Raw genomic sequence first — 60,948 nt, forward strand, 5'->3', positions numbered from 1 at the left:
TAAAATAATTTTGGGGGGGCTTCCCAGCAGATTTACCAGTACTGATTCCAGGTATTAAATCAACCTATTCACCTGAATGTTGTCCAATTCCATATAATTGGCCTGTGCTCTCCTAACTCAAAAAACAACACCCATTAAACTGTAATACATCTGATTACCTTATATAACAAAAGGAACATGCATCTAAGTGATAGAGTAGCTGTGGTGAAAGAAAATACTCTCTTCCCTTTGGGATACCATTAGAAAACTAAAGCTGATAGATGAGTCAAATCCACGGGGGAAGCTCTAATAGAACAGTAAAACAATATGGATAGTGCTCCTCTGCAGAATTATGTTCTTGTTAAATTCTCTCTAAAACTGTCCTCAATGACTCCTACACTTGGTCACATTAGAATACTTATAATGTGTGATAAATGGAAGTAAATCTGTTTCAAGTATGCTTGGTCATATTAAAAGATCTGATGCTTTGCCATTATTCAAGTGTTCCATTTCTCTCCTCAAATTTAAAACATACGTCATGATGTTACCATTAGCATTTCATGTTTATACTATTCTGCATTTTCCTAATAAAATTATTTATTACTCTCTATACTTTTGACTTACCACTAATACAAATTTTATTTCAAGTTGATGTTAATATAAGTAAGAAAATATTTTTTAGCTGTACTATAATTACTACTGCTTATAATGTTTGCAAACATCCAAGGTAAGTCAGAGAAAGGACACCTGCAAGGCATTTCTATTGCAACAAAATATGAGTTTCTTTAATGTAACTTTTAAATTTTTTGATGTAAATTAAGATGAATATAAACGTGAGTGTGTCAAGAGAATATTTCTGTTCAATCTACATAAACATCTTGATTTATAGTTGGTGAACTACAGAACAAGAAGATGAGGGCTTTTAGAGAGAAGAGGCTAGTAGGGTGGAAGTACATGGAGAGATGAGTAGAAAACCAAGAAATTTAAATTATAATTACATGAATAAATAAATATATAAATAAATAAACATTGTATGAATCCTTAACCTTAAAATCTAGGTTTTGTAATAAACACTTTTCCACTGGGAGGTGGAAGAAACAAAGGAGAAACAATGTTTAACAGATGTTGGGTATTCCCAATAAGAAGAAGAGGATCTCCTTTTCGCTGCCTCTATGGAATGGTGCTATCCATCAATATAGCACTATAGTCAGGCCATGTGGTTCACTTTAATTAGTGTCCTCCTAACTGGCTATTAATTACCATGTTGTTATATAATAAGTCTCATTATCATTCCATAGTTTATGGTTGCTTCCTTCCTTTCTTCCTTTTTTAGACAATGCTTCATGAGTCATATGAAGGAGTTCCAATGCTTACAAGAGCTCAGAGCAGTAACATGTTTTTGTTGGGGTCAAAGTATTGATAACTGGCAGGGAGGGAGTAGACAATAAATGAACCAACACAAATGAGGATCATAAGTAATAATGAATGACTACTAATGATGAGTGGAGCTGGCTGGTTAGTTTTCCATATCTCAGGGTTTAGCATCATTTAACAATAAAATATACATGGTTCAAATTATAGTAAGAAATATTCCTCTCTTTGATAAGCATTTATTCATACAACAACTATTTATTGTTCACCTATGATACTTGTGGAAATGTGGTCTGGGATAAAATTACTTTTCAAACTTCCCGATAAATGTGAATTTTAGTTCCCTTGCCTTTTTCACTTACACAAAAGATAAGTATTTTCTGATTTCACCCCATGAAATACTTTCAAAAGGTGAATGAAACACTGTAATTTAAGAAAAACATCCACATAACTTAAAAACACATGAAGAAATCTTGAATTCAAACAGTGTAACTTGGAAAGCAGCCTTGTATACTTACAAGTCTTATACTTTTGTTTGGAAACAACACATGGTCTGCGCATTGCTACACCTAAGAGATGTCTATGCTACTTATACATCTTGTTAACAATTTCATAGATCTACAACCACATGGTGATCAAAAATTTCCTAAGGTAATTTGCCAAAATGAAATTAATTTTACTCTTATGTGAGAAAATACTAATTTGGGGTATAGTTGAAAGTATTATTTCTCACCTAGGTTCTACGTGAGGTATCAATACAGAAAACAGGTCAGCGGAACTTTGGAATGTTTTGTGCCGAGAAGGAAAAAAATAATCTTATATAATACCAATTATATAATTAAGTATGCAGGCCATTATTATAAACCATATCATCTATTGGCACCTAGGTCTTAATATTTTAAAAGAAATCCTTCAGGTTATTTTTTCTATACTACACTAAAGCCACTTGTTTTCAGATAATTGTGGACAAAAATTCTGAGGTTCAGTCATCTATATAACTATGTTCAGAATTATCTATAGGTAATTGATATCTGCATAAAATAATTTAGAATTAAGAATCCAGGGTTGTTTTTTTTTAAGATTATTTATTTATTTATTTGACAGATAGAGATCACACGGCAGAGAGGCAGGCAGAGAGAGGGGAGGAAGCAGGTTCCCTGCCGAGCAGAGAGCCCTATGTGGGGCTCAATCCCAGAACCCTGGGATCGTGACCCGAGCCGAAGGCAGCGGCTTTAACCAACTGAGCCACCCAGGTGCCCCCCAAGAGTTATTTTTAATACACAAAAGTATCATCCTTAATATATTTCTGCTCTTTTCAGCTACATTCTTTCATTCAAAATCAGTAGAATTCTGTACCTCACTTATGACTAAACCACTTAGGCAGTTACCCAGAGAACAAGAACATCCATAAAAGAAGAGAGTTACAACATATTTTCCCTAAAAAGAAAAATAAGCTGTATCTAGAAATATAAAACTGGCACTTTATTAAAAAATATAAAAAATATAAATATAAAAATATAAAAAATATAAAACAAGCACTTTATTAAAAAAAAGAAAGAAAAATATCAACCTTCACAAAAATTATAACCAATAAAATCAATGCTGAAAACAGATTTTGGAGACTTAGACTAAGAATTTTAAAAATATATAAGCCAATAGGGAACACAAGCTTTGAGAAACACAGCAGAATATTTAACATACTTGGAAATCACAAGACACGAATGCAGACTTGATTAAAAAGGTGACATTCTGACAAACAACAGAGTGAATTTTATTGCAATTTCTCAGTGAAAAAGGAATATGGAAATTCATTGTCTATTGCACATAATTGTGTTCCCAGTTGATTGCATACTAAATTTTATATAAGTTCTCATTCTATAGTGAGTTCAGTTCAGTGATTATAAACAGAAACATAAAGTGTTCATAGAATCCTAATAAAAGAATCCTCCCAGGCACATTTGCAACAATGACCTCTATGTAATTAGCCAACTTCTGGTGCCAGGAGTACAAGAAAACAAGTAAGAACATTCTCACAGATGATTGTTTTTAACAAGGCTTATTTTCGTTTGGGTGTTCTCCTCACTACATATGCATGCCTGATCTCTCACAAAACTAAACCTTATAAGAATGTCAAGGTTAGAAGCGAAGCGAGGTTCTGTAATTTTCCATTAGTCATCAGGTAGTAGATTTAAACAGCAGATTGTGTCTTTCAATTGGTTTACTTGGCTGGTGCCAAAGTCTATTCAAATGTTCCCTGCCTGTTATTTACTTTTGTATTTGTGACTCAAAGTATTGCTGCCAAGTATTCTATGACCGCTCCAAAATATTTTAATGCAAATGGGTTCAAAATGTCATCAAGACAATTATATTAAGGAAAATGTTCAAGTAAATCCACAAGCAAAGTGGGTGGGGGGACTTCCATGTAGATCATTAATTCTTAATAATGAGGATAATAAAAGTAAGCCACTGATGATACACTATGTATTTAACATTAGTTGGAAAATAATGATTAAGCAGTAAAAACATAAAACTGTGATTGGAAGGCGATGAGCACATTCCAAGCAGAAAACAGAGCAGATATGAAACCACAGGGCAGAAAGAATAAGAAGACAAGAAAGGCAAGAGAGCAAGGACTGCAGAGTCCTGGCAGTGTTCGTACTTGGATTTTTTTGGAGAAGCCGTCCGTATCCTGTTAAATAGCCATCACAGTCAACGGTCAAGCTGATATGCCCAAGGTCAGATACTCAGGGGCGAAATTTTGCAACAAATGTGACCAGATGAATAAAAGGGCATACTTGTATGGAATTAATCAGCCAGCTCAGCAGGATCCATTTCTCATTCCTTTTTTCTAGTATTTGACAACATTCTCTAACTCCTCTAGATTAGAGTGCAAATGGCATGTTGCTATTATCATCTGATACCAACTCCTTTAAGCCACTGTCAACTTGGCCTTTTGGTTTAGAAGATTCAATCCGTATCTACTGTCTTTTCAAAATTCTGAGTATCACGTAGGTATCTCATATCTCATTGTAGTCTCTTTGTCCAACCAAATCTTAAAAATAAATAAGAAAACTAACTGTAAATATGAAAGAGAATTTAAGTTATAGAGTAAACAATGATTTTTATGACATTACTATATATTGAATTTAAAAGTTTCATCCAAATTATTTATGATCAGATCAGCCCTGTGTATAGGAGAAATTGCATCTATTCAAATACAGTCGAAGCATCAAATCCCATTTATTATTCACCCTCATTATTTTAATGTACTTTTTATAAAATTAATTTATTTCAAGATTATGCAACGCTAATATTTATTTCAAAACCAACATATGGTTCCTCTATTTCATGGAGTAGCACTGTGGAGACAGTACAGTGAATGATAAAAATACACAGACAAAAGAAGGAACTTTAAAGTTCACACAGGTACTAAAGGTCAGAAGAGGCAATAGGTTCAAAATTCAGGAAAACAGTTTGAGCAACAAAGAAAATGAAGCAAAAAGACCAGGCAACACAGGCCAGTTGAAGGCAAACCTTCGTAGAACAGGAATTTAGAGTCAAACTCTGAATATTAATGGGAATTATGGGATACCAACATCAAATAGGGCCTCAAAGTAATGCACTTAGAGGGAACTTTGAGGGAAAAAATATGAAGTATTGAGCCTCAGAAATGAAAAGACAAGACAGGGGCGCATGGGTGGCTCAGTCCATTAAGCATCTGACTCTTGATTTCAGTTCATGATCTCAGGGTCATGAGATCAAGACCCACCTTGGGCTTTGCTTGAAGTCAGCTTAATATTCTCTTTCCCTCTCCCTCTGACCCTTGTCCCACTTGTGTTGTATAAACAAATAAATAAATAAAATCTTAGTGGGGGGAGAAAAAAGACAAAACAAATAGGAACCTCCAGGCTGGAAGAAGGAAAGAAGGCAAAATGTGCCTAATAGTTTGATTTTTTTAAAGCATAAATTTTAATTTTTTTATTGAAGTCTAATTTACATATATTAAAATGAAGATCCTAAGTGCTTCATTAAATATGCAGGGCAACCTTATGCAATCCTTTAACTATTCCCCACAACAATATAAAGAACATTTATATAATCCCAGAAAGTTCCTTTATGCCCCCTTTCCTGTCCATTTCTATCTCCACCTGAGGCAACCACTTTCAGATTTCTATAACCACATATTAATTTTGCCTTTTCTTAAAATTTATGTAAGTGAATCATTGTACACATTTCTTTTTTCCACGTAGATTCTTTATAACAAATGTACTGTTGGATATTGAGTGTAGGGTACATGGGAATTCTCTGGTACTGTCTTCTTACCAATTTATGGCAGGGAAAGATTTATGAGAAGATATATTTACTAAATTACATATTAAGTATATTATTTATTAAAAGATTTACGGGCAGGACTATAAAAGTAGCATAATGATATATTGGTCGGTCCTTATCAAAATTAAGTATTTCTTCTTACTAAGTACCCATCAAATAGGCAAGTTATGGACTGGGAAATGTAATTATCTGACAAAAGATTGTGAATATATAGAAACTCTCACAAATCAATCATAAACAGACAATTAAGAAATGGGCAAAAGAGGGGTGCTGGGTGGTTCAGTGGGTTAAAGCCTCTGCTTTCAGCTCAGGTCATGGTCTCAGGGTACCGGGATCGAGCCCCGCATTGGGCTCTCTGCTCAGTAGGGAGCCTGCTTCCTTCTCTCTCTCTCTCTCTCTCTGCCTGCCTCTCTGCCTACTTGTGATCTGTGTCTGTCAAATAAAAAAATATAATCTTTAAAAAAAAAAAGAAATGGGCAAAAGACATGGCAGATATCTCGCAAGAGTATACAGAGTAATGGACAATTATAAAATGAAAAGGTAATGAATACCACTAGTCATCAGGAAATGCAAATTAAAATCATAATGATACACTGCTGGCCATCCACTTAAAGGGCCAAAAAAAAACACAACCAAAAAAACCTGAAAATGCCAAGTTCATCAATATTGGTTTATTAATTATAACAAAGTTTACATACTAATGTAAAGTATTAATAATACGTAGGGGTACATACAAACTCTCTATTGGTGAGCATGTGGAGCAATTGAAATGCTTGTAAGCTTGGGGCACATGAGTGGCTCAGTTGGTTAAGTGTCTGCCTCTGGCTCAGGTCATGATCCAAGGGTTCCCTGGAATCGAGACCCACATCGGGCTCCTCGCTCAGCAAGGTGTCTGTTTCTCCCACTCCCTATGCCTATTGCTCCCCCTGCTTGTGCTATCTCTCTCTCTCTCTCTCTGTCAAATAAATGAATAAATAAAATCTTTAAAAAAAATGCTTTTAAGCTGTGGGGTACCTGAATGGCTCAGTTGATTGAGTGTCTGACTCTTGGTTTCTCCTCAGGCCATCATCTCATGGGTCCTGGGATTGAGCGCTGTGTCAGGCTCTACACTCAGTAGGGAGTATGCTTGAAGATTCTTTCCCTCTGCTCCTTTCCACACTTGCATACTTGCACTCTTTCGAAAATAAATTGGCTCTTGTGTCCCTTTGATACACCACCTCATTATAGGGTTCTATGACTTGTATGCATGTTTTGTTTATTTCCTTAAGCAATTTCTTATTTTCTGTATAATTCCTGATCCAATTCTAGAATAATCCATTTCTCCCAAGAGCTTTAGTTCCTTTTATTAAGGAATGGTATTAGAAATCAAGGTCTGGGGGTGCCTGGGTGGCTCAGTGGGTTAAGCTGCTGCCTTCGGCTCGGGTCATGATCTCAGGGTCCTGGGATCAAGTCCCACATGGGCTCTCTGCTCAGCAGGGAGCCTGCTTCCTCCTCTCTCTCTCTGCCTGCCTCTCTGCCTACTTGTGATCTCTCTCTGTCAAATAAATAAATAAAATCTTTAAAAAAAAAAAAAAGAAATCAAGGTCTGACTACTAGGTGTGCTTGTTGCCACTGAGGTGTTATTGCTTCCATGCCCTCTCTACTGATAAGGAAAGGAAATCTATGTGTGTGTACTAACGTGTATACATAGAAGAATCTGTAAACATTTCTGTTATAACTATCTGTATTAAGCTAAATATAAGTTTATACTGACATATCCAATTGTAACCCATATTGCCTTGATTATTGTAGCCTCTTCCCCTTATTCATTTGTAAATTCCCAATCCAGTATTGAAAACCCTGGCTCCACCTGTCTACCATCCTATCATTTAATTGTTCAATTCCCACATATATGTATCCTATAATTATATGATATCAGAAGTTCTGTAGCTCCTCCTGCAACAATTTTATGAATGACAGTACAATGTCTATGTACATTTTCTTTTGTTTTGCTGACTGAAAGACTTAATTAACTTCCAAAGCTACAGTTTTTATTTTCCTGAAATATTTAAGTATTTTTTCCTAAATGTTGAATTTCAATTGGCATAATTTAAAAAAATATATTCTTAGGTCACTTCAAAAATGTCATTCCAATTTCTAAGGCATCCATTGTTTTTGCTATAAAAGTCACTACTGACTTTTTTCCCCCCTTATCATTGTTCCCCTCTATTCAGTGTGTATCTTTTCCCTATAACTGGTATTAATTTTTTTTATATGATTCTCTAGGTTTTCCCTGGATTCCAAGTACATGTGTGCTAGGTCATTTGATATTGTCCTGCAGATATCAGACACTTTTTCCACCTGTCCTTTTTTTTTTTTTCACTCCTTATATTTGGTTTGTATAATTTCTATTAACCTGTCTTAAGTTTATAGATTCTTTCCTCTGCTGCATCAAGTTTGTTAGAAATACCATCAAGTGGAATTTTTTATGTCTGATATTTTACTTAGTCTATTTCTTGCATTTCCTTTTTTTTTAACAGTTAGTCTATTTCTTGCATTTCCTTTTTTTTTAACAGTTCCCAATGTGTCCACCTTCTCTACAGACTCTGTACCGTATTTATCATAGTGATTTTAAAGTCCCTTTCATATAATTACAACAAATGGGAGACTTTTATATTTTCCTCTATTAGCAGTTTTCTCTTTAGATCCAGGCCCATATTTTCTTTTGTCTTCACGCATCTTGTAATTTTTACTGGATGCTAGATATTATAAAAAAAGAGAGAAGAGTAAATAATATTTGCTCTAAAAAATATCTTGCCACTTTCTCTATCAGCCTTCTTGTTTGGAAGTTTTAGTCTATTGAATCTCTAGAACTGCTGAGTATAGACTTTGTTTAACCTCTAACTAGACTCAATTCATTCCCTTAATATGTTTTTGGGTTCTCAGCACCGGCCAAACTTTGTAGATTTTTGTACCTGATAACTCACGCACTAAACTACCTGTTACTCTGTTAGCTCAAATTTCAGCTTCCAGTATTTCCAAGGGTTACTCCCTTTATCTCTCAGTCTTGCCATCTTTGTGTCTTAGTATAATTTTCTCCAACCTGTTGCCCTGCCCCCAGCTTCTAGAGGGTTACTGCAGTACAGTTGATGAAGGCCTGGAATCCCTAAAAGACTGCCCCCAGCAATCCTATCTCACTCCCCGCTTTTCACATACTTTTGAGTACTCCGACCTTTGGAACAAAGTTAGAGGTGGGTGCAGACTTACTCTGACTGGAGCTCCAGGAGATTGTTATCTTATCATTCCAATACACACTCAATCATTAAACATTTGGCTGACCTCCCTTCACCTCCCTTTCTGGTGCATTCATGTAGTATAAATGTACTTTATGTACCATACACTGCTCTGTAAGAAATGAAAGAAGCTGTCACTTTCTTTTCTTTTCAGAGGTTGCTATTGCTTTTTGGATTAAGATTACTAGAGTTTGTGTCCTCAGGTCTTTGACAAGCTTTTTCTGTGTTTTGTTTTAAATGATTTTTAAAATCGTCTCTGGCTTGGGGAGGCTGGGTGGCTCAGTTGTAAGCGTCTGGTTTTGGCTCAGGTCATGATCCCAGGGTTCTGGGATCAAGTCCTGCCTTGGGCTTCTTGCTTGGCCAGAAGCCAGCTTCTCCCTCTCCCGCTCCCTGTTTGTATTCCCTCTCTTGCTGTGTCTCTTTCTGCCAAATAGGTAAAGTCTTTAAAAAAACAAACAAACAAAAAAACAAACCTAAACTAAAAATAAATCCTCTCTGGCTTGTGCTTGTGAAGTGGAGCAAAAGTTTCCTGTAACTTCATAACTCCTAATCGGGCTCTGAATTTTTCTTGTTTTAAAACCCTTTCAGAACACCTCCTCAAGGATTTCTGGATCCAATTCTCCACTTTGCCAATGGTGGTGGTGTTCACTTACCAGAAAACCGAAAATACTTCCTTCTTTTCTCTCCTAACCATTCAATTTTACTGATTATTCTTCCTTGCATTTATGTTGTAGAAAGCTACTTGGTCCCCTGTGACTCATATCTGGCCTTGTTTCTTACTCCCCAAGTGTCTCACTCCAGTCATGTTTCCCTTCTCTTCTATCTATGCATACTTGAGTCTCCCTGTACTTTGAGAAAAAGTATGACCTTTGGTAGGAAATATGTAAGTAGAACTTACCCTAAGCCTTTTAATTATTATTAAGCTCAATTCTTGGATTAGCACCTACCACAGATGTATTGCCCATTCTTCCTAGATTCTTAACTTGCTTTATGTTGGCTTTCTCACTCTGTTTTTAAGGACTGCTTCTTCCTAAAACCTTTTGTTTCTTTATTACTAACCATCTTGTCTGTCCCAGCTGCATTCAGCTTTTGGACTTGACTAACTGCCCAGCTGAGCACATAAAACTTGCCATCATTCTCTGACTTCCTCTACAGCTGTGGCCGCTAGAGAAAAAAAAAAAAAAAATGTCATTTCCCCTTCCCTCCATCTACCAGAACTCCAACTTGAATAGTCCCAGTGTCTTTCAAATAACTTATAAGATTTGTTGTCTCATTTGGATTGCTGTTCTGATCATTTGATTTAATATATAACCTCAAAATATGTTATGAGAGATACTAAGATACCAAAACTATGAGAATACATTATTTGAATCTCAAATAATCTTCAATTTGGAAAACATATGGGCATATATTTTTAGTACAGTGGGCTTTATCTATTCCTTGATTACCAGTAGCTACTCCTAATTTAAGGACAAGCTTGGTCTATCAGCCATCTCATCGATCTCATTCCACCAGTTTGTCAGGAAATAGAATATATAAAACAAATCATTAAATTTCAAGTTATATAACTCTATTCCCCAGCTACATCACTGATTTTGTTTAAACTTAAGAACTCCTTTCTCGGGGTGCCTGGGTGGCTCAGTGGGTTAAGCCTCTGCCTTTGGCTCAGGTCATGATCTCAGGGTCCTGGGCTTGAGGGCAGCATCGGGCTGTCTGCTCAGCAGGGAGCCTGCTTCCCCACCTACCCGGCTTCTGCCTGCCTCTGTGCCTACTTGTGATCTCTGTCTGTCAAATAAATAAATCTTAAAACAAAACAACAACAACAAAACCCTCCTTTCTCTGGAGCACCTGGGTGGCTCCATTTGTTGGGCGTCTGACTTGGTTTTGGCTCACGTTGTGGTCTCGGGGTCATGGGATTGAGAACCAATTTGGGCTCTGCACTCAGTGGGGAGTCTGCTTGAGATTTTCTCTCCCTCTCCCCTTACCCCTCCTCCTTCTCATAAATAAATAAATATTTAAAAAAATAAATTACAAAATTAAAAACTCCTTTCTCCAAATTCTATATTTAACTCCTTCCATCGTCTCTCAGGAAATGCTTAGTGATAATCAAATCATGTTGACTCTGTTTTCCAGTTATTCCTCCCTATTCATCTTCTCCTGTTCACCAGGCATCATTACGTTTGCTCTGGATTCTTCTCATACTTCCTATCAGGTCTCTTAGCCTCTAATACCCCACCCACCCACTCCCCATTCATTTTCATCAACAATTCCTGAATAATCTTTCTAAAATGTATATATGACTTTATTTATTTATTTATTTATTTTTTAAATGGCAACTAGTCCTTAGCAACACTCAATTTGGTAATTCTTTTTTTTTTTTTTTTGAAGATTTTATTCATTTATTTGACAGGGAGAGAGATCACAAGTAGGCAGAGAGGCAAGCAGAGAGAGAGGGGGAAGTAGGCTCCCTGCAGGGAGCCGATGCTGGGCTTAAGGCTGGATCCCAGAGCCTGGAATCATGGCCTGAGATAAAGGCAGCCACCCAACCAACTAAGCCACCCAGGCACCCCTAAAATTTTAAACATAACCTGTCATAGATGTTCTACTTCTAGGTATACACTCTAAAGAAATGTAAGCAACATATCTTAGAAAGATTTACACATGAATGTTCATAGCAGGTTTGCTTATAACAGACAGAAAGTTGAAAGTAGCCCAAATATTATCAATAAGTGAACAAACTGTGGTATATCCTTATAAGGGAATACTTAGTAATAGAAAGAGAGGGACTATGCCTGAATCAGGCTCTCTGCTCAGCAGGGAGCCTGCTTCCTTCTCTCTCTGCCTGCCTCTCTGCCTACTTGTGATGTTTCTCTGTCAAATAAATAAATAAAATCTTAAAAAAAAAAAAAAGGAGGGACTATGGTACTTGCAACATGTTGGATAAATCTCAAAATAAGCAGAATGAATGAAAAAATCTAGAAAAAGCAGAGTATATATCATCTGATTCCCTTAATGTAAATTTTTAGAAAATGTGAGCTAATCTATAATGACAGAAGATAGATCAGTGGAAGAACAGCAAGATGGAATTACAAAGGACACAAGGAAATTTTTGTGTTAGTGAATATATTCATTATTTTGATTATGGTTATGGCTTCACAAGTACATGTGTATGTTCAAACTTCTCAGGTTGTACACTTTAAACATGTACAGTTAATGGTATCCAATTATAACCTGATAAGACATTAAGGAAATAAAAAAATAAATTAGAACTCTCCTACACATTCCTCACCTTCTCCAGGGAATCTTCATCAATCTTTTAGTGGTACTTAAGCAGCATTCTTCTATCATTCACATACTTATCATATTTCATTATCCCATTGATTTACCTGTTTACCTCACTAGATCTTAAGCAATAGAGAAGGAAAGACATTGTTTTTGAGGTTGATTTCTTAGAGATAAAACAGGTCTTTTCAGAAAACATACATTGTTTCTGCTCAAAGTAGAACACTGACTTGAATGGACATTGTTCTGTACTGATGCCCAATGCCCTCTTCTATATACTAATATTTGTTACTCTTTTAAGGTCATTGTTATTAATTACTAATATTTAAAATTTGAAGACTAACCTGGAGATCAACAGAATTGAACAGGCAGTTCAACCTCCTACTGATATTTCAAAAATTTGAAAAGTTGAAATTAGAATGTTAGGCACATATATTCCGACACACCTCTTATAGGTATGCCAGTTTCTACATGCCTCCTCTGTCTTAAATATGAAACTAACCTGGTCATCCTATGCATTTTGGTGGTTCATGAAAATTCCCAAAAATCTTTGTTAGGGGTCCCATGTTGGAAAATATAAAAAGTAATAAGGTCAATAGGCCAAACTAGACCAAACTGTCATAATTTAGGAGTCACAGTGTGGAGGAACTTTAGATACCAGTATTTAGAAAGAGGGAACAAGCACAATTAAAGGAAATTAAAGGAAAATTAAAGGAAAGTTTGGGGTTAGCACAAAAATCTCAACAGATATTAAGATAAAATAGAAGTGATATTTTCTCTCTAAAACTAGAGCTTTTTGGCTCTTCATAATCAAAAAATCCTAGGAACTCTGCTGGTGTTTTGTGTTACTGTATGCAGCTATGTTGTCTAAACGAGTTGTCCTAGCCACACGCAGCTATTTAGAACTTGAAATGTGGTTACCCTAAATTGAATCAGGCAAATTTCTGACTTCATATGAAAAAAGAATGTAAAATATCTCATTAATTACCTTTTATTACACATGTTGAAATAATAATGTCCTGGACATACTGGGTTATTACAATTAATCCTGCCTATTTCTTTTTATTTTTTCTAACACAGCTACTAGGAAATTTTAAATTACATATATGGCTTGCATTTATTGTTGACTTGCGGTATGATGGAAAGGAACCATGTTTAAACACTTGGCAAAGGGTTATAGAGAGAAGCATCATCCAGAAGCGGGGATTAGATAGGACAAAGTGATCAAGACATGAGCCAGGAGCAAAGCACATAAAATAATCATGGTCAATTATCAACAAAGTTGTAAGCCTCTCTCTTCTCAGAAATATTTAGAAAAATTGGGGAATGCACTCTCTTGAAGAAGTGTAAAAGAACATAAATTCTCTCCTTGGTGAGTAGAGATTACACCAGGTGGAATGGTCACAGAGGAAACTTTATTTACAGTAATTAAGATCACTGTGAATAATTTCCAAAGCGATAACTCCCTGATTGGGGTAAGTGAGTAGTGAGTTTCTTTTACTTAGGGTGAGGATCAATATTCGAAATGGGAGTTTTGTCATCAAAAGGAAAGGTGGGCATAACACTGCACAGGTATTCTTAAAACACCCCTATATACCCAATCCTATGTTATGTTAATAAAGCCTGTGCTACTCCCAAGATGGAGACTTTAATATAATGAAGCAGAGGTAACTGCTGGACAAGGAGAAGGGGCTATGGGCCTGCTCTAAGAGTAATTAATTATAAGCTGGTGTCTTGGGCTCCTTTTCTCTGGTAAAGAATGCAGCAACCGGCTTACTTTTGAAACAACACAGGGAGTTATGGGGGCTTTTACTACTATTTTATTGTCTCTGATATAGTTAGGCTATGTCCTGGCTTGTTAAAAATGGTAGTTTTTGCATTCTCTTTATTTCCTTATCGTTAACTACTGAGGTTTTTGCTGTTATTTGTAATTCTGACATCTGGAAAGCTCTGTTAGAAGTTGTGTTAGGGTGGGCACCTGGATGGCTCAGTCATTTAGGTATTTGCCTAAATAACTGCTTGGGTCTTCATCCCAGAAGTCTCACATGTGGCTCCTTGCTTGAGAAGCCTGCTTTTCCCTCTGCCTGCTACTCTGCCTATCTATGCTCTCTATCAAATAAATAACTAAAATCTTAAAAAAAAAAAAATGTTAAGGCAAATAGGCAGTAAGATCACAGAAAATCGATGGGGGCCTAAAATGACTTCTCTTTCTCTTCTCTCTACTTAATTAAAGTTCATTTGCCTCTTAATGTAAAGGGTGACTTTAGAAGACTGGAAAACCAGGTGCTGCAGTAATTTTTCCTTGGGTGCCCATGGTTCTTGGTCACACCACTTGAAGAGGTAGACCAGACAGAGTGGTGGGCAGCAAAGCAAGGTTTATTGAGTGATAGCAAAGTAATAATACAAAGCTCCCAAGAAAGAAGCAGACCTGAGAGGGTTGCAACCGCAGTTTCTAAGTCTAGGGGTTTTTTATGGGCTTCTTAGTGGGCTGTTTTAATCTGATTAACAGCCCCCCCAACCCCGGGGCCTGACATCCAATCAAGTTGTCATCTATCAGTCACAGGGGAAAGGGTGGAGGGCTCCTTCCAGGGTGGTGTAAAATCCTCTTAGGGTAGTTTCCTCTTAGGGTGGGGCCGCATTGTCCCTGCCTGGCTGCCTCCCAGCTATCCATCATGGGGAGTCACGTGTGGAATCTCTGCTCAGATATTTTGTTTCTCATCTTCCACTTCCCATTTCAGATTTAATATGCAATGAGAAAATACAATGTTATTTAACTATAGGATTTAGCTAGATTTTTTTTAAAAAATTACTTTCAGGTCAGGGAATACTAGATATGGGAGTGATGAGCTTGATATAGGAGGTCCCTTAGGACTTAAAACTTTAAATGTTTAAATAATTTGATTTTTTTTTTAAAGATTTTATTTTATTTATTTGAGAGAGAGAGACAGTGAGAGAGAGAATGAGCGAGGAGAAGGTCAGAGAGCGAAGCAAACTCCCCATGGAGCTGGGAGCCTGATGTGGGACTCGATCCCGGGACTCCAGGATCACGCCCTGAGCCAGAGGCAGTCATCCAACCAACTGCGCCACCCAGGCGTCCCAAATAATTGATTTTTATTCATTCATTCTTACATGAAAATCATTGTTTTATATTAGAGGATTACTTACATGGTTAGGGCAAATGCCCTAATGCCATTTTTACAATGACAATCCATAAAAGCACCAAATCTACTTGGACATCTTTCCACCATTCCTCACCTTGCTGGCCAATGAAGCAACTCCAAAAAACCCCTATAGCCAGAATCACGGGTGTCCCATTTCATAAATAAAATTAAAACCCATTCCGTTAAACTCGATTTAAATAAGAGAATAATTTGTGGACAGAGGAAGTTTTTAAAGACTGCAAAAAGAGGATTAATCTGTTCAGTTTTCTGAAAAGAAATGTGGTGTCACCTAGTATTGATACATGGCTGATTCCTGTCTCTGTATCTCTAATTCTTTTTTTTTTTTTTTAAGATTTTATTTATTTATCAGAGAGAGAGAGGGAGAGAGAGCGAACACAGGCAGACAGAATGGCAGGCAGAGGTAGAGGGAGAAGCAGGCTCTCTGCTGAACAAGGAGCCCGATGCAGGACTCGATCCCAGGACGCTGGGATCATGACCTGAGCCGAAGGCAGCTGCTTAACCAACTGAGCCACCCAGGCGTCCCTGTATCTCTAATTCTTAACTGTCATTTCCCAAAGCCACTTTTGAAAGCAAGGAGAAATAATGGCTAGCAGATATAACACCATTGTTGTACTGCTTTAGGTAAATACAGTACAGCCATCTTTATCTAATTGGGTTTTATAACCCATTTTCTAGCCATTTTAGTCCTTATTAATTATTTCACAGCCAGGATTTTTACTCTGGTCTTAATGCACAGACTTCAAGAAAATCTGTGAACACTCTGAAAATGTATACAAATACTGTTGTCTATCTCTTTTCCATTGGGACAGTAGAGTCCCCAAGCTATTTATTTTGAAAATTCAAACGATTTTAGGGGAAGATGCCATCCCCTCTCCTCCTCCTCCACCTTTGGAAGATTTAGCTAAAGAGGGGTTGACGATGATTTAATCAATACCTCATTCTGGACATTTAGGTCAAATGAACACACTTTGTACAGGAATCTTTCTAGAGTTCTTGTTAGCTTTAGGATAAATTCCAAAGGGTGAGACTGCTGAGCTAAAGGATGAGATAATTAAAATATTTAATACTTTTTTTAAAAGTTCATTTATTTTTAGTAATCTCTACAACCAAGATGGCACTGGAACTCAGGGCCTGGAGATCAAGAGTCCACTCTGCTCCGACTAAGCCAACCAGGTGCGCCAAAATCTTTAATATTCTTCATACATATTGCCTTATTGTCAGAAAGTTATGAGATTACATTTTCGCCAACATTGTGTGAAGCTTATTATCTCACATGTGGATAGAACTTGTATAGTATTTTGACTTGTATTTCTTACTTTTTCTTATCTTATTCCACGAGCCAAACACACCAATCCCGCTAGAAGAGAAATAAAGTACTATTACTTCCTTCCTTGGTTACTACGCATGCTGTGACCGTGATTGTAACAATAGCTAATATAATTAAACGTAAAATTCTCTGAACGAATTTGAGCTGGGATCTCCTACGGCTGCAACCACTGAGTTAAGGGCACAGGGGTGGAAGATGGTGACCCATGTGCAAAACACAGAAGGAAAACCAAAGTAAAGCAAAACAAATTCCCCAAAACACGGCTCCTGCCGCGCTGGGTTTCCTTCTACCGGGCAAGAGGTTCTAAATTTTAAACGATTTGAATTTTCAGCTGCCAAACCCGCGTCTACCAACCAGTTCATCCTACTCCCAGCATCGCCAGCATGAGCAACGACTAGCACAGCCCGGACTAGACGGCAAATATTTTTTCCTCCTTTGCAAAAGGAAAAGGCCTAATAGGGGAGGGGTAAAAGGTGGTACTATTGCTTTTAAATTTTCCAGGGCTAGACTTTTACCTTTAAGTCTTGAGAGACCTAGGTAACAAAAGCCGGAGAGTGCACAGTCACAACCGCTGCGCTTCCGGGATTTAGCCGAGCGGAGGGAGGACGCATGCGTAGTGCACGCTCCTAGGTCACTCACTTCCTACGACAGCGCTCTGCGCAGGTGCGGACGCAGGTTGCAGCAGCGCTTGGCCTCAGCTGATGCTGTCGTCCTGCCGCCCCTCCCCCGCCCCGAATCCGCGGTGCCCCGGCGCTCGTAGGCCTGTCGCTCCAGCCCCCGCGATCCGGACGGCAGACCCCGTGACCCTGTCCTCGGGCCTGTGGGCTCCGGAGCAGCTCGGGACTGCGCAGCGACCCGAGTGTTGGTGAGCAACCCCGGACGCGCAGCCCCTCGGTCCATATTTTGGAGTGGAACTGAGCGGCGGCGCCTTGGAAAGAGCGGAGAGGGACGGGGAGTTACAGGCGGAGAGGCCGCAGGGGAGCTGGGCCAGTTCGGGCACCGAGGAGCCGCTCAGGGTTGGCTGATGGCGTTGTTGGTTGTTGTGTCACCTCCTACCGGGGTCCAGCCTCTTGCCGATGGGGCTTTAGGCTTTGGCCCAAGCCCAGAGCGTAAGGTTGATCCAGGCCCCCACACCTTGTACAGCCAGGTGGCCCCTGGTTTTGCTTTTCTTGAGTTTTCTCGCACGGTTCCCTTGATCTTATCTTTAACCTTTACAGAGTAGGCTGTGTACCCAGTCTTGTTTATGTAGCTTAGGAATGGTGCTCGCTTTCTTCGTTATCACAGAAGATAGTGACCCATTTAAATTGGATGGAGTGCTGTACTTTTTTCTTTTTTCTTTTTAATCTCTTCTTGCTTAGATCCATGTTGGGTTTTCAGTAGGAAATTATGATAAAAAACATTGAATACAGGGAAGAGAAGGGGGTTTAGCACCTAATGATAAACAAACCAGCGAGTGTCCAGGAATAGAAGTGGCTAAATATTTCTACACTGTGAGGAAAATCCGGTAGGGAGGGTGGGGGGTATCTGACGAAGTCTGGTGCTAGTCAGTTAGCCTTGCTGAAACACCTGTTAAAGGCAGACTCATCAAGACAACTGTTAGATACACATAGAAGACAGGTCCAGACTGAGAGCCACTTGATCTTGCCTTGTGTCTCCTCATCCCCCCACCAAAGCATTCTAGTGGGATGCATTTTACCCTCGTGTGTTAACTGAATTCCAGAAAGGATGCTTCTGTCACCACACTGCTGAGGCGCTCAGTCCCTGTCCAACTGATATTTCACATAAGTCATTGTGTGGGGAGAGTGATGTTAATTCACCCCTGAACCACCTGTGACTGGCATGTGTTGGTTTGGCTTGGACTTAATGTCATTAGACAAACCAAGAGAAGATAATGCATTTGCAAAAGTTACAAGCTCATTTGTTTTTAAATTTAACCTGTACAATGTATATGGAGATTTTTAATAATAAAATTGTAAAAATAAGCATCTTCATCATTCTACACTTTTATATTTGTCTGCTAGTTGTATAATTTTTTTATCCTCCTGTTTACACTATGTTTGAATGATCCCCAACACTTCGATGGCATGCCAGTATTAAAAAGTGAACTTTTCTTGTTACTCCAGTATGACTTGAATTATTGTCAGTTTTCCTTACTCAAATCACTGAGAATTTCTAAATTTTTAGAAGATTATTTATTTATTTGACACACAGGGAGAGAGAGAGAGATCACAAGTAGGGGGAAGGGGAGCAGCCGCTCCTCCCCTCCCCCCCCCCCCAGCAGAGAGCCTGATGCTGGGCTTGATCCCAGGACGGTGGGATCATGACCCGAGCCACCCAGGCACCCCATTGAGGGGCTTTTTTGTTTGTTTTTGTTTTTTAATTTTTAAAAGATTTTATTTGTCAGAGAGTGAGCGAGTGCACAAGTAGGGGGAGCAACAGGCTCCCACAGAGCAAGGAGCCCCATGTGGAACTCGGAACTCACTGGATCCTAGGGTCCTAGGATCATGACCTGAGCAGAAGGTAGAAGCTTAACCACCTGAGCCACCCAGGCGTCCCTCAGTTAGAATTTTTAAAAGAAATGCTCGGGACGCCTGGGTGGCTCAGTTGGTTGGACGACTGCCTTCGGCTCGGGGCGTGATCCTGGAGTCCCGGGATCGAGTCCCACATTGGGCTCCCAGCTCCATGGGGAGTCTGCTTCACTCTCTGACCTTCTCTTCGCTCATGCTCTCTCTCACTGTCTCTCTCTCTCAAATAAATAAATAAAATAAAATAAAATAAAAAATCTTTAAAAGAAATGCTCATCTCTTTGTATGAATGTCTATATAATAATCCATTTTTAGGAACTGATAAAAGATGCATGGTCAAATTTAGGAAGAGAAGAAATGTTTTTAAATGTTTAAATGTTTTATTCATTTTCTCTCACAATATCAGCAGGTTGGATTATATGACTTTTAAGTTCTTTTTCATCCTTAAAATTGTATGACTCGGGGCTCCTGGGTGGCTCTGTGAGTTAAAGTGTCTGCCTTCGTCTCTGGTCATGATCCCAGGGTCCTGGGATCGAGCCCCAAATTGGGCTCTCTGCTCAGCAGGGAGCCTGCTTCCATTCCTCTCTCTCTGCTTGCCTCTCTGCTTACTTGTGATCTCTCTCTGTCCAATAAATAAATAAAATCTTTAAAACAAATCGCAACTGCAGTGCTATTGCAGTACCTCCTTGCAGAGGTTATTTTGCTATAGGTATGATATTTATAGGTACTACTACTACCTATTCTTACTTGGTTTTAAATTTATATTAAATATAAATTTAAATTTTATCCATGTTATTTTTGATAGCATCATACTAAAATTTTGGAAATTAATGTACTAAGTTTTACTACTTTGTATTGGTGAATTATTAAATATCTTTGAATATTAATTTCATAATTTTAAGTGTGCCAACTGTTGAATGAAAAAAATGCAGGATTTGGTTTTGAGTTGTTTATGTTTTAAATGTTAAGGTTAGAAATGTGAGAATGAGAAGAATTGTGGATTTTATTTATCACAAAGGGGCATGAATTTTAACAGACTGAAACTTACTGCTTTGAACTTGTAACCAGGGGTTAGGCCCAAGGAAACCTGGCTCCAGGAGTCCCAAACAGACCAGGTTCAGCCACTCACCACTGACAAAAATCCAAAAGCAGAGAAAGGGGTGGTGGTGAAATAAGAAAGGAATTTATTTCAGTGAGGCCAACATGGGGAAGATGGCGGACTGAGGTCTCAAAATACTGTCTCCAAAGTGCAGAAAATACTTTTGAGTTTTTATAAGGAAAATGTGGGACGAAACTGGATGGGTACATGTAGGTGGGTGGTAAAGGTCAGATCCACCATTGTCTTGGCATCAGTCCTGCTGGCCCCTTACTGCTTGAGGGGCTTGGTTGCCTCCCTTTATGGGATGCTTTGCCCTCAGTATCTTTGGCCTGCGTTTTAGAGATAAGCAGGAAAGAAGAATTTAATCAATTAGAAAGTACAGACTGAGGTTTAATGGGAGGTAATTGAAGTCTTCGAACTTGCCTGGTGATACATACAATAAGTAATCATAATTTGCCTAAACCAACTTTAGCTTTAGCACTAATTGGTTTAAAGATAGAATATGTTTTTGTTTTATGTTTTTGTCTTATTCTAAGAAAAGCGAAGCCCACTTTATTTTCAGAGAACCCTAAAAAAGTATAGACTTGTAAAATTTTAATGTTTGAAAGCCTATTCTCATCACAAGTCTGGTATATCATTTATAATATTTTATTAGAAAAACACTTTGGAGGGGGGCGCCTGAGTACTTCAGTGGGTTAAGCCTCTGCCTTCAGCTCAGGTTATGATCTCAGGGTCCTGGGATCCAGCCCCTTATTGGGCTCTCTACTCAGCAGGGGGCCTGCTTCCCTTACCCACCCCCCCCCTCCCGCTTGCCTCTCTGCCTACTTGTGATCTCTCTTTCGCTGTCAAATAAATAAATAAAATCTTAAAAAAAAAAAAATACTTTGGACTTTGGGATCCCTTGTTTCAGATATTACTTTGATTAAATATAATTAATTCTAATCAGAAAGTAATTTGAATATTCCTGTGAAGTTTGCTCTATATTAATTAGGTTGTTATAAAATCTCATATTTTAAAATCTCATAAAATTAGGTTGTTATAAAAATCTCATAATGTTCTTGAGTATATTTTTTTCCTGAAATTTACTGTAAGATTCTTCTTTTTCTTTAGACATGGGAAAGTCTTTTTCACATTTGCCTTTGCATTCAAATAAAGAAGATGCTTATGATGGAGTCACATCAACTGAAAACATGAGGAATGGACTGCTTAATAATGAAGTCCATAATGAAGATGGAAGAGGTGGAGATGTCTCTCAGTTTCCATATGTGGAATTTACAGGAAGAGATAGTGTCACTTGTCCCACTTGTCAAGGAACAGGAAGAATTCCTAGGGGTATGTGTTACTGTGTTATTTTTCCTTTAAAGAGTAATTCCAGGCATTCACACAAATAATATAAAACCCATAGATCTAAGCACAACCCTCTGTGTTTTCGAAGTCTTTTAGAATTGAAGTGAAAACTGTATATTAGTTATCTTCAGTTAAAGAAATACAAAGAAGTAAATATAAACATTTAGAAAAAAAGACCAGAAACATCTTAAGGTTCCTAAAGCAGTAATGAAAACCACCAGTCTACCTCTAGTACTTTTTTCTTTCCCACCTGCAATAGCAGATATGCAATATGTCTTGACTGAAATTTTTTAGACCTATTGGGAATCAGTAGAGGTGGTAATCACATGTTGGGTTTTGGGAACAATTTCAGTAATTTGGTGACCTAATATTTTTAATTCATTATCTAAAGAATAGTAAGAAGCTAGTCATGGCCCAGTTAGTTAGTTGGTTAGTTATTCTTAGGAGGAACTACATGAAGAGGGATGATAAATGAAGATGGGCCATGTAGGGGGGAAAATCAGTTTGTGGCATATCATAGGGAAATTCAGAAGGGAATGATCTTCATGTGCAGTTTGTAGGCTAGACAGACTTCAGTAGAAGTGGAAACAATGGAAATAATACAAATACTTTGTGTTATTGTGTTATTCTTATTTACCGGTTGAAGTTGATAGGTATTCCTGCAGAAAGTGGAAGGACAAAGTGACAAGGGAAGACAGATCAGTTTATACCAGTTTCTTTAAAAAAATGCCTTAGGTTAGGGAAGTTTATTTATGAGTTGGCCTTTGAATGTGATGGTATTATCTTTTCAGAGAATGAAAGGATTCTTTTAGGCAAAAAGATTAGTGCCTCTGGCTCAGAGGAGGGAAAAAAGGACTATTCTAGTAATCTGGATGTATTTTTAAGGTACAGCCTATAGACTTTTTTTAGCAGCCTGGAAATGGATTGTGGTTAGTAGGAAATCAGGATGACCCTGGAAGTATTTTTGTCTGAACAGCTGGAAGAATGGAGTAGCTGTTTATTAGGATGGAGAACAGGTTTGTATGTGTCTTCTGGTGAGAGATCAAGAACTCTGTTTTAGAGATAAAAGTTTTGGGATGCGTATTTGGCATCTAGGTGGATATGTTTAATAAGTAGTTACAGTAAGTGTCTGGAATTCAGGTGCAAGCCCTCAGCTGGAGTCATCCAAATACAGGTGGTTACTTGAAGCTGAGTTGGATTAGAGCACCAAGCTTATCAGTGTGAATAGAAAAAAAAAAAAAGACACCCTAGTGCCAAACCTGGGGGCACTGGGACATTTCAAAGTCAGTGATTTGAGAAAGACTTAGCAAAGACAATGAAAAACAGCTATAGTAGAAGGAGGAAATTTTGGTCTCTGGTGTCCTGGAAATGGATGTAGACAGTGCACCTAGTAGGAGAGAGTGAGGACCTGTTGGATGCTACCAACAGATCAGGTAATGTAAGGACTGAGAACTGACCATTGGGTTTGGTGATGTACATGGAGACCACTAGAGACTTTCAAAAGAACAGCTTGGTGAGTTGCATAAGCATGTATAACATGTACAGAGTGGGATCAAGAGAGTATAGGAGGAGTGAAGTTACATAGTGAGAAAATAGGTATTTTGAGGAGTTTTACTGTATATATAAGGAAGAAGAAAGATGGTAGCTGGAGGGCACTGTGAGGTCAGGAAAGGGATTTTTTTTTTTTTTTTTAAGATAGAGGGAATAATATGTATGCTGATGAAAATAATCCATAGAGAAGAAAAAAACAGTGTAGGAGATGGGGGAATTATTAGATGTAGTGCACAAGTGCAGGGGGCTGTTCTCATAGAGGAGCATCTGCAGTTTAGGCTTTGTAGTAGGGAAGTAGAGTATATGGACACAGAAACAGGTAAGGTGAGTGGATGTGGTAGTGGGAACTTGTGGAAGTTCTTTCCTGTTTGCCCCATCATGAGCTAAGAGTGAGGATAGGGAAGAAGGTATTGGAGATTTGAAGCGAGAGTTGAAGTTATAAAGTTGTGGTTTTGGAGAGTCAGATTGAGAGTGTGAACTAGGAAAATTGTATGATGGTTGACATCTTTAAAGGCCACTTGAGATTAGTGATCGAAACGAGGCCAGTGAGCATAGTTGCATGTTTTTATGTATCCACATTTAGCTATATCAGCATGGTAACTAAAAGGTTGCTTTTAATAAGCAGGATTATAGTTTAGTCAAATGAATACCATCAAATAAGACAGGATACATGTACATATGGAGAGAGACATACGTACATAACATATATTTATTTGTGGGTGTGGGGAGGTAGTGTAAATGAGTGGAGACTTGTAGAAGGGGCAGGGAGGAATAATGGAAACATTATAGGAAGCTTTAAAAGTTCTGATAAGATTGCAGAATTGGTTTATTAAAGATCTATGTATCCATTAAAGTATATGGATATAGCCTAACCCAAGAAATAAAAGATGTGTGACTTGAGTTGTGGAAGCCTCATTTTGTATGGGCTTTTGAAGCATGAGACGTGTTATGTATTGATTTTCGTTTTCAAGGAGTATAGGGCAAAGGATTTCAGGACACAGAGGTAGCAGATACTTCTTTTGCTCTTACCCAGGTAACCAAATCAGAATCTAAGCAGGAAATAGTAGTGGAAGAAGTTTTGGTACATTCAGATGTCCTGAAAGCTGAGCCTCTTGAGATCTTTTTCAGTAAAGTCATTACTCTTTCTCATTCTTTGTATTATTTGTATTCATAAGTAGATATCAAGCTATGAAAATTACATTATTTGTTTTGGAATTTAGTGTCTGTTAGATAATTTTTGAAAATTTTGAGCAGTTTACCAGAGAGATGAGAGCTAGATGGTATTCTGGTCCTTCTAAACCAGACTTGGATAGAAAGCCACTATATTTTAATTAATCATATTAATAAATTTCTAAACCTATTTTTACTTTTAGGGCAAGAAAACCAGCTGGTGGCATTGATTCCATATAGCGATCAGAGATTAAGGCCAAGAAGGACGTAAGTGATGATAAGAAAATAGCAAATTTGGGGGGTATTCTCTGCTTTTCAAATTACATATAATCACTCTAGTTAACTATTAAAATGAAAAACGTTATCAGGTTCTTAAATTATGCCATCGATGCTTCACGTCATTTAAAAGAAGAAGGATTTCTGATTGGGATAAGGCCTTCAAAGTGGCATAGTATCTGAATCTTCTCAAATCTATTTACTAAAACAGACAAACCTAGAAAAGTAGTAGGAAACAAACATTTTCATTAAAAATGGGTGTTAAGGTTCTCCTACTTACCCCAGATTAAAAATGGAGCAAGGATCAAAACATGTTAGCAGCTGTGTGGAATTTGTGAAGGGAAACAAAAAGAACTGCTAAAGGTCCTCAGAGTTCTGAGACAAAGCAAATGTTCTGATATGCAAGTCCCAAAAGCAAAAGATCCCACTCAGAACACTTCCAGCAAATACTTCTGGATAACCTGCAAAATGGGAGGACTCTTGGTGTGCTGCACCTTGGAGAAAGTGCAGAAAAGGTCAGAGAGATCCACTAAGGGCACTTATGATCAGAAGGAACTGACCATCTTGATCCTCAAAGACCTTAAGAAAACTCACCAAAAGCTATTGTAATAGGACAGACATATCCTAAGGAAAAGCCTGTGAGGGACTGAATCCATTTTGTACAGGGAAAGAATAGGGAAAACGGAAGAAAAGTTTCGAAAACTGGAGAGAGAATCTCAGAATTATAGAAGTGTATATACATTTAGGGCATCTTACAAAAAAGAAAGAAAGAAAGAAAGAAAACAGTTAATTTTGTATTATAATAGAAGATGGAGTTTTGAGCAGTGAAGCTAGGAAGGCCACCCTGGCTCATCCTAATCGCCTAAAATGGAAGCTTCTATTAAAAGTACAAAAACATTTCATTTAAAGATGAGCAACAGACAAGTATTGCAGCGAAGCATCATACAAAGATAGTGTTAAACTGAAAATGCAGATAGATCATAGAAACATATCAGAAAAACATGAAAACTAACAATATTATAAATGTTCTTTTTTTTTTTTAAAGATTTTATTTATTTATTTGACAGAGAGAGATCACAAGCAGGCAGAGAGGCAGGCAGAGAGAGAGGGGGAAGCAGGCTCCCTGCTGAGCAGAGAGCCCGATGCGGGCCTTGATCCCAGGACCCTGAGATCATGACCTGAGCCAAAGGCAGCGGCTTAACCCACTGAGCCATCCAGGCACCCAATATTATAAATGTTCTTAAAGAAATTGAAACTGTAGAAGCTATGAACTGCAGGAGTCAGAAATTGAAAAGCTCAGAAATGAGATGACTAAATAACATGAGGATGTGAAAAGAGACATGAGGACGTGAACCTCTGAAAGAATTAGGAAAAATTAATTTCAGAAATGGAGACAAGACCGGAAGAACAATTGCAAATAGATACCATGAAAAGTATAGCAAAGGGAAGAGAAGTTACAAAGGAGGAAATGAAAACACACACACAAATTAACGAAAAGTAAGGTAACCATAAGCAAAGATTGAACACTCATACAATTGAAGCTCCTGAAGAAAATTCAAAGGAATCAAACTGAACAAATACTAAACATTCAGTTCAAGAACACTTCCTATATACATATAGGCCATCTTACCAAAAAAAAAAAAGAAAAGAAAGAAAGAAAACAGTTAATTTTGTATTTTAATAGAAGATGGAGTTTTGAGCAGTGAAGCTAGGAAGGGGATGCCTGGGTTGCTCAGTTGATTCAACATCTGCCTTCAGCTCGGGTCATGATTCCAGGGTGCTGGGGTGGAGTCCCACATGAGGCTCCTTGCTCAGCAGGGAGCCTGCTTCTCCTTCTGCCTGCCACTCCCCATGCTTATGCTCTCTTTCTCTAACAAATTAAAAAAAAAAAAAAAGAATCTTTAAAAAAAAACAAAACAAAACCACTTCCTCAAGTGAAACAAGACATAGACCTACATATTGAAAAGACATGCCATGATCTTCAAAACATTATATCCGGACTTCAAATGTAAAAAGCAAAAAAAAACAAAACAAAAAAAAAAAACAAAAAACAGAAAAACCCTTTGAAAGACCCCAGGCAGAAGGATCAATTAATTTATAAGGGACAGAAAATCAGATTGGCCAGCTTCTTACCCACAGTACTCCAAATAAGTAACCAGTAGAGCAGCATATTTAAATATTCATAGAAAAAAAATAAACAAGATTATAAAAAGGTTGTTCTGACCCTTTATTATAAAACATATAGTAGATGGTTATGAATGTTCAAGAAATTGAGCTTAAGTCCTCTATAATCTCAGGATGGAAAAACTTCATGTAGGATTCAGAATCCAGTGAGGACAGAAAAGATTAATTTGACAAAACCTAGATTAACTTTTACAAGATGAAAACAAAACCTTAAATGAAGCCAGAATACAAATGGCAAACTGGGAAGTGATGTCTGCACCTTACCACAGATACCATGAACGAGTAGTCCAGAAAAGAGAAATAGAGTTCCTTTAAACATGTGAGAAGATGTTCAGTCTTGCTCATAAGAGAAAAACAGATTAAAACAATAGTGAAATACCATTTCTTATCTGTCAGATTAGGCAGAACTCCAAATTTTGACAGTGAATTGGTTGGCAGTACTGTGTGAAACGAACATACTCATATCTTGTTAGTGAAGAGGAATTTGTTGTTATCTAGGAAAATTACGTATGTATTTACCTTTTGGCTCAGGAATTTTACTTTGAAAAAAATTTTTTTTAAGATTTTATTTATTTATTTGACAGAGAGAGATCACAAGTAGGCAGAGAGGCAGGCAGAGAGAGAGAGAGAGAGAGGAGAAAGCAGGCTCCCTGCTGAGCAGAGAGCCCTATGCGGGACTCGATCCTGGGACACGAGATCATGACCTGAGCCGAAGCCAGCGGCTTATCCCACTGAGCCACCCAGGTGCCCCTGAAAATTTTTTTCTAAGGATAATTGTCAAATATAGTAAGCGGCTTTTACGTAAGTTACTCAGTGTGCCAGTGTCTGTAATTGCAGAGGACTAGAAATAATGTAAATGGCCAGTGATGAGGTTCTGGTAGAATAAGTTATGCTACATCTATATGTGATAAAATGAAATGAGGAAGAACTCTGTATTTTACTAGAGTTGATATCCAGAGTACATTTTTATCTGAAAACACACGTGCATACAGAGAAGGAGGGAGAAGCAGTGGATTGATAAACCAAAGACTAATAAAATGATTACTCTCAGAGTTTGGGAGGGAACTTGGAAGAGAGAATAGGTAAGCAAGTGAGATGATCATGTGTATGTATATGTATTTATATTTGGGGTTTAGAAGTACGTTTTTAAAAAATAGAACTTAAAAGATAAAATCCGAAGTAAAAAAAAAAAAATTCCTAAAGTTTGAAACAAATGATTCTAATGATTCTGACTATATCTAGTTGGTGGCATAAGTACAGATGAAAGAATAACTTTAAGTGACTTGAAAATATTTTCATTTTGACTGTCAGTGTCTAGTAAGATGTGTTCTAAATGACAAAGTTGGCAACAAAAGTTTGAACTGCACTCAAAAGCTGCATTGTTAGGAGTAATGTTAGTGTAATTTTGAAACTTACACGTAAAGCCAGGTAAGTAAGTGTATACTAATGCCATTAGGGATAAGATTCTTAGCATAAAAACTAAGGGGTAAAAGTACAAAATCAAATAAATTTGATTTCTTTCTTCCAAGCAAGATGGGATCATCACAGGGACTAGATACATTCTTCCATCTAAAACAGCTAAAAAACTGGACAGATAAAGTGAAGTAATATTTCTAGATAGTGGACATCAGGCAGTACAAGAACAGTGATAACAGAGAAAGGGAAAACAAATGAGGTAAGCCCTGGGATTATACCACCTTACTGTCTAGGAAAAGATACCAGAGCACAGCACAATGGAAAGAATCCAGGCAGAGCTTAGCAGTCCCCCTAAACTGAGGAGATGCATGGTATTGGTGATCTAGGAGTCCAAGACTGGAGTTAGTAGGTCAGAGTAGGGTGGAGAGCTACACTGGGTAGGTGTAGGAGGATAGAGAGCTATATTGGGTACTCCTTGAGTGTTTCACTGAGTACTGATCAGTGTATAATGTGTGAGGAAAGTACTGGAGGCTGAAGGAAGAACTACACAAAACGGAACAAAGGGGACAGTCCTCAGAGCCCACATGAGGCCACGGATAGTTTCCACCAGTCATTGTGGAAAATCTCATAATTCATAGGGAATTGTGTGGAGTACTCAAATTATTTCCACAGACCTAGAAAGAAAGAAACAAAGGTGCTCTGGGCTTTGAACTGAGAGTTACTTGGTGGAGAAACGAGGAAAATTTGTATTTTGAAACCCTAGTTTTGAGGGTAAACTTGTAGATAGAGGCAATTTTTGTCTCTGGAGATTGGAAATAAAGAGGGAGAGACAGAAGAACTACATTTCAAGGGCAGTTAGAAGAGTAGAAAAGCATGGAAAGTTTGTTTTTTCTTTTCTTATATCTGCATACTATTATCCCCTTTTCTGATTTTCAAGAAACAGTTTAACGACATCATCAAAGCAGAGTTGATTAATGTAAACAATATTTTTAAATCTGAGTACATAAATACTTTGGGATGAGACTCAAAGTCTTAGTGAGACTTCATGAGATTGATGAGGCATGTGGTTATGTCATTATGTTTTTAAGGGCTTCACAGGTTCTGATGAGCAGTCACTTCAGGGAATTATATAATGGCAAAACCCACATGTGAAAATTCTGCTTTAGTGAATTTAGAAGGGAGTCTTGAAATCCATATTTTATAAAGTTCCCCAGCTTTTCCCCCAGTTCCACTGTGCAGCCTGGTTTAGGAAACACAGTAAATGTTGTATGTGCAGTAACCCTGAAACCCCGGTCTCCAAAAAGGAACATACATCTTTTAAGGAGAACATTTTAACACGTAATAGACCAGATCCAACCCAACTAAATACTTTTATAATGTAAAAGGTTGGTAAAATTATATATCTTTTCCTGCTAGTATAACGGGAAAAATTGAAGTTGAACATACCTTCTCTGAATGTTTCATTATGTAATTTTTGATGCATATGTATTTCAATACTCATTTTTCTTTTCAGAAAGCTGTATGTGATGGCTTCTGTGTTTGTCTGTCTGCTCCTTTCTGGATTGGCTGTGTTTTTCCTTTTCCCTCGCTCTATTGACGTGAAATACATTGGCGTAAAATCAGCATACGTCAGTTATGATGTTCAAAAGCGTACAGTATATTTAAATATCACGGTAAGTACAAATTCACATTAAAAATATTTGACTGCATTCCTTTATGATATACACCTTTGTCCCTTTAGAGAATATTAAATGTGACACTGGTCAGTTTGCTTTCTGTATGTCTGCTTTTGATCCTCTATCATTTTCTGGTTCTGCTGAAAATGGCAAATAATAATTACTGGCAATTGTATATACAGAATTGTTTAGCATTTGGAGTTGCCTTTAAGATGGTAAAACAAACAGTTGCTGGCAAAAAAAAACCAAAACATTTACAATCTGTTTACTTTTCAACATTTGACTCCAACTAATTCCTAGCAAAATGTTAAAATAGTTGATTCTATAAATGTGATAAATGTACCGTTTTCTTTTCCTTATATTTGGTGAAATACAGTTTTTGCCATTTTAACAGACTATTCCTTTATGGCGTTTAAAGTACAAGAGACTGATTTCTCATATAAATTAGTATGTGGGAAAATACCTGCAGTGTTTTCCTGGACACTCGTTTTTAGTACTCTACAGCCTTCCCACTCCTGAAAACAGGAAACAAAAAAACCTCAGAGAAGGTCTACCTGTTTATATGTTAATATTTGTTTGAAAAGAAGCATGGTTTGCAAACCACTGAATTATTAAAAAGGAACATGTATTGGTCATGCCATTAGCAATTATGTATGGGTTCAGGCCTCAGAGTGCATCTGTGTGGCAGTGGTTTGTTTGGAAGAGTGATACTGGACTTGAGTTGGTTTTCTTTGCAGAGGTGGTACCGTATGCGTGAGGTGGAGGTAGAGATAAAGCTAGTTGTAATTGAGGGGAGAGGTTTGGAGGGACAGGAGTGTAGAGAAATGGTATGTTAAAGTGAAATTACTCATTAATTGAAGGAAAGAAAGAACTCCCATGGGTCCATTTATTCTCATTGCTTAGCACCAAAAGTTGTTAATCAGATTAAGGGCTTTTTAAAAAAAAAAAGTATCTGTGGAAAAAACATGTACATAAAACACCACAGTGCTAATTGTAAATCAATTTCATATGACTAGAGAATTACTGTTGAGTTTTTTCTCATTTTAACAGCCATTTGGAATGAGGAATGTATTTTTCTTTGTGTACAGTTTTTTAAAAAATTTTTTTTTTTTTAAAGATTTTATTTATTTATTTGATAGACAGAGATGACAAGTAGGCAGAGAGACAGGAGGAAGCAGGCTCTCCACGGAGCAGAGAGCCCGATGCGGGGCTCGATCCCAGGACCCCGGGATCATGACCTGAGCCGAAGGCAGAGGCTTTAACCCACTGAGCCACCCAGGCACCCATCTTTGTGTACAGTTTTTTTAAAGTGGCCAGATTTTTTTGGCCAATCTCCAGAACTCGTTTTAGTATCAAATATTATAAATGTATAATAAAAGTCATGTGATGTTCACTTTTATATATCAGTGCGTTAAGATGTAAATATCATAGTTCAGTAATTATTCAGGAATTCCCACTTTCTTGAGATACATTTAACTGAGAAAGACTGAACATAATGCTAAGAAATAGCATTATCATATTAGATAAACATTAAGTTTGACTGGAAAACTGTGAGATAAAAGGTTGAGTTTTTCATAGGTTCTCTGTCAGTATTTTGGAAAACAGAATTATATAATATTAGTTTTGTTTCTTAAAATGAGAAATAGACATTCTTACTACTTTCTCTGTTACAGTAATATTTGTCTTTCTGCTTATGAATATGTTACCATTATACATTTGACACCTTTGATGTCTCTTTTTACTTCTACTACGTAGACCTATTAATATATACATATATTTGCTAATAATGCATATATACATTTGTATACACATATACATTTATAAATGTAGCCAGATATTTTCATATACACGTGGATATTTTACCTTGAGAGCTCACTAAATTTTCCCATGTTAAGGGCCCTCATGGTCTTCTATATGGCTGTATTGCCATTTACTCAACCATTTCTTTTTTTTTTTTTTTTAAGATTTTATTTATTTATTTGACAGAGAGAGATCAAAAGTAGGCAGATAGGCAGGCAGAGAGAGAGAGAGAGGGAAGCAGACTCCCTGCTGAGCAGAGAGCCCGACGCGGGACTCGATCCCAGGACCCTGAGATCATGACCTGAGCCGAAGGCAGCGGCTTAACCCACTGAGCCACCCAGGCTCCCCTGCTCAACCATTTCTTAATAGATGTTTAATTTTGCTATTACTAGTATTCAGAAAACATCTTTGTACTTAAACTTTGTTTCCATTTTAGGTTATTGCTATAGGATAGATTCCTAAATACAAATTTGCTAACTAAAGATCACAGATCATTTTAAGGTTTTTGATAATAAATCATCATTACTTTAAAGCTAATGATTGTGGTCTCTTGACTTACAGATTAAGTGGATTCTCACTGCTTTCAGCAACAAAATGTCTGATAGTACCAAACTTTGTCTTTTTTTTTGGTCTGTCTTAATGTTTCTTTGTAATTCTAATGCTCAATACATCTTTTTCTAATTCTTGTATTTTTGTTGTCAACCAGTTTTTCATTATTGATCAGCCCTTTAATAGCTATGGGCACTTCAGAGAAAGACACATACCAACGTTATTTGCATGTACAAAGGAGTCCATGATTTTTCTGCATCCCATTCTTCGGCCTGTATCAGAAGGTCCATTGACTTCAAATAAACAATCCCTTTTCTATAGTGTCTAGAAGTTAAATTGACATGGGTATTAAGAGCTAAGTAGATGAAAACTTTTATATATTTAGATAAAGGTTATTTCTACTACATTATGGAATTTTAATTCTCCATATAACTAGATTAATAAATAAATGTGATCATAAAAATCACTGATTGCTAGCATATTCTTTTTTTATCCTTTTTTACTGAGACTGTTTCTCTCTTTTTCACTTACCCCATAATTGCCATTCTCCATCTTTCTCCATGTTCATATTAATTTATAAGCCCACATTTAGCTTTTCTTAATACTTATTTTCAGATGTACATATTTTATGCATCTTGGTTTTCTCACTTGTTAATTCCTTGTAGAAATCTCTCCTAATTTTCTGGCTTAGAGTTAATCCATTCTTTTTAATGGGCTGCATATGCTTTAATACTATTCAGTCATTATTTTTATAGCTGGTCATTTGGTTTATTTTCAGTCTTTTTTGTTTGTTTTTGCCACTGTTGTCATTAACATCCAGTGTTTTTATTTCTTTAGGATAAATGCTCAAGTACGATTGCTAGGTCACAGGATATACATTATTTTTATATTAATGGCTGTTGCTAGATTCCTTAGCAGAATGGCTGCAAGACTTCACATGTTTTCCAGGAATGTAAAAATAGACCCTTTTGCTCATATCCCTGCCAGCAATAGGATTTGTTGCTTGCTATAGGTTTTACTAGTTTAATGAATATAAAACAATATTCCTTTTGTACTAAAACAACTTTTCCCCAACTCTAAATGAATTTGAGAATTTCTAAGTAATTTCTAAATGATTTCTCATCATTTATATTTGTACTGTTTTGATTTATTTCTTCAATATGCTTTGCTCTTGTTTGCTTTATTATTTTTTTTCTTAAGGCTTTGTCTTTTTAGTTTGTAAGGACTCTTTGTATAGGTAGTAACCATTACAATCTGCCTTACAAATATTTAAGATTTATCATTTAGTTCCTGTGGATATTCTTTTTTTTTTTTTTTTAAGATTTTATTTATTTATTTGACAGAGATCACAAGTAGGCAGAGAGGCAGGCAGAAAGAGAGGAGGGAGCAGGCTTCTTGCTGAGCAGACAGCCCAATGCGGGGCTCGATTCCAGGACTCTGGGATCATGACCTGAGCCAAAGGCAGAGGCCTTAACCCACTGAGCCACCCAGGCACCCCTCCTGTGGATATTCTTTCATGATGCACCCTTCCTGTGGATATTCTTTCATGATGACTGTTTCAGATGTTTTATTTTTTATCTGTTGTTTCTTGACTTAACATTTTTTTCTTCATTGGCTGTTTTCTAAAATAATTTGAGATAATAGTTATGAATTAGAATTGCAAAAGTTCCCCCACTTAGTAAGAATAGAAATGATGTAGCTCCATTTCTTTCCAACAAACAGACTTGAATCTATCCTATTTCTTCTTCAAAGGAATCCAGTGGAAATTTCTACTTTTATACAAGTTAAAATACCAATTCTTTTTAACAAAATTTATTTAAAGTACTATTTAATGTTTTAAATTAAAACATTAATATTGTACTTAATAGAATAAGAAGTAGCTTACTGATAATGTCTGTAAAGATACCTGTATATTAACATTTAGCAAAAATTTAGGTGAAATTTAAAAATTATTGTTACAGAATTTTTGCTAAGGCCACAAATACATTGTCTAACATTCATTTTGTATATTCCTATAATGTACATTTTCTGGGCCTGTTTTTTTAAATTGTATGTTTATTATTAGCATAATATAGCACTCATCATAAAATCAAATAATCAGTTCATTTAATGTCTGTCCTATATTATTTTTGGCAATACTTTTCTTCCTCCTAATAACTGAAGCATGGCCAAAGCTGAAGTCTTATTTAATTTTTGAAGTTACTTTTTAAAATTAATTTTGAATACATACTTGGTATTCTTATACATTTTCTGTCTTGTTTCTTTTGCAGAACACACTAAATATAACAAACAATAACTATTATTCTGTTGAAGTTGAAAACATCACTGCACAAGTTCAGTTTTCAAAAACAGTTATCGGAAAGGCACGCTTAAACAACATAACCAATATTGGCCCACTGGATATGAAACAAGTAAGCTTCCATCATGAAATACTTCACAGGAGTTCAATGAGTCTTGACTTTGTCTCTCATATTAACTTGAGGGAGGGGAGAATTTCTTCAAAAACTTGACCTTGACATGTGTCCCTTCCATGTATAAGAGAAAGTCTTAGAAGCAACTTTGCAAAGGGAGACATTTCTAAACTCTTTGAAATTGTGAAAGGTGTCTGAAATAGTTGATGCTTTGCCCCTCTTTCCAATTGGCTTACTTTCATTTTTTGCATTTCAGATTGATTATACAGTACCTACTGTCATAGCAGAGGAAATGAGTTACATGTAGTAAGTTTTGATTTTTAATAATCTTCTCTCATTAGATTATAAAGTGAGGAATAAAGTGTATCGATATCTTCTGAATTACCTGCCATCTTCGCAGTCAAGAAACCACATTTGGAATATTTCCGGCCTCTCACTGATCTCTTTCTGTTCTCCTGTGCCAACATATATCATATTTATTATGTGCATTATGTACCTATATACCTAGTTTTGTTTTTTACTGATTTTTCAGAATTAAGACAAATATACCATGTCACCTTCTAATTATTCTGAGAACTGTATTCTCATACACTTTAGTATGTATTGACTTTTTAGTATTGGAAAACTAAAAGTGCTAGTACTTTATAATACTCTTGTTGGTTTGAAATTCTGAAGCTTTTCATTTGGGTCTGATTATTGACTCTCATTAAGTAAAAAAAAAAAAAGTATAAATTTTTACCATCTTTTGATAATCAGGCTAACAGAATTCTGAGTAACAGACTGTTCACTACAATTTCAAAAGGTGAATAAAAAGTGACAATAATTTGTAGTCTGTCTTAAACAACTCTACAACTGCTGTAGTAGGAAAGCATGTCTGTTTCTAGAATGAAAAGTCATAAAAATATTTATCATTATTTGATGTATAGAAAATGTTCAATCAATAAATGCTGTATCTTCTTTTTTTTAGATTTATTTATTTTAGAGAGCACATGCACAAGCAGGGGTGGACATGGAGGGGTAGAGGGAGGGAGACAAGAGACTCCCTGCTGAGCAGGGATCCTGACTCTCGATTCGATTCCAGGACCCTGAGATAATGACCTGAGCTGAAATCAAGTCAGATGCTTACCATGTGAGCCACTTAGGTGCCCCACTTTATATCTTCTTTATAGTATCTCTGTTAGCTCTAATATGGGAGGAATCATAATTAAATGATTTTAAATTTGTAATATTATAGCCTGCATTTATTCACATTGTTTTTTCTTTTTAACAGTGATTTCTGTACACTGATATCCATCAAAGTGCATAACATAGTACTCATGATGCAGTAAGTATCAGTTTTTCTTGAGATTTTCTTTCTTAAACTTTAGATTTATAACATTGGCTTATAGCATATACAGCAGCTTTACAAATATCAGTTCATTTGGGTTTTAAACCCTGCAAAAGTGTGATGAGATGAATAAATATTATTTCACTTGACAAATGAGAAAGTGTGGAGCTCAGAGGTAAGGGATGACATGGCCACTAAGTAGTGAATCTGGACCTTGCAAGAATGCTAGAAAGTGGAAGTGGGTGGATTAGAGAGGAGAACAGAGCGCAGCATCCAATTTTCTGTTGCCTGTGGTAAAAAAAATCCTTAAAAGTAATGAGAAGTACTATTACTGGTTTGAAAGTTTGGTGTTACTCAAAGTCCTTAAAACATTGTAGATTATAGGCTTGGTATTTGGGCCATTAACTGACATCTGACTAGATTTTCCTGTGATGAGAGAACTATGATTTTTTTTTAAGATTTTATTTTTTTATATATTTGAGATTGAGAGAGTGAGTGAGCAGGAGGGAGAGAGAATCTGAACAGACTCTGTGCTGAGCACAGAGCTGGGTGGAGGGCTTGATCTCACAACCATGAGATCATAACCTGAGTCAAGACCAAGAGTCAGACGCTCAACTGACTGAGCCATGCAGCTGCCTGTATATAATTATTTTAAAAAGTGAAATGAACTTACATATTTTTGTCTAATTATAAGTGTCCTGGAAACATTATATTTGTTTTGTATAATTATTGGAGCAGGGCTTGCTAAACCAGCATTTATGTTACCTGTTGGGGAAGTAGTCCCCAAGAGGCTCATGTCCACAATATTAAGTTACCATTAATCAGTCTCTCTCAGGAGAAAATTTTGGTTTTATAAAAGTATTCTCACTTTGGAAGACTTTTTTAATATAACTGTTGAATGTTTCTCCCCATTTGAGTTTTATTGTTGTTGTTTTCTTTTTTAGAGTTACTGTGACAACAACATACTTTGGACACTCTGAACAGATATCGCAGGAGAGGTACCAGTATGTTGATTGTGGAAGGAACACAACTTACCAGTTGGGGCAGTCTGAGTATCTAAATGTACTTCAGCCACAACAGTAAAAACTGAAAGAGCTGCCAATGGAGAAGAAGAAATCCCTATTAATATTTTCCTGAACTCTGAAGGATGAGGTACTTACTTCCTAATAGGAGATCTTAAATTGAACAAACCTAAAGTTTACATTTCCATTGTAGGGGTACAGTTGAAAGTATGCGGACTTGTACATTATTGCAACACTCTACTCTGTGTTCATGGTATCTGTACCAGGATCTTTTACTTGAATCTAAATTTGCCGGTTGATTTCTTCTCCTCCTCTCCCCAAAGGATAACATTGAGACTTCCCATGTGGGACAGTAAATAATTATTTACAATTCACAACTTCAGTCACCACTGGAAACATAATTTTGATGATGAACAGAATTTGAGAAACTTTATTTCTGAATGTTTTTATAGAAAATTACTGAGAGCCTGTTATTCATGAAAGACTTTCAAAAAATAATCCTTTTTTGGTTTGTTTTATAAATTTCCATTGCTACATAGTAGTATTTCAAGATATTTTAGCTTTTAGCTAGAACATTTGTAGTTTTTCATTTGTTGAAATTCTACTCATTTGCACGTTTCTGTCAGTCTTACTTTAAGCTAGTGCTTGCATAACACTAGAAACCAAAATAATCATTGCAAAATTCTGTACCTAAAATTTTTTAAAGCCCCATTTCACATATCTTTCCATATAAGTAAGTTTTGTGAAATTTTTGTGTAGTCCTTAAACATAGTTAATGTACAATACTGTAAATAAACTGTGCATGGCTTTTATACAGCTTTAATAAATGTCAAATAAAGTACAAAGTGGAGTAAGTTGCTCTTAAAAATAAGACAGGAAAATGAAATTCAGAAACTTATAGAATATGAGTATGGTTCCAATTGCATATGGGATTAGGCATAAAGTAGTTTTGAAATAAAGTATTTTGATGCTCCACCTTTTTTTTAATGTTGCTTTTCATGCTAACAAATTGTGGAGACACTTTTCACAACTCTTAGGTACCCAAGTCACCCCCATCATCCATTTTATACCTGTTGTAAGGAGGAAATCATGCCTTTGGTAGAAGTTATCCAAGAAATCTTGGTCATTAAATGATGGTGGCAGTATCAAAATAAAACCTGGATTACCCTTTTTAAAAATTTAGTAACTTACATATCACATGGATACCATGCCTCTAGCAGTTACATTTTAAAATTTTCAGTTTTTCTTTTGGATTTTATTTAAAATTGTTTTCAAGTGTAAATTACTAACTTTTTCACTTTGCTGTTTTATATTTTCAATACCATTTTCCATTTGGCCTTCTTGCCTTTTCACCTGACAAGTTTCTGATTACCTTGTAGATAAATACCACTGAGGGTAGGGGCTGACTGTGATACCAAAAATAAATAAATAAATAATAAGTGGCTTGAGATTAATTTCTTTCTGTTCCCTTGTGACAGAAGTCAGGTTCCCCGTCCCCCAAAGTGCCTAACTTAGGTCTGAAACATACGTCTTTATCAGTCGGACTCTCTCAGCTGTAACACACAAACTTTAACTTTAGAGCGAATGAAGCCTCCTTTTTGCCTTGAAACACTCAGGTCTCCCTTTAGCTTTCATATCATTTTCTCCATGTTTTCCTGAGTGAATATTTTAAATGGGTGGGACGCACAAATTTCTTTCTTTTTTTTTTTTACTGCTTGTCTTACCTCAGTCCATTGCTAGCACATCCATCTTTGCTATTAGAATCACTCCATTACATCTGTTATAGACCTACTAGTCAGACCAATCTTAATGTGTTTTTCTTCTGTTTTTTGACTACTCATTCTCCTTGAAGCTGCACACTTCCCTCATATATTGTTTGTTTGTTATTTTTCAGTTCATTCTCATTTCATTTTCCCTCATTCTCTGTCTTTTGACATCTTTTAATGAGTATTATCTAGATCCTCTTTTCCCTCAAAATTTCTAATCCTGTGACTTTAGCCAACAGTCATTTATCTTAGGGCTTCCGAGTCTTTCTATACATCTGATGGGTCACCTCTCTACCTAGAGATAAGAGTATTCCAGTGACTCTCTGTGTAAAATCATAAAATATTTGAAAAAATTTTATCATATTCTGTTCTGTTGTTCTCTCCTTGTCCTCATGTCCCATTTTACTTCAGAATCACCATTCGTTTTTTCAAAATCATCCTTCAGATATGCCTCCTTGAGAAATCAATCCTGATTTATTTTTCTGCTCTGTGTCTTTTAACCTTGGTAAAGTATGTAGTGTAAATTAAATGTATTTTTCTATTATTTGTGGTTCTGGTAACCTGTTAGAGTGCATGTATGGAGCCTACTGAGGAGACGAAGTGAGGGAACATTTGCTTTCAGTGACTTAGTTGTGAGTATTTTTTTTTCATTTTTTAAATTAAAAACTCTTTATTATACCTACTTTTCCATGAAATACAAGGTAGAAAAGGCTAGAATATAAAATAAATGAAAACCAGTAGTAGAGGAAAAAAAAGGATCATCTGTGACTACTTCCAGAGACTTTTAAGCAACTTATCAGAATAAGCCTGGAACAAAACGGGCTTTAAATTAATAAAATTACCAAAATACATTCAGGTGAGATAGAATTATAGCCATTGAACACACACACAGGCAAGAACGAATGAGCACTGTCTAGTGAATTTTTTCTTACATAGTGATAGGGTAGATAACCAATACATTTTTTAAAACTGCTCTCAGATCTTATTCAAAGGCTATGGTAAAGATGTTACATTTTTTTCTGATATTCTCAAGAATAATTTCCTCTTAAATTATACTTTTAATAGACTGGTCATTCTAACCAAATCCAGTATTAGAACAAAGTCCCTGGGTATTGATATTGTATGTATCTAACATGCCCTTCTCTAGAGCTCTTCCATGTGTTTTTCTTTATATAATTTCTCTAGTCCTATGAGTCAGACAAAGGTGTGCTAGGATCCTCATCTTTTAGAAGAGGAAGGAGAGGCATGGAGAAGTTAAGGGACTTGTGGAAGATCACATACTTCGTAAATAGTTTTATTAGGGCCAAACCTAGTTTTTCAGTATCTCATGTATGTGCTCTGTCATTTAAAAGAGTCCATTAGGAAGCCCTGTTGACTCAGGTTAGTATGATTAAAGCTCAGAGACAACATATACTTAGTTAATAGACAATCAAAATAATATGGATGGGCTAAGATTTGGGTACCTTTAATTTGGTACCTGATATATTCCTAATGAAAAATGAGCCCTTGTACAATATTTTGGTATACCATAATTGATAGCTGATTTCTTCTGTTAAAATTTATACTCCTTGATCATTCTAGTAACAATATGGCTGATAGGTTGTTGGAGTAGTCTATTTATAAATAGTAGAGATTAACGTATGTGAGATTTAAAAGAACAGTGTGAAAAATAGATACCAGGAAAATTGCTTGAAATTGCTCGATAACCATCTTTACTATAGTACATAACCTGTAAATGTGGTTTTATTTGTGAGCAGTTTTTCTGTGCCTTTTTGTTTGTTTAGGCCAGTGAGATAATTATTTTCTGTAAGAGTTCATGACAAAGTAAAATTAAATTTAGATCTGTAGTTTGGCAGTGATACAGTACAGTGTTAAATAGACAGAAAATGATTGCCAAAACACAATTAAAAGTATCATTATTGCAGTACAGATCTGGGTATTTTGTTGCAGGGCATGTCCCCAACTCTCTTATATACCAATTTTTTAAAAATTCTTAAATAATTCTTTATAATGATTCTATTTCATTTAATAAAATAGTTAGGTGCTTGAACCCAAAGTAAGTCACTCTTCAGTATAACAAATATTTATTAGTTACTGTGTCAGATACTGTAGTAATTTCTTATGTGCATTATCTGATTATTACTCAGAAGCGCCCTCTAAAGTAGATATTGACAATGCCCCTTGTTTTATATCTGAGGAGATCCAATTCTAGAGAAGTTAAGATATATTCATAAACTTGGAAGTGGCAGATTTGAGATTCAAAACCTGTGGAATTGACCCAAACATCATTGCTCTTACAATTAGCATGTTTTCCTTCCAGCCTTCGAAAATGTTTTGTTTGTAAAAATATGTTGGTTGTTTCACTTACTATATAAGAGTTTGAGGTTTTTGATAGTATTTTTAAAAATACTATTAGGATACTTTATTATTTTGTAGATCTTTGGTATGATACAAATGGTTTATCAATATTTTAAGGTTTTTAAAATTCATACTTCTCTGTTACACAGGATTTCTTTCTTTTTAAAAGAGAAAATTTTAAATTTACGAATATACATCAGACTTCATTAGTAAGCAGTATGAATTGAATTTCACAATAATTGCAAACAGAAGGTTACTTATCATAGTGTCATGATTTTTAGGTCATAATATCTGGAAGCAGCAACTACTTGACTCAACTACATCCAAGAATAATTAAATTTTATTTCTCTTTTTTATAAAATCAGATTTTAAATGAGATGTTTATCTGAAACTTATTTTAAGGAAAATATATGTGTTTGAGAAGATGGGGTTAAAAAAACTGTTAAACATTATTTCTTTAAAAAAATTTATTTTTACATGAAAACAATATATTTGTGATGTGCTTTGATCAAAAATTTTACTTCTGTATCCCAGATCTACTTATTTCAAAGTAAAAATTTTCACTTAGCTGAAATTTCTGATTAGAACTTATATTTGTGTATTTTTGTGCTTAGTGAGACTGTAAATTTCACAGTGGATTTTTGAAATTTATCCTTATTTTGAATTAAAGCAAGTGATATATTTATAAAATTACTATAGGGATGAAAATGGTAGTTTCCATTTTTTAAAAAAATGAGTGTGATCATGTTTTTAGTTCTTTTTACACATGTTTAGCACAGGCTCTAAATTAAATACCTGTGTTGACCCTAAAAATATTCCATAAATTAATTTAACAAATATTTGGAAAGTTTTTCATAGCTTAATAGCTCTTCTAGAAGGAAATTGTTGCCTTCTGTTTAATTACATTAATTGAAATGTATTTAAGAGAAATGTTTTCAGCATATTTTATATACTAAAAAACAAAAAGGATTAGTATTGGGCCAGTGGCCAAGAGGTAATATTACTACCATGTAGACTATTACTATTCAAATTGTCCCACCTCCCCCAGAATTTTAGAAACTAGAAGTCTGGGAGATACTGTATCAGCTGTGGTCAGGTGATTCTAAGTGCTGTAAGTAAGTACTATTCATCTTTTAATTATTGTGTGAGATGGAACAAATGCAAAGTTACAAAAGATGCATAATTTCATTATGTAATGGTTTGTTTTAGGCATAAAATATCAGCGAGCTATGCCTTATGTTTTGTTGTATGTTTCCTTTGTAGAACTAAAGTAAGATTTTGGAGAAGGATTTAAAATGCTTGCTGACTTGATCTGATTGGTCACATATTTGAATGATGGCATTACTGGGTAGATTCTAATCCATGATTCTAATTGTGGAATAAAGAATAATACAGAAAGACAGACTGTGCTTGGGCACTTACTCTTTGCTATTATCATATGTTAGCTTCCATCATAACACACTAAAGTTCCAAGTTGAGCAGTTCTGTAATTGTAATTATTGTTGCTGTTCATGTAACAAAACATGCTTATATTAGTAAAAAGAATAGAAGTGCCCCAAAATGCTATTTTTTTAATTACTTGTAACCGTTGCTCTTGTAATTGTGTATGACAGAATAAAATTTGTAAACATTTTAGCATGAAAAATAAATTTGTATCAGTCAAGTATCTTGGTCTTATTTTAAAAATTCCCTTGACATAAACAAATCAGTGCAGATATTGAAAGTTGGTTAGCTTAAAGCTGTCAGATCCTTTTAGTTCTTACCTGAATTCCACTTTTGCATCATCTTTAATTTCTTTTTCTTTTATCCACTTAGCTTTCATTCTTTTGTCAAATGCTGTCTGTTCTACCTCTGTAATATCTCTGGAACCTGTTTCATACTTGAAATCTCTATTGCTATTACTCTGTCATTATTTTACTGAAAAAGAGCCCAATTCCTTGCTGTTGGTGTTAAGAACCTTTCATTGTTTGTCCACACCTAAATTCATATTCTTTTTCCCTGTCATTGCCCCTCACCTGTGTCCAAGCCAAATTGAGATGTTTGCAATTCCTTGAAAATAGTTCCTTCCATTATCCATGATTTGCTCATTGTGTTCCCTTTTTCTGAGAAAATTATTTGACCCTTTCTTTAATCCTCAATCTTACCTATTCTTCAGTGTTCAGCCCAAGTGCCCCACTGGACTTTCCAGCTCTTCCTCCATATTCAGACATTTGGTAACTTATCTTCTGTATGTGTCACAATTTTTAAAAGAATTATCCAATCACAAGATTTTGGTTTTGATTTTGAACTCAAAACTTTTTGCTTGAACTGAACTTAAAAAAAAAATTTTTTTTTTAAGATTTTATTTATTTATTTGGCAGAGAGACAGAAGGAGCAGAACATAACAACTTAGTTGGGAACAGAATACATGCAGTCCATGACTGCTTTTCTTCAGTGGCCTCTGAAACCAACGTGCAGCCACTTCTTCAGTGACAACCTAGAGCAACTTTTTTTTTTTTTTTTTAAGATTTTATTTATTTATTTGACAGAGAGAGATCACAAGCAGGCAGAGAGGCAGGTAGAGAGAGAAAGAGGAAGCAGGCTCCCTGCTGAGCAGAGAGCCCGATGCGGGACTTGATCCCAGGACCCCGAGATCATGACCTGAGCCGAAGGCAGCGGCTTAACCCACTGAGCCACCCAGGCGCCCAACCTAGAGCAACTTAACAAAACTCCTTTCGTGTATGACTAGAACATTTTTAATAACTGGGAAAATACAAGCTTAAATTTATATCTTTTTTTTAACGATTTTATTCATTCATTTGATAGATAGCGAGAGAGGGAACACAAGCAGAGGGAGTGAGAGAAAGAGAAGCAGGCTTCCCACTGAGCAGGGAGCCCATATCGAACTTGACCTCAGGACCCTGGGGTCACGATTATGGCTTAATAACTAAGCCACCCAGGCGCCCCTTAAGTTTATATTTTAACTGTATATTTTATGGATAGCTTTAAAAGTGAAAATGAAGGGGAAAATGGAATTCCTAACTTTCTAATTAGTGATTTTCCATTTTTATATATCTTTCTAATGGTTAGTTTTCAAAAGGAATTTTAAAAAAAGATTTGAGACTTTGGGCAATGTGTATCAGCTTAAAGTGATTATATAAGGAATTTAGTTTTGTTTAATGAATTCTAGATTAATGAATAGAATATATTGATAATATTTTTTTAAATTACCACAAGAGACTAGAACTACAAAGAATTCTAATCCCATATCTGCTTCAGATATTTAATTCTTACATTTTAAAGGGTATACTTTCCAAACAACTGAGTTTTCTGCCTTCTTGATAATTTATGAGCAATTTCTTCTACTGTTTAGAACAAATAGAAATGGAGATACCAGGCATATCGAACAACCTATGTAGAGTTAAGAATAAGGTTAAAGTCAGATTTTTTTTTTAATAGAGAGTGTTTATTAGATGTAAATGTTCATGTATGGTGGCTCAGTCATTAAGCGTCATTATGGGTCTGCCTTCAGCTCAGGTCATGATCCTGGGGTCCTGGGATCGAGCCCCATGTGGGCTCCCTCAGCGGGGAGCCTGCTTCTCCATCTTCCACTCCCCATGCTGTGATCTCTCTCGCTGTCTCTTTCTCTGTCAAATCAATCAGTCTTTAAAAAAAATCTGTCTAATTTGAGTGAAAACCTTTTGTCCCAAGTTATTTGTTCACATTAATTTTTAAAAATTACATCCGTACTTGTTTATGTTTAACCTTGTGTCCTTAGCAGATAATTTTGTGTTTGTTTTTTTTTTTAGGTTAAGCAATATGGAATTTTCTAAAACTACATTATTGAATAGTCTTATTATTTATCACGCTTACTTTAAAAGTAGCACCTTCTTCAGTTAGCATCTTCCTTGTAGAGGCCACTTTGAGGCAAACAGTCTCCAGAAAGGGCCACAGGGATGACCTGGCTGAATAGAGATGAGCCCCTCAGGTTACACAGCTCAAAACCTCAAAATATCCATAGGCCCTAACTGACCAGTGGGCTGCATAAACCAGGCACAGTTCCCAAAAAAAGGGAAGATGCCAAATGTTGCTAGACTTCCTCATCTTCTCCCTTTATAAACAGTCCCCACCCACTGCCTCCTTTCACACAGCCTCTCCCTTGCTGTCCTGCCTGCTGCTCCTTTGCAGGGTATTCGGTAAACTGTTTGCTCAGCTTTAGCTGAATTCTTTCACTTGCTGTGCCCCTATCCCTGACCCCCAGCTTCCGCCTGATCATCGGTCCACATTTGGGCCCCCCTCATCTGATCCAGAGACACCCTGTTTAGACACCACATTCTTCCCTAAAATACTAGTTAACTTCTTTTATAAGCCTATGCCTGGTTAAAAACAACAACAACAACAAAAAGACAAAAAACAGGGATGCTTTTATCACTCCTGACCTGTGGAATCCCCCAATTATTCTTTCTGTCCCTTTTATTTTTTCCATAGCACCAATCATCATATTCACTGATTTAATTGTTTGTCTGAATACCTATACTAGAGTGTAGTAAACACGAGAATAGGGATTTCTGTCTGTTAACTGCTGCAGTATTCAGTGACTTACCTACCACTCACATACTCATCAATGGAAGAAAATCTAAACAATAATTTTAATACAACATCTTTTATTTGTCATAGTCAATATGAAAACAGTCTAGATAGAGTGGGTGTTTCATCATTACTTTACCATTAGTGACTTCAGTGGTGGCATCTGTGACCTGATGCAGAGAGGAGGCCAGACATTGCTGTTCTATCAAAAAGTCAGCTCATTCCTTGTGTATACTTCTACTGTAAGTCACACTGACATTTTACTGTATAAAGAAGATTGTATGAAAGACCACAGTGATTCATTTACATAATCTGCACTTTGATACTATTTAAATTGCCAATAATTTTCTTGTCACCTACTGTGATTGTGATTTATAATAAGTCATGGATTTGGTCTTCATCACATTCCTGGCACTGATGTCCTAAAACCTTTGGAATTTCTTAAGTGATAAGAGTGATGGAAGTGCCTTCTGTTACTTATAACAAGCTCCTTTCCACCACACCGAGTTTATATTAATGAGGTGGTATTTGGAAAGTCCCTCATGATGGGTGCTGGTTGTGAGGAAACCCAACTATGTGATTAGAGGTTGGAAATGTCAACCCAACCTCTTGAGATGAGGGGAGAGAGACTAGAGACAGAGCTCTGTTACCAGTGGCCAGTGATATGACCAGTCATGTTTGTATAAGCTTCTATAAACACCCAAAATGACACGGCTTGGAAAGCTTCCAGGTTGGTGACAGCATCCAGATGCTGAGGCGGTGGCAAATCTCCATTCTTATGGGCACAGAAGCACCTGTACTGGGGACCTTCTGTACCTCACCCATGTACCAGTTTATCAGGCTTCTCATCCATATCCTGTATAAAAAACTGGTAAATGTAAGTAAATGTTTCCCTGAGTTCTGTGAGCCATTTTAGCAAATTACTGAATTCAAGGAAGGGGTCATGGGAAGCCCAGGTTTTAGCCAGTAGGTCCAAAGTAGAGCCGACAATCTGGACTTGAAACTGGGTGTCTGAAGTGGGGGCAGTGTTGTGGGACTGAGGCTTTAACCTGCAGGATCTGATGCTATCTTCAAGCAGATTGTCAGAATTGAGTTAAATTTGTGGGATACCCAATTGGTGTTCACTGAAAATTGGAGAATTGCTTGGTGGTATGGGAAACCAAACCACCCACTATTACTTTTTATCCCTCAAGTATTTTGCCTTCTATCCATATTTCTGATAGGAAACAAAATGCCCTGATAGGAAACAAAACAATCTTTTAACTGGAAGGCATTCTGAAATTCGGTGACACTCTTTCTGCTATGTTACCTGAAGTGGATGATGGCTGCTGGTAACTCACAAGAGGCAAAGAAAAATGAGCTAATTTTATAAACCAGAAATGTGATTCTCAGATGCAGAATATTAAAAAGCCAACGATTTCTGTAAGAGCCATTCAGCACTCCGGAGGAAACTTGATCTGTAGGAATAATAATAAGCTATAATGATAATAACCAAGTGCACCTCACAGGGGTACTAAGCTTTAATGACTCAATATTTGTGGAGCCCTTTGAGTACCTCCAAAGTTATATAAGCATAAATGAATAAGTAGGGATATCATATACCATAGTTACTTCTGCATTACATCTCTCCTGATAATTTCTTATAATATCTTATAAGGTAGGCACTGTATGAGGCTAATATATGAACAAAGTTAGGGAAGAAATAAAGCACAAAGTAATACATAGTAGTGATTTCCAATGAAATAATTACACTCTCATAGTAGTGGAAGAGAATGGAGTCATTAATTGCACCTCTATTCCTGGGTTGTAAAGTAGGAAAATGAAAATCTGGAATAGACAATATACAAATTACTATAAAGAATTTGAAAGAACTAATTTTTTAATGGAGGAGTCAGCTAATTTTTTTACACTGAAGAAATTAGAATGATAATTTTTCTGTTTATTACTTAATAGACATTGTATACAATTATTTTTATGCATCTTCTATTCCTCCTTTCCAGTCTTCCTTCCACCACTAACATTGCTTACACAATACGCTAGTACTTTTAATGTTCTTAGGTTTTAAAAAAATCTTCAAAACCCTGTGTATCTTACCGTATTTTCCAAGATGCACCACTATGATTGTAGTATTTCCCTCATTTAAATTAGGTAGCTAAAGAGAGAGTACATTGGCCCAAACAATCTCTGCAACAAGTTTTGCTGTAATTGCATGATCTCCACCAATGAAAGATGAATTTTTCTCAGTGAGTATCATCTTTTAAAATAAAAAATCCTCTGAGAGTATTCTGTTGAGCCTGCTCTTCCCATCCTTGCATTTTTCCTTTCCCTTAGGTGACATCACTTTCTTTGAGATAAAGGGAATTTCTAGAAGGAAAGGAAAAATAAAAAAATAATAATGAACACAGTTAATGGTTCTACATGTTGAATACTGATCTATATAGAAATTGGAAAAAATGATTAAATTCCTAATCTGCATTTATAAGTGACTATTAATGTAGAAAGTCATGATACAGTGTAATAAAAAGTATTATGGAACTTTCTCTGAGGCAATAGAAGAACTTAAGAAATAACCCTTCATTTTATATGTATGAGGGAGCTGAAACCCAAAGCTTCAGCCAAGGCCCCGTAATTGAATAGTGTTGGTGCCAGATTCCTAATCTCGGTATCTTTGTGTTACAACCCTCCCAGATGGTTCATCTGTCATTAATACAAAATGCCCCACAAAGCTACTTAAAATCACATGTGGACTATATTTCTGTTCAGACTATCTTAATTTATACATGGGTCATGTTTCTGTTAAATTAGGGTAAACATTCCCCTGTCCAACATCTGTATATTCTTGGTTTGTTACATGATTGCTTACTGGTTTAGATGGAACTGAATGACTGTTACTAAGCAAATATTGTGCAAACCTAAGGAATTCTGTGTATAAAAAGTTAACTGGGTACTCACGGTCCTTAGTTCTTCAATTGAGAACTGTCACTAGACAATGAGGTGACTGCTGAAAGAAAGTGTTTTCTTTTTGGGGGGCAATATCCAACAGAAACTTTTATTCAGTCCTAAAAATATGTGTGCTTTAAATCTCCGATTAGTATCACACCCAGTTCTGAGTATTTGACAAGAACATCAGAGTAGATGGTTCTGTATATACTTTGGCAAGGAGCTGCCTTAGTTTTTTAGAACATGAACAATTAAAAGGAAGCTTAACATTATTATCATAAAAAATACATTAGCAATTAAATTTTAAAGGCAAATTCGTACTCTATTTTGAAGACAATGTTTCCAATTTGTCTGCAGCAGCACTAAAAATTGATTGTGTGGGGAGGAAAGATTTCAACCTTATATTGATTTCATTTGGGTGGGAAAGGACAATGTGTCTTTTAAAAAATTGAGATGCAACTTACACAAAATAAAGTGCTCAAATCTTAAATATACAGATGAAGTTTTTATATGTTGACTTACCCATTTAACCAGTACCCTAATCAAGATGCAGAACATTCTAGACCTCCCTGGAGATTCCACTGTGGCCATACCCCAAGTACTCCCCCTGCCACCACCACCACACACAACGTACTCGGATCTTGATCACTACATCAGTTTTGTTACGTTTTGAACCTCATCAATAGGGTCATACAGCAAGTATCCTTTTGCATATGGCTTATTTCACAAAACAGTGAGTCTGTCAGATTCATGCATGTCGTGTGTGTCAGTCATTAGTTAGTTTTCATTGCTGTGCATTAATTGGTAGATCAGGGAGTATGTTCAGCATTTGTAGAAACGGCAAAATTTTTTCCAATTGGTGATAATAGTAAAAGTTCCAGTTGCTCCACATCCTACCCCGTCTTCTTTTGGTCTGTTTCATTTCAGCTACTGTGGTGGATGTGGAGTGGTTTTAACTTACATTTTTCTGATAACTAATTTTGGGACCTTTTTATATATTTATTGGTTCTTTTGACACTCTCTTAGGAAGTGTTTATTCTATTCATTAATAATTGAATGTTCTTTTTCTCACTTAATAGTAGGAGTTCTTGGGACGCCTGGGTGGCTCAGTTGGTTGGACGACTGCCTTCGGCTCAGGGCGTGATCCTGGAGTCCCGGGATCGAGTCCCACATCAGGCTCCCAGCTCCATGGGGAGTCTGCTTCGCTCTCTGACCTTCTCCTCGCTCATGCTCTCTCTCACTGTCTCTCTCTCTCAAATAAATAAATAAAATCTTTAAAAAAAAATAGTAGGAGTTCTTTAGGAGGTTTGGATGTGAACCTGTTGATATATATGTATTGGAATATTTTCTCTGTTTTGGCTTACCTTTCAGTCTCTTAATTTTAATAAACAGAAGTTCTTAATTTTAACAAATGTCAATAGTTTTATGGTTTACTGCATGCATATATTTGGTTTTGTATCTTGTAGAGGTTTGGTTGTTTCAGCTTTTACATTTAACTCTGTGACCAACCTTGAAATAATTTTGTATGTGGTATAAAATAAGGGTCTAGGTCCTATATTTTTTCAGATATTATTTATTATTTGAGAGAGAAAGTGAGTGAGTGATCATGAGCAAGAGGGAAGGGTAGAGGCAGAAGCAGGCTTCCCCCTGAGTAGGGAGCCTGATGCGGGGCTCAGTCTCAGGAACCTGGAATCAAGACCTGAGCCAAAGGCAGATGCTTAACTGACTGAGCCACACAAGCACCTGGGTTTAGGTTCTTTATTTAAAAACAAAAATATGCATAAAACAGTTGACCCAACACCATTATTGAGATCATCATGTCTCTCCCAAATTGCAGTTGAGATACATGCGAGAAACAAGGACAGATACAGCATTTTCTTTGGAGGAAACTGATCTATAAACAAACGAAATAACAAAAAACAAAAACCAAAGAGAGAAGAGAAAGAAAACAGGGGGAGAAAAGAAAACCAAAAAGGGACACTCTGAAAAATGTCTGTTTGATACTAGGGCACATGTTAGTGTTGAATTAACAAATGAACTCTGAAAAGTGTATATAAATATTCTAAAAAAGTTTATTTAAAAATGTATGCAAACTTCCAGTTTCAACTCTGACATGTAAGGAACTCAGAAAGTGTCACTCAGATTCTAGCAACAAGAAGAACGCTGAAAAAAAAAAAATGAAAATCGTGATTTATCTTGGGCTTGTCAGAGAATTGAGGTGCAGAGCAAACCACCATGCAAAATCTGTAGAGAGGCAAATCCAGGTAATCCCAGATGAAATCAGTTTACTTGCAACAGAAGCTGAGTTGCAAACTGGTAAGAACACATAAATGTCACTTTGAAGAATTGTGGAATGCAGAACATGAACTACCTTTCTGGGGTTTTATCTACAAGTTTTATCTCCATGCTTGCTAATTTTGTCTTCTCCCTGGCTTAGTCTGCTGCTAAAACTCTTCAATGTGATTAATTCCAGATACTATGTTTGCTGTTCTTTTTTTTTTTTTTTTAAGTATTTTTATTTATTTTTGAGAGAGAACGAGAATAAGCGCCGTGGTGTGGGCAGGGGATGGGCAGAGAGAGAATCAGACTCCTCCATAGGCAGGGAACCCCATATGGGACTCAATCCCAGGACCCTGGGATCATGACCCAAGCCAAAGGCAGACGCTTAACTGACTGAGCCACCCAGGTACCCTGTTTTGCTGTTCTGTTGTCCTAAAATATCCATTCAATTTTTTATAGATTGTAAAGTTCTACATAAATGATTAATTTTCCACCCATTTCCTCATTTTCCTCTTATGTTTAATATATTAATCATACTTATTTTGCAGTCTTTTTCTTCAACTTCATTTCCTTAGTTATCTCTGGGTCTGAATCTGTTGACTGTTTTACGTCTTGAATATCTACCTTAGCTGTCTTCTTCCTCCTAGTTTTTTGTCCTCATAAGGCACAGTTCTGGCAGCTTCCAATATTTCTACTCAACCCCAGCCCTTCTCTGCTAGAACTCCCAGTGCTGCTTATTATGCATGCAAAGCTTGAGTTGGCCAAAGATTAGAGGGAGATTTTTATGCAGATTTTTGGGGCTTAGTGCAGTTACCCTGATTCTCAAATCCCAACTGACTGTGTAACTCTGAACTTTGATCTTTATTTTCTTTACTCCGTGAGACTGCAGTCTCTAGTTGGGCTGTGTTTTCCTGAATTATTGTGAGAAAAATGCCTCGGTCAGAAAGCCAGTGAATGTGGGGCTCACCTTACCTTCTGTCCTTTGCTCACAGATCAGAGGTAACCCTGTGTGATAGCTCTTCATTGCCTGCAAATTGTTTTCTAAATTTAGAAGTTTTTCCCAGTTTTTATGATAGTCACAGTGGGAGTTTAAACCTGTTCCCAGCTGTTCCCTAGTAGCCTGAACCAGTCATTAAATTTTGAACACTAATTTATAAGAAAAAAAAAATCATTTTAATATGTATTTACAATCACATAATATATTTTAGCTATTTTTGAAATATTGTGTTTTATTTCCCAAACTTTTTTCCTCCTTTAAATAAAGACCATAAGTTATAATGAAATAGAGAACAAGGACCCAAATTGTTAATGACAGTGCAAAGTGTTTTCTCTGAAATATAAAAAATTAGGGTAAAATATAATTTTAAAATTAGGTCTCCTTATGAAAGATTAATTGTATGTGCCGAATACTTGGTCCTAAACCACTGAAGTTTTTCAGAAGATAAATGACTAAGCTAGTCAGGGGCCTACCAGGGAAGAAAAGATGATACATTCAAATTGGGTAATTTGAGGAGGGCACCTGGATGGCTCAGTTGGCTGGGCGTCAGACTCTTGATTTCAGCTCAGGTCATGATCTCAGGGTTGTGAAATTGAGCCCCACTGTCAAGCTCTGCACTCAGCCGGGGTAGGGGGGCAAGAGAGGGGGATGTCTGCTTGAGATTCTCTCTTCCTCTCCCTTTCTCCTCTCCTCCCCTCCACACTCTCTCCCCCACCCCTGGAGTAAATAAATAAATCTTTCTTAAAAAATAAGGTAATTTGAGGACTGTTTAACAAAATGACCTGCTTTTTAAAAGTATGTGGATAAGTATAGGGAAACCACAAGAAATAGTGCTATACCTTGGGCCTAGTAAATCCTGGCCCAAATACCACCCTTAGGACAGAAGTGGAAAGCATAAAAAGGGCTGTTTTGAGAGGAATTCTTTTTTTTTTTTTTTTTTTTTTTTTTTAGGATTTTATTTATTTACTTGACAGAGATCACAAGTAGGCAGAGAGAGAGGGGGAAGCAGGCTCCCTAATGAGCAGAGGGCCTGATCTGGGGCTCAATCCCAGGACCCTGAGACCATGACCTGAGCCAAAGGCAGAAGCTCAACCCACTGAGCCACCCAGGTGCCCTTTTTTTTTTTTTTAAACAGAGAGAGAGAGATCACAAGTAGGCAGAGAGGCAGGTAGAGAGGAGGAAGGAAGCAGGCTCCTCGCTGAGCAGAGCCAGGTGCCCCATTTTGAGAGGAATTCTTGACAGGTGCTGAGATCTAGTCAAGGGACTCCATCAATTCATGTCATCCCACAGGAAGGAAGCCAGGGAGAAAACATATTCAGACTTCATTTTCTTCCCTTCCTCTAACCTCCCACTGGGGCTTACCCAATTGACTAGCATGTCCTACAACAAGGGATCTTGTTGACAGAATCCATACAAGTCCAGTTTTCCAGAATACAGAGTTGGGTGAACACAGTGTTTCTAGTTGAGGAAATAAAAACTGCCTAGCACACCAATGACAGGGTTTCTTTTTCCCTTATTAATAATCTCAGCCTAGACTTATTTTTTTCTCAAATGAGATAATAAATTCATGACACACACAAAGCACACATGCACACAAACACAGCAAACCATATCAAAGTGACAATGAATAAAGTTTCCAAAAAATAGACAGGGTCTTTGTTTTTGTTATCTGTTGAATTCTCAAGTCTTGAACAAAGTGTGATACACAGTAGATAATGAGTATTTGTGTGACTGAATCTTTGATTGGAATATAAGACAGAATAGCAAGTAGGAGTGTCTTTGGAGAGATACCCTCAAATTTTATCATATAGACCAATCCTTATTTTTTCTATCCAATAAGCTGATCCTACTGTTACAGAATTTGTCTCATTATATAATGAAATTTTATTGAAATATGGCAATTTAAAAATTTGAGCTGCTGCTAAGAACTTTTTGAATACTTTTTAAAGTTTAAGAGGTAATGTCTTAACTGACTGATTATTTATTCAGAGTAACGAAATAGGAATTACTTTATACTAAAAAATTATGTCCTTAAATTATTTTAATGGACTGGATCATTTGATTATTTATAAGGTAAATCACTACATGTTTTCATTAAATCTAAGCTTTTATTACCAAACTACAAAAATTAGCAGGCTGTTGACTACAAAATTTAATTTTATTTCATACTGTAATAAAATGATGTGAAAATTCACCACATGAGACATGCTTATTTTATTTTTAATTGGGCATAAAACATGTTTAAACTAGGAAGACAAATGCCTTTATAGGTCATTAAAGAGCAATGAATTTTCAGGGCTTCATTCAAATTTAATAAGTTAGCTAAAGGATTTTTTTAAGAAAATAATGGCAAAATATAGCCTATATTGTGAAAATATATTTTACTGAGGATGTTATCAATGGAAGGGAGGTTAAAGCTATTCTGTCTTTCCTTTTATTATCTGTGTGATACAGTTAACATTTCACCAGTGGTTTCGTAAGTTGGTTTTTTTCTAGTAAATGATATTAAGTGAGAGATTTCTTACAGCATTTGTGAGAAATTAACTTTTGATTGTGTTAGGGTACTGAGATTTTCCATAGTTTATTCCCACAGGATTTCCAAGTCTACCTTGACTCCTTTGGGGTTATATTACCTACTCTGTTAGGTTATATTACATACTATAACAGTTGTAAAGGCTTGGCCTACAAGAAACCCCATAACCATTACCAGTCACTCCCCATTTTTTCCTCCCTGCATACTGCCATTACAAATATATTTTTGACTCTATGGATATGCCTACTTTGGACATTTATATAAACGGAATCATAGAAAATGTGTCTTTTTGTGAGTGGCTTATTTTGCTTAGAATGATGTTTTTAAGGTTCTTCCACATTGTACTTCATTCCTACTATGGCTGAAATATCCCACTACATGCATACATCACATATGTTTATCCATCTATTAACTGATGGTCCTTTAGGTTGTTTCTGCTTCTTGACGATTATGAATAATGCTGCTATGAACATTTGTGACCATGTATTTTTGGGTCTCTTGGGTCTACAGTGAGAAGTGGAATTGCTGGGTAAAATGGTAACTTTAGGTTTAATTTTTTTAAAAGATGACAGACTGTTTCCAAAGCATCTTGCCCCATTTTATACTGCCACCAGCAATGCATGAAGATTCCAGAATTTCCACATTATTGCTAACAGTTGTTATTGCCCATCCTTTTGAATATAAGCAATCATAGTGAGTGTGAAATGATATCAAAACTGTGGTTTTGATTTGCATAACGCCAGTAAACTAGTGATGTTGATTTTATTTGCATGTGCTCATTGGCCATAATTATATTGATTTCAGAGAAAAGTCTCTTCAAATCTTATGACCATGATACAATTGGGTCATTTCTCTTTTGTTGTTGACTTGTAAGGGTTCTTTTATATTTTGGATACTAGCCCCTTATCAGATATTTGATTTACAAATATTCCCACTGATTGGGAGGAATGAGGATGGAAGAAGGAAGAACATTACTAACATTGGGGTAAGTCAAGAAGAGGAATGGTGAGGGGTGCCTGAGTGGCTCAGTGGATTAAAGCCTCTGCTTTCGGCTCAGGTCATGATCCCAGGTCCTCTGCTATGCAGGGAGCCTGCTTCCCTTCCTCTGTCTCTCTCTGCCTCTGCCTACTTGTGATCTCTCTCTGTCAAATAAATAAAATCTTAAAAAAAAAAAAAAAAGAATAAGAAGAGGAATGGTGAGGCAGTAGTGATGGAAATACAGAGAAAATAGGGAAAATTTAAAGAATTGTTTTCTATATTTGATAATAACAGAACAGATGAAGGAGTTGGGCTTTGCTGTGAGACAGAGTAAGCTGTAATCCTCGCTTCTCCTTTTGCTAGCGGGATAACCATATATTGGTGTTTTAAAAACATAACTGTACAGTTTTTATTTAAAAATGGTCCAGGGGGACCTGGGAATCTCAGTCCTTTGAGTGACTGACTCTTGGTTTTGTCTCAGGCATGACCTCAGGGTCATAAGATGGAGCCCAGAGTCCAACTCTGAGTTTAGTGAGGAGTCTGCTTCTCTGCTTCCTCTCTTTCCTCATCTGCCCCTCCTCTCACTCATCGGTATGCACGCTCACTCTCTCTCAAATAAATAAATCTTTAACAAAAATTTTTAAATGGTCCATAAATATAATTTTTTATTGGGTTTGGCAAGCAAACCCTGAGACGGCAAGTGAAAAGATTACTCCAGGGGCGCCTGGGTGACTTAGTTGGTTAAGTGGTTGCCTTTGGCTCAGGTCCTGATGCCAGGCTCCTGGGATCCAGTCCCTGCATCAGGCTCTGCTCAGCAGGGAGCCTGCTTTCCCTCTCCCTTTGCCCCTCCTCCCTGCTCACTCTCTCTTTCAAATAAATAAATAAATAAAATATTTTTTAAAAAAAGAAAGAAAGAAAAGATTGGACACCTTAGTAGAATAAAGGAAAGGGCCTGGCACCCAGATGGATGTTTTAGTGGCAAAAGGCCTGAAGCCAAACTCTGTCTTCGCCTTTACTGTGAGTTTAATCAATGCACCACGTGCAAGGCAAGGAGTTAATGACGTATGCGACCACTACAGGTACCTGTATTTTAAATATTTACTCGCTAGCCAAAAAACTTGATTATTTATTTATTTATTTATTTTCAGCCAAGAAACTTTAAAGGAGGTCTAGGGTTCTGGGCGTTTCTCCTTTGGTTTTCAATTAGTCTCATCCAGAGAGACATATGCAAGTCAGATTTTACCTCTCCAGGTACTGTGAATGCTCACAATTTTTAAATCCAGATTTGTTCAAATGCTAAGGGAAGACATTTGGACATTTTAGAAGAAAACTTCTCTGTAAAACCTATGAGCAAATTCTAATGAAAGTTAAGTTTCTGGGAATTTTGAAGAAAAAACTGTGTCTTGTACCTGTGTTCAGCCCCAACTGGCTGTATAATCTTGGACAAATTTATTAAGCATCTTCAGAAATCCCGATGTGGGCTTGATCCCAGGACCCCAGGATCATGACCTGAGCCGAAGGTAGAGGCTTTAACCCACTGAGCCACCCAGGTGCCCCATAATATCATATAGTGGTTTAAGTGAGGTTTCAATTTGGGCTGTATTTACTCTATTAGACATCACTGATGTGTCCCACAACTTTTTAAGTCCATGGAAAGGTTTAATCGGAAATATGAACATTACTTTAGAAAGAAAATCAATCTTATACATGATTACATAATAAGCCAACAGGCTTTAAAATGATGCTGCATGATAGCTGGCTTGCCATGATTGTCCAAGCCCCGTGGGGTTCAATATGAAAGTTCTGAAGTGGAATGAGAGATGGAGGCAAAGCAGAGTTTCTCAATTGATTTTAATAATCTTTGAAATTAGAAATAGATGTTCTCTGACAAATAGCTTAACCATCTCAATTTTCAGCTGAAGTCTTACTACACTGTAGCTTTTCAAACATGCCCTGGTATTAAAGAAAAGTCGATTTTGTATATAAAACCTCCTCCCCTTTTAATTGTACATTATCCATATCCCATTTTCTAATTAAAAAAATCACATTCTGTAATGATCATGGATACTGAAAAATAATAAGGATAACAAGTAAGTTTTTTTTACATTTCAAGTGAATTTAGAAACTTTTTTTTCCTCAGTTTCTCAACATTTGTTCTATCAATATAGCATCAAAACGCTGTTCTTTCCTCACCAATGTGATAACTGATTGTGTATGATATGTTGTCCACTCCTGGTTATCACTGGGGACAAAACAGCAAGAGGCCTTTGACACAACCATCTAAATTTCTTAGTCTTTCCTGCCTCTGTTACTAGCAGTAGCTTTACCTATTTGTGATCATCAGGTCCCATTACCCCTCCCATTATAGTAACTCTTTATCTGCTTGTCTTTGAGTATTAGGAATCCAAAATATCCAGGTGGCAACCACAATTGTAGGTTGAGTAGCGAAACCTTGCTGTGTCTCCTGACAGAAGCACTCCCTGCCCTACTCTTCCCTAAACCAGTATTTCAAATCCTACAAAGCCTAAAGTTGGGGCAGAGTTTAAGCACACATCCCTCAAGTGGGTCAGTAGGAGTGATGATCAGAGAGTCACCTGTGCTCTCTTGCTTGGGACTCAGCCTCATGCATTTCTAGTTTTTGAGATAATATCACCATACAATGGCTTTTGGTTTAACATATATACTACATCTTCAAGAATGATATCCCAACCCCCAACCACTCAGGGTAGCATCCAAAGGCTGAAGCATCAGCTGGGCATTTAAGAGGCCATTCCACAATTTTACTACCCTGGCAGCTTTTGGGTGATAAGTTTAGTAGAACCAGAGGGGTTCATGGGCATATGCTGTCTATTGTACCTCCTATGCCATAGAATGGGTCATCAGTATCAGTCACAACTCAACTCTGTGTCCAACAGTCTTGAGGAATCTCAGTATTCTACTTCCATGGATGTAGAGTTACATGGCTACATGTCATGGATCCCTCTGGGGACAGAGTAGGAACAGTAGGAACACCTACTATACCTGCCATATTGTTACAGGATCTTTCCATAACAGCACTCAACATCCCTTTCAACTCGGAAAGAGAAATGAGTTAGGTGTAGAAACTAGGCAATGGATCAATGATTTTTCCATTGTAGCAGGCTTCTACTCGCCTACTCTTGATATTTCTGAGTCATATAAAATGAGAAGTGATTTTGTTGGTTACTCCTCAGTCTCACTTCTAAAACAAGACTGATACAGAGATCTTACTTCTAATTGTTAACATGTGTACTTCTTTGCCAGAGGAATTTTTCTAGCTGTTCCTCTTTGCCCATGCCACTGGAATGGCACTTAACAAATGCCTGCCTTCTAGTCTCCCATAACACCCTTCAAACAATGACTAGTGGGAATTTGTAGATAAATACTACTGCTACTTCAGTGAATGAGTTTGAGATATGAAGCCATCACTGTGTGTGAGACCAGGCTTCAGTTGACCACAATAAAAAATCTCTTAATTGACTTTCTTTCCCTCATTCTTCCACGACCCTACAAATCACCTTCTGATAAACTACTTGAACTCAAATCCTTGTTTTAAGGTCAACTTGGGGTAGGGAGAAGCAAAATTAAGACAGTACCAAAAGTAAAACCTTGGGACACAATAGTGGAATTAAATCACACATCAGGTAAATGCCAGCAGGATCCCACTGCTGGTGGCAAATAGGATGTGATTTTCCCCGGGGTACTGTAGCAACAGTAAAACCTTCACCTGTGGTGAATTGGGGTGACATACAAGTGGAAAGTGAAGCATAGGCTTAGGTAGTATCACTAGCACTTGACAGAAATGGGATATGAGATGAGGATTGTGGGGTTGGTTGGTTGGTGATAATTGCCATTAAGGTATGGAAAGAAGAGTATAATGGCGTATGTCATCTAATTCTTAAATCAGCTCATACTGAAGAAGCCCAAAAGTCTTGAGGAGATCTGTACCTCCTGTAGATTCCCTGTGTGCTGTCTCTTTCCATCTTGACACAGGAAGTGCTTTAAAAACTTCCAATGGATAATCACACTAAAACATAAAAGTTAGGGGGATAATATGCATGAGCCAGAGTAATTTGAGGAAAAGATCACATGTCAATAAATATGGCTAGGCGAACACTCTTAATCCTCTATCCTTTACTATAAAGATATCAATCAATCAGTTTCTCTTCAGAAATAAACTCAACTCTATACATGAAAATCTCTATAGTTCCCCTTTTCACTTGTCTTCTAGGTTACTGAGAGCCTAAAAAAAATGTTCACTTTCCTTTGATTGGTAGGTAACACTTTGTAGCTAAAAACTGTTTGAGTTTAAACTATGTTCCCCCTAAAAATATTTCCAGTCACAGTGAAAATATAATTCTTATAGAGCGACTTATAATTTGACCTCAGAGACTCTTTACAACAAAAATCATATGCTCTTGTTGATTTCAGTATGGTGAAAACTGATGGCCTGACAATTTGCACTGGGTAACTGAAGATTAGGCCTCTTTTTAAATTTTATAACAGCATTTTAATCAGTAAAAGTAATACTGGAATCACTTATGTTCATAGAAATCACAGTTAGTTTTTTTAAAGTTTTAACATGTGTTCTAAAAAAGAACATGTCAGGACGCCTGGGTGGCTCAGTTGATTGGACGACTGCCTTCGGCTCAGGTCATGATCCTGGAGTCCCAGGATCGAGTCCCGCATCGGGCTCTCAGCTCCACAGGGAGTCTGCTTCTCTCTCTGACCTTCTCCTCGCTCATGCTCTGTCTCGCTTTCTCTCTCTCAAATAAATAAATAAATATTAAAAAAATAAAAATAAAATAAAAATAAAAAAGAACATGTCTCCTTAAGATAACATCAATTTATCACAGTAGCCAAGTGTTTATTAAGCACATTCTTTTAATTTTTAAAATCTTGGTTTATTTTTAAAATCTATGGTTTAAATAGAATGAAAATGCTCTGTTGACTCCTTCATGAATATACCATATGTTTCTGATCACCTATACACAAGGAATGATGATTGGCGCTAGGAGCTTATACCGGAGCATGAAAACAGAGATAGCTAAAATATACTCAAGGCTCTGGGAAGGGAGATACTCAAGCTGCCCAGAGGAGCCAGGAAATAACTGTTAAGAAGATAAAACTTGAACCAGAACTAAGAGGGTTAACAAAAATTAGTCTGTGGATTTTTAGTAGTTCAACTGCGAATTAGTTGAGCCTAGTGGCATGGGGGACAGGGAAATAAGCCTGGGGGAGGGGGGAGGACACTGAATACTACGACAAGATCCTGGAGGATGGCACACTGTGGCAGATGGCTAGGCTACAGTAGAGTCTTCATTATTCTCTTGTTCTTGCTGATGTGCTCTGGCCAGTCCTTCCCGCCACTACAGGAGTTTGGGCATTAGCCTTCCATCAGCTTCTAGGGATGG

General features: G+C 36.7%; 1 protein-coding gene across 1 annotated transcript; it reads left to right on the forward strand.

Moving 5' to 3' along the window:
- Positions 1-17,425: 17,425 nt before the first annotated feature.
- Positions 17,426-42,885, forward strand: TMEM106B (transmembrane protein 106B). The gene is made up of 8 exons (XM_044246119.1): positions 17,426-17,610; positions 21,480-21,701; positions 24,641-24,704; positions 29,827-29,986; positions 34,609-34,749; positions 35,006-35,055; positions 36,020-36,073; positions 37,021-42,885. Exons 2-8 carry the CDS (start codon positions 21,482-21,484, stop codon positions 37,157-37,159), a joined length of 828 nt encoding a protein of 275 aa, XP_044102054.1. The 5' UTR covers positions 17,426-17,610; positions 21,480-21,481; the 3' UTR covers positions 37,160-42,885.
- Positions 42,886-60,948: the final 18,063 nt, after the last annotated feature.

The sequence above is a fragment of the Neovison vison genome, chromosome 4 (assembly GCF_020171115.1).
Source record: "Neovison vison isolate M4711 chromosome 4, ASM_NN_V1, whole genome shotgun sequence".
Taxonomy (NCBI): Eukaryota; Metazoa; Chordata; class Mammalia; order Carnivora; family Mustelidae; genus Neogale; species Neogale vison.

What these genes read in the sequence shown, in the direction of transcription:
- TMEM106B (XM_044246119.1), top strand. Translation starts at nt 21,482, where the DNA reads ATGGGAAAGTCTTTTTCACATTTGCCTTTGCATTCAAATAAAGAAGAT. An exon ending in CAGTATATTTAAATATCACG is followed by an intron (nt 29,987 to 34,608) that starts GTAAGTACAAAT and finishes TTTCTTTTGCAG; the next exon opens with AACACACTAAATATAACAAA. An exon ending in GCCCACTGGATATGAAACAA is followed by an intron (nt 34,750 to 35,005) that starts GTAAGCTTCCAT and finishes TTTGCATTTCAG; the next exon opens with ATTGATTATACAGTACCTAC.